The sequence below is a fragment of the Coregonus clupeaformis genome, chromosome 18 (genome assembly GCF_020615455.1).
Source record: "Coregonus clupeaformis isolate EN_2021a chromosome 18, ASM2061545v1, whole genome shotgun sequence".
Taxonomy (NCBI): domain Eukaryota; kingdom Metazoa; phylum Chordata; class Actinopteri; order Salmoniformes; family Salmonidae; genus Coregonus; species Coregonus clupeaformis.
The window spans coordinates 39,482,336-39,554,424 of record NC_059209.1 but is presented as its reverse complement, the minus strand read 5'-3'; the positions used below and the strand labels follow the sequence as shown (position 1 = coordinate 39,554,424).

The following is a 72,089-nucleotide window of genomic DNA, read 5'->3' as shown; positions in this document are numbered from 1 at the left end:
AGGTGACAAAGGAAATCGAGGGGATACGGTGCGTGTCCTTATTTTGATGAATCATATCCCTTATACCAGACCTGGGTTCAAATACTATTTGAAATATTTATAATACTTTGAGTATTTGCTCTAGCCTGCCTGCCTGGAATTTCAGATGGGCAGGGATTAGAGTTGTGGGACTATTCTATTGGTCCATTAAGACAGGCAAGCTCAATTAATCACACAAAGTATTTGAAATGATTTCAAATAGTATTTGAACCCAGCTCTGCCTTACACTGAGGCTTAGAGTGATCACAGGACAGGATAGGGTGCTTAGTATGGAAAGCACACTACTTATCACAGGACAGGATAGGGTGCTTAGTATGGAGAGCACACTGCTAAGAAGGGATTCAGCCTCAACCCCTAAAGCACTTTTCATTTCCCTCAGTGCTTCTCTGTTTGTTGTTCCACTCACCATGACAACTAGGAATAAGTTGAGACAGAAAGGCTACTTACTGCTTGATGCTGCTTTACCGTCTGTTGCCAGAGGAGTTTAGATGAAGAGGATCTTGATATTGATAGGTCAAGCTGCAGTATTATGGTCTAGGGGGATGGATTAATCCAATAGTGTTCTTGTTTTGTTTTGTTTTACAAACAGGGGGTGCAAGGACCAAGGGGCCCTCCTGGTCCTCCTGGTCCACCCGGACCCCCAGTAAGCCCTTTCTGTTATTTATGTACAGACTTCGAAAGAGTGGCATCACTCCTTTTTAAGTAAACATTTGTATATACTGTACTATGACTGGACCATGCATTAACCCCCCCCCCCCCTTCTATTTCCTTTGTTTAATAGGGTCTTCCTGGTTCTATGCCATTCGTAAGTCTCCTCTATTTACAACTTGACTTTCTCATCTCATCAAGCGATGGAGAGAAGGAGTGAATGCGGGAGAATGTTTCAGAGTTCATACATGTCTTTTTGTCTTCTCTTGTAGAGAAGGGAGGCTATTGGTGCTGCTTTTCAGCTCATTATTGATTCCCATGCTGCACTGAGGTCAGAGGTGAGTCACTGTGAGATGCATCATTGGTCCCTTGGAAAATAAGCAATGTACCCAGTACAATACAGAGAATAATTGTATGGTTGTACTGTTTGTATGACCAACTCTTACAAAAAGTATCCATTAGCATTCATGTAGGGTTACCCTCATGCTCCTCAAGCCAGGATTTTGCCATTTATCACTCTCCAACAGTGGCTGGCTGTTTGTGGTGATTTGGTGCTGTGTGTGACCCTTTGTCTCTATCATTTCTAGAGTCACCATGACATGGACCTGCCCATGTTGGACCACCAGGGTACAGAGATATTCAAGACCCTCCACTACCTCAGCACCTTGATCCAGAGCCTGAAGAACCCATTAGGAACCCATGACAACCCCGCGCGCATCTGCAGAGACCTCAAGGACTGTGAACAGAGGATGAACGACGGTGAGGGAGGAACAAACGTCGTCTGAGATACAGGACACACTGTAGCCTGAGACTCATGTTTTGGGTTCATTCCTTCAGTTACAGTATACTTGGTCCAAGAGTTTTTCTAGACCATGTGGACCTGACTAGGAAAAACTCTGTGCCTTAGTTATAAGTTAAGGCTATAACTAAGCTAAATTATAATCTATAATGATAAATAGCAAGTCTATACACCTGACCAGTGATATCCCTTCCAAAAGCATTACATACTTGCCATATAGCCCAATATGTGTCCACTCTGCTAAAAGTACACTACTCCTGTATCCTTTTTCACTCAAGTTTGTTCTCCTTTCCTAAGGCACTTACTGGATCGACCCAAACCTCGGCTGCTCTGCCGACTCCATCGAGGTGACGTGTAACTTCACCAGCGGCGGCCAGACCTGTCTGAAACCCATCACAGTATCCAAGGTCAGCATCAACTTCCATTACTACTCAGCCGTTTACAGTCAAAACAAGCCACTATCCAGTCAAAACATCTGATAATAGGAAGCCAATGTTTTAGTCAGGTTTTCAGAGAAACATGTTCAGGAACTGTAAAAGGTGTTGTGTATTTGAGGTTTTAAAAGGCTTCTAAAGTTTGTAATTTCCACTTTGCAATTTCAAACTTGATTTTCCCTTACGAAATATGCCTATTAATTATAATCCACATAATTCACATTTCCTGTTTTTGCAGGATTATTTTCCTACTGTAGCAAACTGGCTCAAATGAAGATCCTACATATGTTTCCACACAAAACCGTCGTACTGTACTAAAGAACAGCATTCTTACTCTTTAGCTCATTTGAATTTCCTGTCTTCCGTTTCTTTTGACACATCCTATATTTTTACTTCAGACAGGTTTTGTATCTGGCACCCAGAACCAAATCTTGAATGTCCACTGGTCTTGTCTGTCACAATAGATTAGGGATTAAATTGTAACGGTAGTTGATGTGTGTCTGTCTGCAGCTGGAGATAGGGGTGGGTCGTATCCAGATGAACTTCCTCCACCTCCTGAGCTCTGAGGCGGTGCAGCACGTTACCATCCACTGCCTGAACGTCCCTGTGTGGGCCAACAGCTCCTCCCTGGAGCCCTCCCCCACCGCCGTGCACTTCAAGGCCTGGAGCGGAGGAGACATGATCCAGGCTGGAGGACTAAAGCCCTACATAGTGAAGGACGACTGCTGGGTATGTCAACCTCCAGCCTCATGTGACATGCTGTTCTCCTACTGAACATACAGCTGGTGAAGGAGATTAGTGAATGAAATATTGGATGACACTTTACATGATGTTACATAGGCTACCATGTATTTAAGGCTATCATGTAATTATAGTAAACTGTACACCAACTGAAGATAATGTATTGCACAGTCTGACCAAATGTTGTTATCACAGGTTCTAAAAGTCAAATCCCCTTGTCTTTCAGATTCAAGATGGCCGCTGGCACCAGACCCATTTCGTCTTCCAGACCCAGGACCCCAACTTACTCCCCATCCTGGATGTGTATAACCTACCGGCCACAGAGCCTGGCTCACACTACCACCTAGAGGTGGGCCCTGTGTGCTTCTTATAGAGGCCTGTTGTTATAGAGGCCTGTTCTTATAGAGGCCCAGGATACAGTACATACACAGCCTCCTCATAGGAGTGACTTGCGGGGGGATGGGGAAGGTTAGGGGGTCTCCCTGTCTCCATATATTGGGGCCCTTCAGGAGAGGCAGGCCCTTAACCCTCCAGCATATGCTCGGACTGCAGAAACAGGCAGGGGGTGCCATTGAGGGACGGACCAGGAGAAACTGCAGAGATACTGGGACGTCTCGCACTATAGTTCCTACCGTCTGCCTGAGGAGAAGATATTAAGCTTTGGCTTCTTTCAGGGACTTGTTTTACTGTCGCACAGCACGAGCCCTAGATGCCCGAGTGAGATAAACATAATATGACAGTCTCTGACATCACTCTTGGAAAACATTTTTAACTTATTACTTTCTATGGTCACAAACTCTCAACATGTTATGAAATGTGTAAAGTAATAGGGAACAATTATAAATGCATTTGCATATTATGAATGCATTACTTATCTTTTTAAATGTTATACATACACATGTATTATTTATACATGTTATATGTATATCTTAACATAAAAGTGCAATAAACATATCTCGTCCTGCAGTTTTTCAAAGCAATTAAGGTTTACAGTGAGACCAAACCATTGGATATAATTTTATAACATTCAGGTGTAGGCCTAGTTTCCAGCATACATCCACAGGTGTCCAGCTATTTTCTCCTGCCTAGTCTGTAGATGACAGATTAATCTACTTGTAGTGGTGATTAGGTGCTGAAGAAATGCCCACCGGTCTACGAATAACTATTGCGCTCACACACAAACATTCCTGATGTGTGTTTCCATAGTCAAATTAATTGAAGCTTGCGGTAAGAGAGTGAATCCAGAAGAGTGTCAGAAGAGTCGGTCTACCTCCCATCTCTCAACTAGCTGTGGTTCAACTAAAAGAGAACCAGAGATGACACCTGATACCTGGTGCTATAATAATTCCTGTGGTCGGTTATGAGGCTGTCTTGTTTAATCCTGGCAGAACATAATCAACCTTTTGTACAGCAAAGGGAATATTTTTTTATACAGTATGAATGCAAAGAAGAAGGAAAAATGATCTAATTCTCTTTTCAAGCTAGCAAAACAGCATTTCTTTCCCTGCATCGTTATGTTATTGTACTCCCCTTTGTATGAGTCTGAAGCTATTATTGAAAGATTTAGGTATTATTTTTGACTTGTTGAAATGTATAAATATGTATAATTATGCAAAGCTTTGTTGTATACAGTGGATCCCAACATGCTAATTTATGTTATTTAATGTCCATGGTTTTTGCAACTTTCTGTAAACTTTAAGCCAGACACCCATCATCAGTAGAGCATTTTCCATTTTGTATAAATTTGGGGCTTCATCAATTTTGTTTTATAGGTTGTTTTTTTAAATAATCATAACTGTACTGTAACCATTTTTCAATGCTTTTACGCCTTACTGTTTTACTTTATTGTTGACCATGTTCGTGAAATCTCTGTACAGGCAGTCAGCTCAACCAACCAATCCATAAGCTCAGAATACCTCTCATATCACACAGCTTAAACAGCCCTCCATCATGTTCTTACATTATTATAACCATAACACATCCAAAAGAGTCATCTGACATCTTTGTTTAGGACCAGGAACAGATATTAGTTGTCGTCATGTACTTCATTCATTCATTCATTCATTCATCTCTGCAGGTCCTTCCTCAGCATCATAATAAAACAGCTTCTAGTTTTCAACACTTTCATTTTCTTCAACATTCAGGTGTTCAATAAATATTTGAAACCCAAGTAGATCTGTGTGTTTCAATTGGTTCTTATTCTCTTATTAAAAAGGTCATTATCGATTTCATTGTCAGCTAAAGACACTGAGTGGAGTTTAGTTCTCAATAAAAGTTAAATATTTAATGCATTATTAATAGTTATCAGTGTGTAAACCCAGAGGTTTTTAATTGTAAAACAGCTCATGTGTTATTGCAACTTAAATACTGCAATATGAATAGTTTTCCCTTTTGAAAAATGTATCTTGAAAGACTAGTGATCGGCCCTTCTCCATACACTTCACCTCCTCGCCACATGAGGGCACTCTTGTCTAATTTTAAACAAAACTTAGTCTAGTTTAACATTTAGCTAAGGGTCTTATTCATCACATCATCTGTTGTTTTTGTTTTTTTTACTAGAATAGAGCTCTACACTTAATCAAGCTATCTGTCCATAAATACAAAAATGACACAAACCAGATATTTCAGGGTTTTGTATTGACAGGCCACTGATGACGAGGTCACACGATATTATCTTGGACACATGGCATGGCGCCCCTTGTCCACGGGTAGGTTGACCCCGTGATGAATGTGGCAGCATCCAACCCCAGGAAGGCTATAGCATGAGCCACTTCACCTGGTCTGCTTACACTTCTCCAGGAACTGGGAGGAGAAAGAGCGTGAACGTGAGAGAGAGAGAGTGAGAGAAATAGGAAGTACACTGTGCAAGGTAGACTAAGTAGAGTGGGGGTCTGTGATGTGAGCCGTGTTTTCTCCAAATATATGATCTCTACAGTATTCCCAACCTTTGGAACCCCAGCCAGTGGACCTGACCTTGTAAACCATGATGTGTGACATCTGTATAACATAAGAGAGTTACCTGAGAATACTGCTCCTCATCCAGTCCTGCTCTCCTGTGGACCTATGTTATGATCACGCCGGGACTGGAGGAGGAAAGACAGAGAGAGATCAACACTGTAGTAACAACTACATAATAAGCAGGGTTAGGCGGTAACGGATTACATGTAATCAGTTACGTTACCAGCAAACATATTGTAATCAGATTACAGATACTTTTGAAAAACTAGAAAAAAGACATTATGACACATGTTTTCTCAATGAAATTCAATTCAGCACTGAAAAAAAGTGCATGTTTAAGTTGGTCCCTTGTAGTTCAGTTGGTAGAGAATGGCGCTTATAACGCTAGGGTAGTGGGTTCGATTCCCGCGAACACCCATACGTAAAATGTATGCACGCTTGACTGTAAATCGATGCATATATTATACGTTTGTTCCACCTGAGCGAGTCTGACCACAAGTTAGAGACCACTGTGACATACCAATAACGTTTGATGGATCATTTTTGTCTTCTTCTAATGACTCTGCAGGGGAAAATAATCCAAAAGTAACCAGATTATGTTACTGAGTTTGGGTAATCAAAAAGTTACTTTACTGATTACAATTTGGGACAGGTAACTAGTAACAGATTACATTTAGAAAGTAACCTAAATTAGTACCTAAACAGACTTGACTTGCCGGACAGAGTTGATTCGTACTTGCTTTGATGCCAGCTCTGAGCGGGAGGTATATGAGTCATGAGTGCCTGTGCTTTCAATACAGTCCGAAATAATTAGCAAGAAGAAGTCAAAAGAAAAAACTTGTCCTGACCAAGTGCTATGCAACGTGTGAATTGGTCAATGGCAGATTTAGCTATACAATAGGCAAGGACACCTGGGAACTAAAAAAAAGAAGATAATTGAGCTCAACAGAAACCATAATTTAACGTGGTCCTCTGTAGCTCAGCTGGTAGAGCACGGCGCTTGTAACGCCAGGGTAGTGGGTTCGAACCCTGGGACCACCCATACACAAAAATGTATGCACGCATGACTGTAAGTCGCTTTGGATAAAAGCGTCTGCTGAATGGCTTATTATTATTATAATTATAATTGAGCATAATAAAGAAACACACGTTTTACTATCCTTGTTTCTACCTAAAACTGATTTCCATTAAAAATCCTATTTTCCCTAACCCGTAAGCCTAAAATAGCCTTTCTCCTCATGGGAACCTGAGAAATGTCCCCACGAGGGAGAATTTTCCTCGTTTTACTATCCTTGTGGGGACTTCCGGTAACTAATAGTATTACACACACCCCTCACTGTCTATTGCTCTTATCTCAATTAACAGATATTCTTCTGTAAATGAGTTGTGTGGTGTACACTCCACACACGCTGGTGTGGTGATACCTACTGATCGTTGGCCGTTGACGCTGGAGACAGCGACGATAGAACCCTTGGACTTGATGAGGTGAGGTACACAGAGCTGAGTCAGGTGGGATACTGATCTGTGAAATAAAGAAACAAACCTTCACTAAGAAAGAAAAAGAATTCGCCTACTAGTCATCTCTCGTGGACAGATCTACGTAAACATAACTGGTACCAGCTAACCAATTACGTGATACTTTAGTTCTGGTTAACCGAGGTTAGCCTAGTGTCCAAATAATACTGACAATATAATAGACAGCCCACTGTATAAAGCATGTACTGCAATGAAGAAGTACTGCAGATTTAAGGCTTCATCCAAGCAGCGAAATATAAACACCAGCTCCTTTGCGGTACAGTATATAGTGCATTCAGAAAGTATTCAGACCCCTTGACTTTTTCCACATTTTGTTACATTATAGCCTTATTCTAAAATGGATTAAATCATCCCCCCCATCAATCTATATACAGTGGGGGGGGGGGGAGTATTTAGTCAGCCACCAATTGTGCAAGTTCTCCCACTTAAAAAGATGAGAGAGGCCTGTAATTTTCATCATAGGTACACGTCAACTATGACAGACAAAATGAGAAACAGCCCCAAAGCATGATGTTTCCACCCCCATGCTTCACAGTAGGTATGGTGTTCTTTGGATGCAACTCAGCATTCTTTGTCCTCCAAACACGACGAGTTGAGTTTTTACCAAAAAGTTATATTTTGGTTTCATCTGACCATATGACATTCTCCCAATCCTCTTCTGGATCATCCAAATGCACTCTAGCAAACTTCAGACGGGCCTGGACATGTACTGGCTTAAGCAGGGGGACACGTCTGGCACTGCAGGATTTGAGTCCCTGGCGGCGTAGTGTGTTACTTATGGTAGGCTTTGTTACTTTGGTCCCAGCTCTCTGCAGGTCATTCACTAGGTGTGTGGTTCTGGGATTTTTGCTCACCGTTCTTGTGATCATTTTGACCCCACGGGGTGAAATCTTGCGTGGAACCCCAGATCGAGGGAGATTATCAGTGGTCTTGTATGTCTTCCATTTCCTAATAATTGCTCCCACAGTTGATTTCTTCAAACCAAGCTGCTTACCTATTGCAGATTCAGTCTTCCCAGCCTGGTGCAGGTCTACAATTTTGTTTCTGGTGTCCTTTGACAGCTCTTTGGTCTTGGCCATAGTGGAGTTTGGAGTGTGACTGTTTGAGGTTGTGGACAGGTGTCTTTTATACTGATAACAAGTTCAAAAAGGTGCCATTAATACAGGTAACGAGTGGAGGACAGAGGAGCCTCTTAAAGAAGAAGTTACAGGTCTGTGAGAGCCAGAAATCTTGCTTGTTTGTAGGTGACCAAATACTTATTTTCCACCATAATTTGCAAATAAATTCATTAAAAATCCTACAATGTGATTTTCTGTTTAAAAAAAATCTCAATTTGTCTGTCATAGTTGACGTGTACCTATGATGAAAATTACAGGCCTCTCTCAACTTGCACAATTGGTGGCTGACTAAATACTTGTTTTCCCCACTGTACAATAGTCCATAATGACAAAGTGAAAACAGGTTTTTAGAATTGTATGCACATTTATGAAGAAAAAAAAAAAAACGGAAATACCTTATTTACATAAGTATTCAGACCCTTTGCTATGAGACTCGAAATTGAGCTCAGGAGCATCCTGTTTCCATTGATCATCCTTGAGATGTTTCTACAACTTGATTGGTGTCCACCTGCGGTAAATTCAATTGATTGGACATGATTTGGAAAGGCACACACCTATATAAGGTCCCACAATTGACAGTGCATGTCAGAGCAAAAACCAAGCCATTAGGTTGAAGGAATTGTCCGTAGAGCTCAGAGACAGGATTGTGTTGAGGCACAGATCTGGGGAAGGGTACCTCAATTTCTGCAGCACTGAAGGTCCCCAAGAACACAGCGGCCTCCATCGTTCTTAAATGGAAGAAGTTTGGAACCACCAAGACTCTTACTAGAGCTGGCCGCCCAGCTGAACTGAGCAATCGGGGGAAAATGTCCTTGGTCAGGGAGGTGACCAAGAATCTGATGATCACTCTAACGGAGATCCAGAAGTTTTCTGTGGAGATAGGAGAACCTTCCAGAAGGACAACCATCTCTGCAACACTCTACCAATAAGCCCTTTATGGTACAGTGGCCAGACAGAAGCACATGACAGTCTGCTTGGAGTTTGCCAAAAGGCACCTAAAGGACTCTCAGACCATGAGAAACTAGATTCTCTGGTCTGATGAAACCAAGAATGAACTTGGCCTGAATGCCAAGCATCACGTCTGGAGGAAACCTGGCACCATCCCTAAGGTGAAGCATTGTGATAGCAGCATCATGCTGTGGGGATGTTTTTCAGCGGCAGGGACTGGGAGACTAGTCAGGATCGAGGGAAAGATGAACGGAGCAAAGTACAGAGAGATCCTTGATGAAAACCTGCTTCAGAGCACTCAGGACCTCAGACTGGAGCGAAGGTTAACCTTCCAACTGTAAAAGGGTTGGTTATGTTTCCACTTGCCTCTAAAGAAATGTATATTTAATGTTCAAGGATTCTTATTGGTTGGTTCAACTCTGATGACAATAAGGCATGTTGTGATTGGCCCCGCTTGCAGCTAGGGGGAGATTGTGAACGTCAGGTCTTCCCAGTATGATAATGTGATGCAAGGGGTAGGTCATGTTCTGAATACTGTTTTATATTTTACAATGTGTACAAGGTTGCTGTACGTTACTGATTCATACATGTGTGGGTATATGGTACCTGTTAGGGATTGAGGGGCTTTCTGGGATGTGCTTTGACATATGATTGCTGTAGATAATTGTGTTAGCTAGCATACACCGACGTAATGGTCACATGAGCCCACTGCTAACACAGTTGCCTTCATGTTACAGATTTTGCCATCGACAGCCATCAATATCGTTAAGCTCTGCACAACTAACGTGCTGTTTCCCATTTAACAACAGGTATTTACACAGGTTATATTTTGTATTGTATTTTTGTATTTTGTTTGCCCAGTATGAAAATGTGATGCAAGGGATTTTGCCATCGACAGCCATCAATATCGTTAAACTCTGCACAACTAACGTGCTGTTTCCCATTTAACAACAGAAATAAGTGAAGCTCAACTGGGACCACTGGCTGATGTGATTTATTAAGAGAAAACAAAACGCAAGGAGAGTACGATATACATCTGTTACACTGGTGTCGTGACTCGTCTTGTCTTCGCCGGACGTCACGTGGAGGGATCCGAGACCCGGATTCAAGAAGTACTGTGGTTGCTGATGCACGCCAGAGGCCTAGGTTTTGCTTTCTGCACAAGTGGAATTCTCAGGGAGCTCCTGGTAGCATGAGTGAGTGGGGGAAATATTAATGTACTGTTTTTTTACTTGTATGTGGTGATGCTATGGTTATTTAGTGATGTAATTGTGCTGTTATGCTAGTAACCTTCCAAAGCCAATTAACGTGAGGGTGACGCCATTTTCTACCACACGGTGGCGACAACTATTTATTAAGGCGTTTCTTGTTACTTTTCTGTGTTGATTCTTGGTCTTGTTAGACAACTACTACTGAACTTTTATTTTGAGCGCATTATGTTGAAGCTGATTTTATAGAAGTGTTCATATTGATTGTGTTAAAAAGAAAAACATTTGACTTCATATTTTTTATTATTTTTTTATTTAAAAAATGGAACATTTTGGGAGAGGTAGGGGAGTTTTCATGTTTAACCCTTTACCGCTAGTGGGTAGGGGGGCAACTATTTATCCAGGTACTTCCACACCTCTGGTCAGGCCAACTGCACAGGCAAGTGTGCGCTTTCCACATGATTTAGAGCTACCTCAACTCGATGCATTCGAGCCAGTTTCACCTAGTCCTAGGATGGAGGATGTGTCTATGGATTTCCTGGCGGGCATTGTTAAGCAGATAGGTTACTCCATAGGTGAAAATATTGCCTCTTGTTTGGAATCAAAGGCTATGGGAGATGGGGTGGGACAGAAGGTTGATAATGTTGGTGGTACCAAGGCTGGGGCCAACTCTAGTCTAAATGTTGTGGTGAAAAATGATGTCAGGGAACAAGTCTGTTTCAGGGGGGATGGTTCAGAGGAATGCACAGTGCATGAGTGGGAGGAGACCATGTTAGTGTACATGCAGAAGAAGGGCTATGGTGGGCAGGAGAGGTCAGATGAAGTTTTGGGTAAGCTGTCAGGGCGGGCACGTGACGTGGTAAGAGTAAGCCTACGCAGTAACCCAGTTGACTTAAGCCAGGGCCCTAGACCAGTTTTTGACATTCTGAAGCACCACTTTAGCGACACAATCAACTCCGACATGCCCCTAGCTGATGTTTATTCTACGTTGCCAATGGAAGGGGAGACTCCATTTGATTACTGGATCAGACTGAACAGGGCCATAGAGGTGGCAGAGGACTGTTTGAAGAGGCAGAACAAGGAGCTAGACAATCCATCACGTGTTCTGACTGTCATGTTCATCAAGCACTGTCCGAACCCAGAGCTGTCATTGATATTCATGTGCAAACCATTGCATGAGTGGACGGCTGCGGAGGTCCATGGCAGGCTGGAGGAGTACCAGAGGAAGTGCAAGGCTCCACGTCCCTTGCGGCTGGCCCCACTGGTCACCACACTGACGCAGGAAGTAAGTAGGCTAGTGTAGGCTGTTGCAAACTGCCCGGAGCCCTTGCAGCAGCCCACAAATGGCTCATCCGAGGCATTGGATCGTGTGATTGGCATGCTTGAACGGGTCTTGGAGCAGAGGCCACAGCAACCTGTAGGCGGCTATGATAACCGTTTCCAGAGGAGGCCCAGGAGAAGGGAGAACCCGTCTTTGCAATGCAAAGTGTGTGGGGATGCGAATCACAGCACAATGGATCATTGTTATTCTAACCACCTATGCTTCCTCTGTTATGCAGCGGGGCACACACATCAAGAATGCCCTCGCACTTCATCTGTAACTCCCGTCCCTCCATCAGACAGCAACACGACAAAGCGGCAGGAAAACTAGCTGGCCTGCACGGGATGGGGGGAAGTGCTGGGCCTTGTGAGGTGCCCCAATCAGATAGTGGTGTAGATTTCGAGTCAATATATTCAATGGTTTGTGATGACGTCAAGTCGAACGAAAAAGTCATTATGCAAAATACACAGAGAGTGCTCCACAACGATGAACTCTTCTAAACTAGGGTGTTACTGGGGGATGCTATAGAGGTGAGCGCTATGATTGACAGCGGTTCTATGGCATGCACATTGAGCTCAACAGTGGTGCCACGCCTTGAGAAAGCAGGTGTGCTCAAGAGTGGCTCCCTCAGTCCGACTGAAGTGGTGTTGATTGGCTGCAGGTGTGTGTGAATTGAATCTGTGTGTGTATGGCAGCAGTGTCTCTGTCCCTGTTCTAGTAGCGGATGGCCAACGTCATGAGCTCATCCTAGGCAGCAACGTGATAAAACACCTCATCAGGGAGCTGAAGACGACAGGTGACTTCTGGGAGAAGATGTCATCATCTGAACACAATGGAGATGACAAACTGTTCCGTCTGCTGGCTAATGTAGAGAGATGGAAAGGGACCGAAGTGCCAGAAAGACTGGGCACAGTAAGGCTGAAGCGGGCGGTCACGTTGGAGCCTATGCAGGAACATTTAGTCTGGGGCCGGCTGTGTACGCCTCAAAATGTATCCGCAGGCAGTGCTGTCATTATTGAGCCTACGAGGGCACGCTCAAGACCAAAAAACATCCTAGTGGGGAGAACAGTAGCGACATTGTGGAGCGATGGCTGGGTCCCTGTCAAAGTTATCAATCCCTCATCAAAGCCAGTAACAGTGAGACGCAATGCCAAGATAGCGGACGTTTTTCCTTGCATGGCATTAGAGGACTTTGACCCTGACTATATGGATAGGCCCACTGTCTAACCGGTCCCCCTGGTGCAGCAGGTATACAAAATGGAGGACAATCCAGACTTTGACAATGGTAGTGGAGATAGCTTGACCGTTGACAGTACCGTCAAACCGAACAGAGTGACAAATGAGGTGTTGCACGAGTTAGGGCTAGGTGACATTGACATTGAGTCCACTCAGTTGTCGCAACAGTGTAAGGCCAGGCTAGTTCAGCTTATAGCCCGCTACGAGTCTCTCTTCTCCCAGCACAAACTAGATTGCGGGAAGGCTACTGGATATGTCCATCGCATCAGACTCAGTGACACCAAGCCTTCTAGGCTACCTTACCGTAGGCTCTCCCCTAACCATTATGACAAGCTCAGGCAGGCCTCGGATGAGATGGAAGAGCGAGAGATAATCAGGAAATCCAGCAGTGAGTATGCCTCCCCGCTCGTGCTGGTCTGGAAGAAGTCTGGTGATCTGAGACTGTGTACAGACTTCCGATGGCTCAATGCTCGCACTGTAAAGGATGCTCACCCTCTACCTCACCAAGCTGATGCTCTGGCGGCCTTGGGTGGCAATGCCTTCTTCTCTACAATGGATTTGACCTCAGGCTACTACAATGTGGAGGTGCATGAAGACGACAAGAAGTTTACAGCCTTCACTTCTCCTTTTGGGTTATATGAATATAACCGTCTTCCACAAGGACTTTGCAACAGCCCAGCTACATTCATGAGGATGATGTTGAGCATTTTTGGGGATCAACATTTTTCTAGCCTTCTATGCTACCTGGACGATGTGCTGGTTTTTGCCCTGACTGAAGAACTTGGATTGCAACGCTTGGAGTCAGTTTTTGAGCGTCTCAAAGCCCATAATCTGAAATTGTCTCCAAAGAAATGCCATTTCATGAAGAGGTCAGTGCGGTTCTTGGGGCATGTCATCAGTGAAGGAGGTGTGGCCACAGACCCAGAAAAAGTGAAGGCTATTGCAGGGATGACAGAGAAGGATCTCATGGAGGACAACACGGACGTGCCCTCTCAAGGGAAGATTCGGTCCTTTCTCGGAATAATAGTCTATTACCAGCAGTTCATTGAGGGGTGCTCCACCATCGCTAAGCCGCTGCATGGGCTGACAACGGGGACGAAGGCACCACGCCATGGGAAAGGCAAGAGGAAAAGAGGAATACATAGGAAACTCACAGCAGCAGACTGGACTGGTGAGTGCAAACAGGCCTTTAGTCAGTTGAAACAAGCTCTCCTCGATCAGGTCATGCTAGCCCACCCTGATTTTAGTAGACCTTTCTTGCTGTCTGTAGACGCATCTAGTAATGGATTAGGTGCTGTCCTCTCCCAGGTGCCAGAGGATGGGTCTGCATCCAGACCCGTAGCATTCGCTAGCAAATCACTTACTTATGTACAGTCAAAGTATCTTGCCCATAGGTTAGAGTTTTTTGCTTTACGCTGGGCCGTCTGTGAGAAGTTTAGTCATTGGCTAAGGGGCAAGCCTTTTACTGTATGGACAGACAACAACCCATTAACGTACACCCTGTCCAAGCCCAAATTGGACGCCTGTGAACAGAGATGGGTTGCTAAACTCGCTCCATTCGAGTTTGACATCAAGTACATCCCCGGTCCCAAAAATGTCATTGCTGATGCACTCAGTAGACAGCCATTTGTGCAGCCGAGCGCTCTCCACCGCATCACAAGGGTTCCAAACAAGGGCTTGCTGGAAGAAGCTGCGGGAGTACGTGCTGAGAAGGTGCAAGATGTGTTCCGCTGGTCGAACCACCCATTCGACCTCGAAAGCTGCTCACCGTCAATTGAGGCAGATGCCTGTGAAATTGTCATGGACTGCCAAACTACCTCCTATCCTTCTCCTGGTTCTCTGTCAAAGGAAGTGGTGTCAGCAGTCCTGAGGTCGCAAGGGGAGGCTGGTCTACAGAACTGTGCGCTGCTACTGCCTCAGCTCACTCAGTCACTGGTGCCATCTGAGATGTCAGATGTGAGAGTGCTATCCCGTGACGACCTGATATCAAAGCAGCGCCAGGATGACGCACTCGCCAGAGTTGTCTTCTACGTGGACAGGGGCTGTAGACCTTCTAGGAGGGAACGTGGCCATGAACCACTCGAGGCTCTGCGGATTCTGAAGACCTGGGAGAAGCTCACTCTGAAAATGGGTGTACTATATCGCGTTACCAAAAGTTCACTGTCAAAGAAGAAGACGTACCAGTATGTAGTACCCACCTCAATGAGGGTGACAGTCTTGAAGGGTGTCCACGATGAAGCTGGTCATCAGGGGCAACAGCGGACGTTGTACTTGACGAGACAGAGGTTCTTCTGGCATGGTCTGGAGTCGGATGTGAGAGAGTATGTCAAGACCTGCAAGAGGTGTGTGTTCAGTAAGGCCCCCGAGCTAGAGGCCAGAGCTCCACTGGAGAACATCACGACTGAGCCCCTTGAGTTGGTGTGTGTGGACTTCTGGTCTGCTGAAGACTCCAACAACAAGTCCTTGGATGTTCTGGTTGTCACTGATCATTTTTCTAAGATGGCCCATGCCTTCTTGTGTCCGAACCAATCAGCTAAAGCAGTGGCACTTCAGCTGTGGAACAACATCTTCTGTGTGTATGGTTTTCCTGGTCGTATCCACTCTGACCAAGGGGCCAACTTTGAAAGTAAATTGATTGCTGAGTTGTTGAGTGCTGCAGGAGTCCAGAAGTCGCACACAACTCCCTACCATCCGATGGGGAATGGGGGAGTCGAAAGGTTCAATAGAACACTGGGAAACATGATCAGGGCTTTACCTGCGAGAGCGAAGCACAGGTGGCCCCAGAAGCTGAAGTCGTTGACCTTCGCCTACAACTGTACAGTCCATGAAACCACGGGCTACGCCCCTTTCCAGTTGATGTTTGGGAGAACCCCACGTCTGCCTGTCGACATGATGTTTGGTACTGTGCTGCAAGACTCAGAGGTTGTAGACTATGATGAGTACATCAAGTCCCTGACGAGAGACCTGAGGGAGGCCATGGAGACGTTACAGGTGTCGGCAACCAAACAGCTGAAGAGGCATGCGGGCCTCTACGACAGGAAGATCAGAGGAGCTCCAGTGGAGGTCGGTGATCGGGTGCTGCTGGCGAATAAGGGTGAACGTGGAAAGAGAAAGCTGGCAGATCGTTGGGAGAACAACCTCTATATTGTTACGGAGAAGAATAGTGACATCCACATCTTCAAGATACAGAACATGTCAACTGGCCAGGAGAAAACGGTCCACCGTAATCTGATAATGCCTGTAAACTTCTTGCCTCTCCCCGACACTGCCTTGGAGACATCTAATACAGGAGACCGTGAGGATCCGAGTGAGGAGATGAAGGACTCATCCATGAACGATATACCAGAAATGGACATTGGTGAGAGGACTAGGGTGTATCAGAACAGACCTCGGGGGAAGCACAGCCGGAGCACTCTGAAAAAGAAACCCCAGATGTGCTGGAAGATGGGCCACTGGGGAGGGATCCTCAGAACACCACATTCTGAGGGTGCCACTGGCGGCACAAGCATGTCAGAGCTAACCTTTGGAGAAGAAATGTCAGAACCCTCTGAAGAAGAAAGGCATTCTGAAGATGCCGCTGGTAGCACTAGCTCCACAACAGTCACAGAACCCTTGACCTTGACTATCCACCGACTGTGGACAGTGACCCACCAGTGGTGGTTGTAGGTGAACAGGTTAAACGTAATAACTCTGTTAGGCCTGTCAGGTCTGGGGCTGGTCGGGTTAGGAAACGCCCAGTGAGGCTCATAGAGACTATGCAGACACAGAGGGTTTTTCATACAGAATTCATTAGAATAGCTGTGTGGGTATAGGATTAAAATACAAGTCTGTAGGCCTTTTTTTTTTTTTTTTTACTTTCAAGAGACCCCATAGAGGTCATGGGTCAGAGGTCAAGTTTTTTCTGTCTGAGGTTCTTATTGTCACTGAGTGTACTGAACATGTAACAGGCATGTTTTCCTACGGGGTCTTTGAATTCCCCTAATTCTCTTTTGAGAATAGTCTTTGCACTGGAATATTTGGTGACATATGTATTGCAAGGTATTGCATACCTCATTTTGTTTCTTTATAGTATGCAAGTGTAATTCAGCAGGGGAGAATGTAACAGGGTTGGTTATGTTTCCACTTGCCTCTAAAGAAATGTGTATATAATGTTCAAGCATTCTTATTGGTTGGTTCAACTCTGATGACAATAAGGCGTGTTGTGATTGGCCCCGCTTGCAGCTAGGGGGAGATCGTGAACGTCAGGTCTTCCCAGTATGAAAATGTGATGCAAGGGGTAGGTCATGTTCTGAATACCGTTTTATATTTTACAATGTGTACAAGGTTGCTGTACGTTACTGATTCATACATGTGTGGGTATATGGTACCTGTTAGGGATTGAGGGGCTTTCTGGGATGTGCTTTGGCATATGATTGCTGTAGATACGTGTGTTAGCTAGCATACACTGACGTAATGGTCACATGAGCCCACTGCTAACACAGTTGCCTTCATGTTACAGATTTTGCCATCGACAGCCATCAATATCGTTAAGCTCTGCACAACTAACGTGCTGTTTCCCATTTAACAACAGAAATAAATGATGCTCAACTGGGACCACTGGCTGATGTGATTTATTAAGAGAAAACACAACGCAAGGAGAGTACGATATACATCTGTTACACAACAGGACAACGATCCTAAGCACACAGCCAAGACAACATAGGAGTGGCTTCGGGATAAGTCTCTGAATGTCCTTGAGTGGCCCAGCCAGAGCCTGGACTTGAACCCGATCTAACATCTCTGGAGAGACCTGAAAATAGCTGTGCAGTGGCGCTCATCATCCAACCTGACAGAGCTTGAGTGAATCTGCAGAGAAGAATGGGAGAAACTACCCAAATACAGGTGTGCCACGCTTGTAGCGTCATACCCATGAAGACTCGAGGCTGTAATCGCTGCCAAAGGTGCTTCAACATAGTACTGAGTAAAGGGTCTGAATACTAATGTAAATGTGATATTTCCGTTTTCTTTGTTTTTTGCAAACATTCCTAAAAAATGTTTTTGCTTTGTCATTATGGGTCAAGGGGTCTGAGTACTGTAAGTCATTCAAAACGTTATTATTATCTTCTACTGGACGATGTTCATGACGTCGTCATACTGAGCCAGGTCACCTGTCTTGATGTTGCCCATGGCAGGATGCCAGCACTGTTGATGAGGGCATCCAGCCGGCCCAAGTGGGCGATGGTCTGTTCCACCGTCTTCTTTACTGTTGGTCAGGTCTCCTGGTACAAGCCAGGGCTGCATTGACAGCAATGGACAGGGATATCATGTCACTCACTCAAGATATATTTTGTTAGTGTTGCCAATGCTATTGATGCCATTAGGAGCCCAGCGGTGTGTATTCATGAATGCCAAAAAACTGACTAAGAAAAAAATAAATGTATCTTTCATCTCTCTGTTTCAGAATTGTCCTTCAAGTCTATATTATAATAATAATAATAATAATAGCCAATCAATGTTGAGCTAAAATGAGTGCACTCAACTGTGAATGGTCCTGGCACACCAACAAATAAATAAAGGAAGCCAGCTTGGATTTAGCGTCACACCAATCACATCAAAAGCCAAACATCATTTACAGAAAAAAAAGTAATTGTTGCATCTCCTTGTGTTGTTGTCCTCCGGTGGCTAGCTAACTAGCTAGCAAAAATGTGCCCTTTTCTAAATTAGACATACACAGAGATAGGGATTTGGAGTATTTTTTATCCGTACTGGCCAATGATTATAACAGCGATTCTGATCCAACCATAAATTCATACATTGTGCTCCTGGCCTGAGAGGATGGAAATTCAATATGTAGCTAGATGTAGAAGGCTAATGTTAACTAGCTGGCTCATTGTTGCCCATGAAAGGAAGTTAGGCTAGCAAGCAAGCATTTTAGCCAGGTAGTCTAGGACAACAAAAACTAAAAACGTGTACTGTATGACAGTCAAAGACCGTTTCGGCAACATGAAAGAGAGGATAGCATTGACGTTTCTCTACAAGTTGGGTGAGTCAAGATATTCTGTCTACTTGAAAGATCCTTGCCATCACCTTACTCTACATAGACAAAATATGATGTGTTTATGAGTTTGAGTACCCCTACCATCTCTGCCTAGCATGTGAACAATACTAAAATGTACAAAATGATATTTGATTCCTGGAGCATTTAATATCCAATGCTTATTTGTATGACTTATTCAAAACTGTCCATGAATGGCTGGAAAAATATTTAGCCTCATATAATTCATTTTCAAAGACACCAGTAGGCATATCAGATTTCAAATATGTTTTAACACTGGCAGAATTGGGAATAAGTGGAATAATACAATAAGTGTGGGGAATGACAGTAGTGTTCTTGCTAACAAGCACAGTAATTACCCTATATTTAGCACATTGTTAAGAATGAGAATTGTTCCACTGATCAGACTAAATCAAGTAAATAAATAATCAAATCTCCTGAAGACAAAATAACAAATCTGCCACTACACCCTAACCAAATTATGTTTATATTTATTGTCCCCCCTCTAGAATAAAACGTACACGTTTGGGTTCACAATCTGTTTGAGAAAATTATTTTCATAGTTACAAATCAGGTCACCCTACCAAACTTCCTGCTAAAACATACTGTAGGTCTGTCTGCTGCCTTTTCATTGTCACAGCCTAAACGTCAATCACCAAACGAGGGGACTAATGCAAGTGTGGATTAAATCGACATTAGTACATGCTGTCAAAAGGCTGCATTCTGCAATAGAGAGTAACAGCAACCTAATTTTGTTGACAACATTGTACACTGCTCAAAAAATAAAGGGAACACTTAAACAACACATCCTAGATCTGAATGAATGAAATACTCTTATTAAATACTTTTTTCTTTACATAGTTGAATGTGCTGACAACAAAATCACACAAAAATTATCAATGGAAATCAAATGTATCAACCCATGGAGGTCTGGATTTGGAGTCACCCTCAAAATTAAAGTGGAAAACCACACTACAGGCTGATCCAACTTTGATGTAATGTCCTTAAAACAAGTCAAAATGAGGCTCAGTAGTGTGTGTGGCCTCCACGTGCCTGTATGACCTCCCCTACAACGCCTGGGCATGCTCCTGATGAGGTGGCGGATGGTCTCCTGAGGGATCTCCTCCCAGACCTGGACTAAAGCATCCGCCAACTCCTGGACAGTCTGTGGTGCAACGTGGCGTTGGTGGATGGAGCGAGACATGATGTCCCAGATGTACTCAATTGGATTCAGGTCTGGGGAACGGGCGGGCCAGTCCATAGCATCAATGCCTTCCTCTTGCAGGAACTGCTGACACACTCCAGCCACATGAGGTCTAGCATTGTCTTGCATTAGGAGGAACCCAGGGCCAACCGCACCAGCATATGGTCTCACAAGGGGTCTGAGGATCTCATCTCGGTACCTAATGGCAGTCAGGCTACCTCTGGCGAGCACAAGGAGGGCTGTGCGGCCCCCAAAGAAATGCCACCCCACACCATGACTGACCCACCGCCAAACCGGGTCATGCTGGAGGATGTTGCAGGCAGCAGAACGTTCTCCACGGCGTCTCCAGACTCTGTCACGTCTGTCACATGTGCTCAGTGTGAACCTGCTTTCATCTGTGAAGAGCACAGGGCGCCAGTGGCGAATTTGCCAATCTTGGTGTTCTCTGGCAAATGCCAAACGTCCTGCACGGTGTTGGGCTGTAAGCACAACCCCCACCTGTGACGTCGGACCCTCATACCACCCTCATGGAGTCTGTTTCTGACCGTTTGAGCAGACACATGCACATTTGTGGCCTGCTGGAGGTCATTTTGCAGGGCTCTGGCAGTGCTCCTCCTGCTCCTCCTTGCACAAAGACGGAGGTAGCGGTCCTGCTGCTGGGTTGTTGCCCTCCTACGGCCTCCTCCACGTCTCCTGATGTACTGGCCTGTCTCCTGGTAGTGCCTCCATGCTCTGGACACTACGCTGACAGACACAGCAAACCTTCTTGCCACAGCTCGCATTGATGTGCCATCCTGGATGAGCTGCACTACCTGAGCCACTTGTGTGGGTTGTAGACTCCGTCTCATGCTACCACTAGAGTGAAAGCACCGCCAGCATTCAAAAGTGACCAAAACATCAGCCAGGAAGCAAAGGAACTGAGAAGTGGTCTGTGGTCACCACCTGCAGAACCACTTCTTTATTGGGGGTGTCTTGCTAATTGCCTATAATTTCCACCTGTTGTCTATTCCATTTGCACAACAGCATGTGAAATTTATTGTCAATCAGTGTTGCTTCCTAAGTGGACAGTTTGATTTCACAGAAGTGTGATTGACTTGGAGTTACATGTGTTGTTTAAGTGTTCCCTTTATTTTTTTGAGCAGTGTACATGAAACAGCGCTACCGTGCTACTCTTTTTAGAGTTTTAAACTCAGCAGAGAACGTTCTCTCTCTCCATTCAACTCCACTCTAATCTTGAGGGGCGTTTCTTGAAAACATGCATCCAATCCCCTTGATCACTTACATAAATAGACCAATCATATGCTTCAACGTACCGCTTTTCACAGTGCTGTGGCAAGACAGGACAACGATAGAGGTGCAGCTCGTGATGTTAAATTGCAGGCGCAGATGCTCCAATTTCAAAACGATTTGTAGCTAAATTAACGGGCTGACCCAAAAAATAAAGCAGTACTTTTCAATGTGTGAGATAAGGTGTGCCGTGAGAGCGTGAGAAGAGGGTTAAATACATGTATCTCAGGCCAATGCGTGAGAGTTGGCAGCTCTGCAATACCTAGAGATAAAAATGTATGTAAACCAAATAACATTTTACCCATCCAGCACCATCTGGATTTCCCTGGAACCTGACGTTTGAATTCTACATAGGGCAAAAATGAGAGGTCATGAGGAAACTCAGAATGTTGTATATAATTATATTATAAGGTTCTTTACCAGTTGTCAGTGCAGTTGGTCCTTTTGAAAGTAGTTGTGTGAGAATATATCCACAGGAAAGTACATAAACTTTTCAAAGCGCTGGTAGTGCAAGCAGATTTCTATCACCTGAAGTATGTGTAGAACCATGTAAAACAGGTGTCCAAGCTCGGCAAGTATGCATGCATCTCGTGCATGTATTTTTTATCTTGTGTGCGTGCTTCAGGTGATAGAAATCTGATTGCACTTGTAGTATCTGAGGAATTTATGACTTTGCTAATGGTTTCAAGTGGTTTTAGAGGATGTTGACTCAGCTTAAAGGGAGCATCTGGGGAGTAGTTCTATAGGGGCACCCTAAAGCCGAGGAAGTCTGTTAGGTGGCCTCCTGGGATTGGTTGGTAGGAAAAACACCCATATCATGGTAAAGATTATAAATACTTGGTTGAGACAAAGGAGGACAGAATAATCATATTTGAGATGGGGCGATTATTCTCCAGATATCGGTAGATATCTGTAAATTGATGCTGGAATACTCTGATATAATAAACCTTTATAATCAAAGTACAGCGTCAGCGGATTTCCTTGTTCTCACAGCATAATTAGCAACGTTTTCTCGATACCACACACTACCAGTGCTTTGAAAAGTTGATGTACTTTCCTGTGGCTATATCGTCTCACATTCCTACTGCCAAAACAACCGACCAAACGCTTATTTCTGCCAGACGTAGAATTCCGTGCAATTCAATGTCGGGTTTCCAGGCATTATCTGGATCAGCTGATCCTTGTGAGTTAAAGGCTGGGTTTATAACTGGCTACGATATTTGTAAAAAGATGAAGCGCCTGACAAATGTTCTAATCGAACGCCTGGATCACACTGACAGTTTTCAGCGCAAAATGGCAAGCAGCGTCATCTGGATGCGCGCAACAAAAGCTCAACATTCACCTTCTGCTACAATTCCGGTCAAGCCGTCTACACATAGTTTGATGCATACGTTCGATAAATCCAACGTATTTACCACACGGAACGCACTGCAACACTGCAAGCCAAACACAGCGTTCCATTGGAAATGAATGTACTTCTGGTGTACCCAAATGCAAAAAACAATATCGATGTGATCGAGGCGTAACATGCAATGAAATCCGACTCACCTGAAATCGTTCCGAGGCCGTAACTGCTTTTAGAACGTCTATTACAAGTACATTTTAAGTCGGTAAAGTTCAGTTGTGGCTGTGCCAGAGACGGTTCAATTAATGTCAATGAACTAATAAGTACACCAGAACTGGTGTCTGTGAGAGGTACCCAGTTAATTAGACCGGAACTGACTATATTTTTCCAATGGTAAACAGCCTGAGTGAACTAATCTTAATTTATCCGCTATCGTTGGCTGTACTCAGCAACTCCATCCCACACAATTGACAAGTTTCTGACGTCATCAAAATTACATTTACATCATTTAGCAGACACTCTTATCCAGAGCGACTTACAAATTGAAACGAATGCAGTTTTCTTTATGGATTTCACAAACCCAGGGGATGTCAAGTTATCATGGTGTGAAAATTAAAACACAATGTATAAAAAAACATTTTATTTGGTACAAAATATTAAACACAAAGTTACTTATGAAACCAACATGTTGGGCTCACACAGCTGCAAGGGCAGAGCATTGAGGACGTATTACATGTCAATTTCAGTGAGAAGGGAAATGTGTTTTACAATCCATTAACAGTCTCTTTAGTTGCCTTACTGAATCAAATGCCTCTTTCTGTGGTTTATTTATGGTCTAAACGTTTTAGGAAGGCTTACATTAAGATTTCACCTAAATTGGCACACGTCAGGTCTGGGGGTGTGCGTTCATGCGTGTGTGCTTAAGACATTCTATCCTGCAAATGGGTTGGCATGAAGTGTCACGTCCTTTATACGAGTCTCAGTCAGCGGCCGAAATGACTTTTCATTGACAGGGAGCTTCTCCAGTTCATCCAGTGTTTCCAAGCCATCTATTATTCTACATATCGAAAGAGAAAATAAGAGAAAATAGTATTGTTGTATTAGTTCACAATAAATGTTGCAGAGTTAATACACAAACCACATAATATGCACCATCAGGAGAATGTGTTCTCAGGTCAAAATAACAGAGATTGAAGTCATGATCTGCTAGCGATCACTTATAACCACATTAAGTACTGACACTATGAGGATCCAAATAAACAAACAATGACATACAACTCCAGATTGTAGCTAAAGCCATTCTTGACAATCCTCTTAGTTGGCTAACTTCAGACAACTTACTCAACCACTTATAACCACATTAAGTGCTGAAACGATGACCTACTTTCCAAACACTGTGTACTTCATGTCCAGATGGGGCTGCTTGGCATAGGTGAAGAAGAACTGGGAGGCATTGGTGTTGGGGCCGTTGTTCGCCATAGAAACCACGCCTCGCACATTATGCTGCAGGGAAATAAATGAGACGATAACAAATGAAAAAAATGTCATCAGATAATATTTACCCAGAATTGTTGCTGCCTGTCCCATTGAGGTACTCACTTTTAGGTGTTCACTCAACTCATCTTCAAATTTCCGCCCCCAAATACTCGTCCCTCCTTTTCCAGTGCCTTCCAAGATTAAAAAAGTAAGTCATGCATGTTGTCAAGAGAGAGGCAGATAGTTTGGTCTCTGATCATGGGGAGGAAAGTAACTTTTCCATGGGTTTGGAGTGGCATGCTGACAATTGGTATCTGATAAAGTAATTGACTTGTACAGTATATTGGGCTATTGGTGCCAGTATAAGAACAAGAAGCCTTCCAACATGATGCAGTTCTGATTAAGCTACCTGTGGGGTCGCCAGTCTGAACCATGAACCCTTTGATGTTCCGGTGGAATATGCAGCCATTGTAAAACCCACCGGCACACAGGGCTAGGAAATTCTGTCAACACAAACAGTAAGTTAAATTAGAGTAATGTATTGGCTACAGCCGACTGTAATTACATGCTAATGTGGAGCAGTGATCTTCAATCCTGGTCCTAGAGTCCCAAAGGAGGTAAAGCAGGGACGTTGATTGGGTATGACAGTCGCCATACACTAGTTCAACACCAATACATTTAAAATAGGCTTCTAAAATAATTCCAATCCCGATGAAATGGCAAGTGCAGTTTAGCAGTATAAAGGGGCTGGCTTAAGGACCATGCCAATGGCTCAGAGCGGGCGGGAAGGCTACTTGCCCGGCTGGCTTTAGGACAAGCACATCAATGCAACTGCAGTGAATAGCGCGACTTTTCCCCTCAAACCAGTGCAGAGGTGGAAGATTGCTGTGGTAGATGGCTGTGGCTAGGTAACTACTGTTTGACTTCACATGAAACTAAACAAGAGTGTTTCATCCCGGTGCTGAGCTAGTGCGTAGCAGCTAATTGCTGTATGACATGTGTTTGTAGAATGTTAAGTCCCCTATCGACTGAGGTGACTAATCCAAACTAATCCAGGGATAGTGTTGAGGTAGAACAAAGACCGGTGGGACTCCAGGATCAGAACACACACACACACACACACACACAGTGTATGACTCGACTCACCTCACATGATTTCGGGGCACGTTCACAGAACAGCTCGATTTTTAAATCCCCAAGGTCTGTGTGCAGTGTCACAGCCTGTAAAAGGGATTTGAAAATAATGAAATATTGCCAAAAAGGCACAAAGTTGTTTATTGTTTCCTTCATGAACTAGACTGAACAAAAATATCAACGCATATAAACGCAACATGTGCAGTTGTCACACAACTCCCGAGTGGCGCAGCGGTCTAAGGCACTGCATCTCAGTGCTTGAGTCGTCACTACAGACACCCTGGTTCGATTCCAGGCTGTATCACAACCGGCCGTGATTGGGAGTCCCATAGGGCGGCGCACAATTGGCCCAGCGTCGTCCGGGTTTAGCCGGTGTAGGCCGTCATTGTAAATAAGAATTTGTTCTTAACTGACTTGCCTAATTAAATAAAGGTAAAAATATATATAATAATAATAATAATAATAATGTCTGAAATTGAGGGAGCGTGCAACTGGCATGCTGACTGCAGGAATGTCCACCATAGCAGTCTACCATAAGCCACCTCCAATGTTGTTTTAGAGAAATTGGCAGTACATCCAACCGGCCTCACTACCGCAGACCACATGTAACCACGCCAGCCCAGGACCTTCACATCCGGCTTCTTCACCTGCCGGATCATCTGAGACCAGCCACCCAGACAGCTGATGAAACTGTGGGTTTGCAAAACCGAAGAATTTCTGCACAAACTGTCAAACAGTCTCAGGCAAGCTCATCTGCGTGCTCGTCGTCCTCACCAGGGTCATGAGCTGACTGTAGTTCGGCGTCGTAACCAACTTCAGTGGGCCAATGCTCACCTTCGATGGCCACTGGCATGCTGGAGAAGTGTGCTCTTCACGGATTAATCCCGGTTGTGAGCAGAGTGCCCCATGGTGGCGTTGGGGTTATGGAATGGGCAGGCATAAGCTACGGACAACGAACACAATTGCATTTCATTGATGGCAATTTTAATGCAAAGAGCCGAGATCCTGAGGCCCATTATCGTGCCATTCACCCGCCACCATCAACTAATGTTTCAGTATAATAATGCACGGCCCCATGTCGCAAGGATCTGTACACAATTCCTGGAAGCTGAAAATGTCCCAGTTCTTCCATGGCCTGCATACTCACCAGACATGTCACCCATTGAGCATGTTTGGGATGCTCTGGATCGACGTGTACAACAGCGTGTTTCAGTTCCCGCCAATATCCAGCAACTTCACACAGCCATTGAAGAGGAGTGGGACAATATTCCACAGGCCACAATCAACAGCCTGATCAACTCTATGCAAATGAGATGTGTTGCGCTGCATAAGGCAAATGGTGGTCACACCAGATATTGACTGGTTTTCTGATTTGTATTCGCAGTTATGTGATATCCATAGATTAGGGCCTAATGAATGTATTTCAATTGACTGATTTCCTTATAAGAACTAAAAAAGCGTTGATATTTGTTTAATTAATCCTTAATATCTACGTATTAAGAATTACCAGCAATTACTGTTTACACAAAGTTGGCTAAATAGCCAGGTAAATTGCATTGTCAGTGAGTGGACATTGGCATTGAAGCAGACGCGTAAACGATATGTTGCTCCCTAAACTACAGCTGGCATTTTTTTTTTTACCTCAAGCAAAGATTACTGTGTTCAGTCAAAAGAAAGGCGTTGTATTACATGTTTATCTGCATCTCTTCAACAGTTTATACATGAAAAACGTGGTAAAAGAGAGAAAAGTCTCACCATTTTCTTAACGCCGGAAAATGAGATGGTGCGTCAGAGAAATAGATTCGACTAGCGTCGTACGCTGAATGAACATAGGTTCCGCTCTACCTATAGTTCGATTTGACTACTTATCGGACGTTTAAATGACGAATTGCCGTGGTGTTTTGTATTAGCTGTAAAATAGAAAAACATGAATTTCAATCGCCCGTGCTTGATTACCGGAGAACCTGAATACCCCACGAAGCTATATATAATACCCACAGTGGCAAGAAGTGAAATCACAGATTTGTTTGTTGCCGCCATAAAGATAGATAGACGACTCTAGTGCCCAAAAGCCGATTTTAGCATCAATGGCGCTGCCCATGCTCTCACAGATGCCATAATCGGACAGATATGAGGTTGTGTAATTATCGCTATGGTTGCCGCCATCCCCCATCAGCTGATGCCAATTATGTACACTAGATCGAAGTTGAAACAGATAGATTGGATTGGTTCAAATGTAAAACGTCATTACAGCATGAATATTTAAAGGGGAAAAACAAAATATGGCAACATTTTCGGTTGAAGACAAAACTACTGTAGTGTATTGACAATACGATGGTGTTAAATGTTTTTTTAAATGGAACTGAAAGAATGTTGATTTTTGGTATCAAGAGGGAAGGTTTTAGTGTGACTCCACATATGACACCGGAAGTGTGGTGTAGACACGGGGATTGGACAGTAGAGGAGCCACCCACATCTTGGAAGGCTATATATGAGGGGGGAGCAACGACGGAGAGTTAGAATACAGCAAGATTTATTTGGGTCTGGTTCTCCGGACATTGTGTCTGTACTTACGCTGGAACCTCGTGGTTTGAATAAAGGCCTTTGAACACGATACAGCCTAAGCAGACTCCTTGATTGACGGTAACACCTACGAATAACCTACACTACACTACTACTCCTACTCCTACTCCTACTCCTACTCCTACTACTCCTACTCCTACTCCTACTCCTACTACTACTACTACTACTACTACTACTACTACTACTACTACTACTACTACTACTACTACTACTACTACTACTACTACTACTACTACTACTACTACTACTATTTTATAGTAGTCAACTGGGTGGGACTTCCAACTTCATTGGCTGATCCCTCCTAGTGACCCTGTTGGACCAACCGGGTCATCAGGAGGGATCAGCCAATCGTGAAGAAGAAAATTGACTACTTCAAAATGGAGATTGCCTCAATGGCGCTGCCCATGCTGTCACAGACGCTATAATGGAACATATACAAAGATGAGTCCTCTATCTATCTCCATATGTCCACACCTTACCCCCTCATGCCCTGTTCAAAACAACTGGGAACTGGGAAATCTCAGACTTCCAACTTCAGTGCGTTCATGACAACTAGGAATTCAGAAAAATATGTTTTTTGAACGTCATCCAACTTGGAATTCCAACGCATTTTTCTAGAGCTCCGACTTTCCTACCTGAAAATCACTGATGTCATGATTTAACCTGGTTTTCTTTCAGAGTTCCCTTGAAAGCGTCAACACTACTGGTGTCCTTAAGGCTCGGTCCCCTTTGGTTCTCTCTGTACACAAAGGACGTGTTCCTTTGCTCAGACGTTGCTTACGCATGGCAGATCTTACAACGCTTGGATAGGTATTTTACTACATCATATGTTAAAGCAATCTGGTGCCCGACGGTTGTACAACTTTGAACTCGGAAACTCCGATTTTTACCGACTTGGAATCACGTTGTAGAAAGATGAGCTCAATTTCCCACTTGGAAAGGATCAGAATCAACCAATAGGAAGCTCTACGCAAAACACGTACGCAAATGTTAACTCTGAGGTTCCGAGTTGTTTTGAAAGCACCAGGAGCACTGAGCAGGGGAACACGACCATTGTCACCTGGTTCTGTCACATCCTCACATGGTCTCTGTTACTACTGTTATGATGGAACTCAACTTTTTTTCTCTCATCTAGAGAAGGTCAACATAATTACTTGCAGACTTATATGCAAATGTCTATTAGAAAATATTGGAATCTCCTATTCCAATATTATTCCAATAAAGTAATACTTCATACCCATATCAAGCCTCTTGATTGTTGTGGTTAGGCAGAGTGAAGTGGCCACTTAATTTATCAAAATCAACACAAATTGATCCAGGAAACAAATGCTAAAATGAGACAAGTATGTGTGCGTAATTAAGTTTATTATACTGTAATTTCATAAGAGGAGTGAGGAGTAAAGGAGGGGAACGATGACAATACTTTAGGGCATAATTAGGATCAAATAGACAGTTCACAACATCATGTCATGTAAACAAAATAGCAACATTATTTTCCTAAAGTGCTGGGAGATTTATTTTGGCAACTAAGTTAATACTGCTGATGCACTATTTACTGCTAGTCACTGTGTCTGAATGAAAAGTAAAATGGCGGTTGTCAGTCTCTTGAATTAGGAATTCGAATTATTTTTTTAAAAAATATGGTGTAAAAAAAAAAAAACATGTTGGAGGATGACAATCCAGATAAAAAATAGAACTACAGGGGATTGTGGTAGGAGTATGGCCTACTGTACGTCTTTGATGGCCCTAAAACATATACACACACATTCCTTCCATTCTCTTAATTCAAGTGAGCAACAAAGGAAACAATACAAAGTAATACCCAAATAAATAGAAATCGATTGACAGATATGTGATGTATGATTTTTTTTAAAATATATATTTTTTATTTTTTAAAATATAATTTCGAACCTGCAATTAATATTAAATATGATATTAAATCCTAATAAAAACTAGAAAATTTTTCAAAACGTATAGAATTATAAAAATGTGTAGTATAACAACTGTTTATATTAACATAAAAATACTGAGTGAAAAAAAAAACTATTAAAGCAACAACAAAAAATATGCAAAACTGAAATGTAAATTTCCTGAGGTTATAGTGTACAATAATAACTGTCAACACTGAAGAAAAACGGGAGGGAAAATGTGTAAGTGCGACTATTTTTCGAATGAATAGCTATCATAGTTAGGTATTGCTCACATTAACTTCTTGATTATGCTACCCTAGACAGAACACAAAATACAAAATAAAATAGAAAATAAAATGTAAACATGCTTTGAAAATCCACAACAATACTAATGGCTTCAAGAAGATTGATTTAGTGAGTTAGAGTATATTTAAAAAATAAGTGAGTGAGAGTAGTCCAGCCACTACAATGAGCTATAGGAGGACGGGCTCATTGTAATGGCTGGACTGGAATCAATGGAACGGAGTCAAACATGTGGATCCATTCCAACCATTCCAATGAGCCCATCCTCCTATAGCTCCTCTCACCAGCCTCTACTATCCTCTTACTATGTGATTTCATCCATCTAGTGTGATTTATTTCTCATAAATCCCTTTAAATCTTCTTGACTTCTTGTTCATGTCTCTCCACCCATAAACTGAATGTGAAAATGCCCATGCATTGCCAATTAAAAATAATCTCTTAATGTATTAAGCTTTGGCTACAAGGAGCGAAGGTATTATTGCACACTTTAGCAGTTAGTGAGTGACAGACAAGCAATGCCTGAACAGCTTTACATAGCCAGCCATCATTCCTGTGTTGTTTGTGTTGTCCTTCAGTCATAAAATCACTGCATATTTTGTTTATCTTCATGTCATCCACAGCAATGTTCTTTGCAGCTGTGTTATAGTCCCTGGTTCCTGATGACAAGCCGGCTCCTCTATGCACGTGGTGTGTTGCTGTGTCAGAGCCAGTGGCGGCTCCTGAAAAAATTCTCAGGGGGGGCAATTTTTCTGATGATTTAGGTGACCTACACACATTTTAAAAAAGATATGTCCAGCAACAACATGAAGACAGGGGCAGCATATAAGTCAATGCCAGAAGCATTTATTGACTGATCTCAAAAGTGTTGGCTTACAAAAGCAAAATAAGTTATCACAGTAAAAATAATCAAGGGTGTTCTTTCACATTCCTCAACACTGCATAAACAATATGCATTTCCATAAACAAATGAAATATCAGCTGAAAATACAGCATCTTGGTATTTGTTCAGATTGCAGGATCAACAAGAGCTTTTACCACATTTTTTGCCTCATGGTTGAATTGGAAATATGTGCACCTGAGCATAATTCACAACAAGCAAGCAGGAGCTTTTGATAGAGGCTACTGAAAACATTGATGCAAGTTATTGGTAATAAGAAATTTTTATAGACTTCCATATTCTGCCCTCTTGTATAGATTTGTGAAAATGAACAGTGATAGACATTTTGCCTGAAAACAGAATTTGAAAATAATTTCTAGAAAAGGTAAACACAGCTATCTGTATGGCTTTGTAAAAATGAACAACCATATTCTGGCCAATTGTATAGATTTGTAAATATGAACAACCATATTCTGGCCAATTGTATAGATTTGTAAAAATGAACATGAACAGATTATATATATTTTTTTACTTTTTTTAAAATGAAAAATAACTATTTTAAACAACATCAACTGTGAACTGATTTGGGCGTGTGTGTGTTAAAGAGACAGACAGGGAGGGACAAAGAGAGAGAGAGGCTACATTACTTGTACTGAAACTGTTCTCTTCTCTCTTTCAATGCAGCAAAGCGGTCAATGACTTTCTCATTGAAATCAGGCATGCTGAGGACTAGTTCCCTCTCCATGGAAAGCATGGCCAGTGCATTCAGACGTTCCTGGCCCATTGAATTTCGCAGGAATGTCTTAACTCGTGTCAAAGTTGAGAAACATCTCTCAGCTTCAGCTGTTGTCATGGGAGTAGTTATGAGGATGTTCAACAGAGTCACAGTCTCAGAGAACGTCTCCTGGAGGTTGTAGCTCATGAGAACCTGGTACAGTGCCAGTGCACCACAGTTTGACTTTCTCGTTGCCGGCAAAAAGACCGTTCAGTCTCTCCAAAAGCACACTGGCGATTGAGACTGAGGTTGATTCCGAGATGGGAAGGAACTCAAAAAAGCGCTCCTGCACTTTGTGGTTGCTATCTATGTACCTCAGCACAAGCACCAGCTGTGTTTGTGTAGAAACGTCCGTGGTCTCGTCAGCTTGGATAGCTACGAAGTTCGCCGACTTCACCTCCTCCACAATATGTTCCCTCATGACCGCTAGCATACACTCCAGTAGCTCGTTTTGAATGGTCTTTGAAGTGAACTTCTTTCAAAGAGACAATCGAGTTGCACTGAACGCTAGCCATCTTGATAGTAGTACGTGAATTGATTGACGCTGCTACCCGCTCTTTTATTAGTTACGTTCATGGTTATGTTACGTATGACGAAAGCGCGTAAGTGCAAGCCCTCAGAAACCCATAGAGATTGTATTGAAAGCTCTGATATTTGAAAAAAAAATATTTTACATGAGAGGCTATGAAAGTCTTCTGGGCGATTTTCAACCTGACTGAAATCGCCCCAAAAGGGGCGGGGCCATTTGAAGCACGACTTTAGCCTGATTGGACATTTAGTGGCAGATCAGACGTCTAGATTAGAACACTGATAACTACTGTTGCCGTGATATAATTGATTAGAAAAAAAATCCCTTCCTTTTCCCGTTTGGCAGTGCGTCGCCCATATCGCCCTAATGAACACACCGCCCCTGGTCAGAGCCATACGTTGACCTTGCATACAGAAGTCCACAATCATCGCATCATCATCATGCTCACTGAGTCAAACCCAGAAATGCCAGCAAGCCATTTTTCTTTTTTTGTTGTTGAAAAAAGTATAGAAATGTACTCCACAAAAACAGAAGTTGAAGAACAAATAGATGGATATGGAATAACCTATGAGGATCAGATAATTGGTTGTCAGACTCATAAGAGCTAACTAGTTTGAAATGAAAACTCAACTGAAGAGTGCAACATGGAATGACCTATGAGGATCAGATAATTGGTTGTCAGACTCATAAGAGCTAACTAGTTTGAAATGGCATCCTATTCCCTACAGTACTTAGGGAGACATTTCAGATGCACACTAACAACTTCTTTTCTACAGCATAGAGCCCCTTCACGGTTGCGTATCAACACTAATGAACAGTAGTAACCGGTAGCTTAATATGGCACCAACACATAAAGGACCAAATGGAACATCAATCCCCATCTCACCCTGAAGGAGATGGGGTTTCAGTACAAGTGAATAAGGCCAAAGTACCTATGGAACACTAGTCACTTTAATAATGTTTACATACTTTTTTACTAATTTCATATGTATATACTGTATTCTACTGTCAATGCCACTCCGACATTGCTCGTCCTAATATTTATATATTTCTTAATTCCATTATTTTACTTTTAGATTTATGTGTATTGTTGTGAATTGTTAGATACTACTGCACTGTTGGAGCTAGGAACACAAGCATATCGCTACACCAGCAATAACATCTGCTAAATATGTGTATGTGACCAATAATATTTGATTTGAAATCCTAACTCAATTTAGGTCCTTAATTCTGAAAATGAAAATAATGTAGCCTCCAAGATCCCTGTTCATAGTGATGGCTATCCTCCACTGGGGTAGCTTGACAAAGGGACAGCTTGAATCAAACCTGTCTATTGTGATTAATCTTGTTTATTCAGGTGCCTCAATTATAATATACTGCCCATGCAGTATTATATATAGGCCCTAGAACTGTGGAAATACTATAATGTGGGTTTGATTGAATTCAACCTTATATGACCATTCTATTCAAATACTGGCATTAATCCACGGAATGCTGATGCCATTCAGGTAGCTATTGTTAATACACTGAACAGAAATATAAACGCAACATGTAAAGTGTTGGTCCCATGTTTCATGAGTTGAAATAAAAAAAATAAGCACAGAAAGCTTATTTCTCTCATGTTTTTATGCACAAATTTGATTACATCCCTGTTAGTGATCATTTCTCCTTTGCCAAGATAATCCATCCACCTGACAGGTGTGGCATATCAATAAGCTGATTAAACAGCATGATCATTACACCAGTGCACCTTGTGCTGAGGACAATAAAAGGCCACTCTAAAATGTGCAGTTTTGTCACACAACAAAATGCAATAGGTATCTCAAGTTGAGGGAGTGTGCAGTTGGCATGCTGACTGCAGGAATGTCCACCAGAGCTGTTGCCAGATAATGTTAATTTCTCTACCATAAGCCACCTCTAATGTCATTTTAGAGAATTTGGCAGTAGGTCCAACCGGCCTGAGAACCGCAGACCACATGTATGGCGTTCTGTGGGCGAGTGGTTTGCGGATATCAACGTTGTGAAGAGTGCCCCATGGTGGCGGTGGGGTTTGGGATAGTCTGAATCAACAACATGTTCCAGTTCCCGCCAATATCCAGCAACTTTGCACAGCCATTGAAGAGGAGTGGGACAACATTCCACAGGCAACAGCCTGATCAACAATGCAAAGGAGATGTGTCGTGCTACACGAGGCAAATGGTGGTCACACTAGATACTGACTGGTTTTCTGATCCACGCCCCTACCTTTTAAAAAAGTTATCGTGACCAACAGATGCATATCTGTATTCCCAGTCATGTGAAATCCTTAGATTAGGGCCTAATTAATTTATTGCAATTAACTGATTTCCTTATATGAACTGTAACTCAGTCAAATCTTAGAAAATGTTGCATGTTGCGTATATATTTTTGTTCAGTACAATATACTTTGTATGCAAAAACAAATGATCCCTGACAACATAACTATGAAATATGCTTACAGGCGCCATCTGCAATTGCTATATTCATTTGTGGACTTCTAAATTAATGATATATACCCATTGATTGATTCTTGGATAATATAACAAAAATTCCCGGACACAGATTAAGCTTAATCCTGGAATAAAAATCTATTTCAAAGGAGAATTTCCATTGAGACTGAGAATGCTTTTTAGTCCTGGACTAATCGGTGTCCAGGAAACGGATCCCTTCTGTTAGTCTCGTCTCACTATCTAGTCTAGCATTAATATTTGCATAATTCCATTTAGAGATAAGTATGTCTGAGATAACACCATGAAATAAGAGTTGATTGTTGATGTCATCAGCAGTGGATTTCTGAGGAAAGGGGCTATCTTCAATTGTTATATCCATAAATTATTGATATATACACCCATTGATTCTTCAACAATATAACTCAAATTCCCAGACACAGATTAACCTTAGTCCTTTAATAAAAACCTATTTCAAAAAGGAGAAATTCCATTGAGACTGAGAAAGCTTAATCCTTGGTTGAATAGCTCCGCCTATGAATTTGAGAGTGGTTACAATGATTCAGCCCCATCCCTCAGCTGTTTATGGAAAAAGTGGCAGGGTGCAAATATGGTCCTATTTGACAATATGTTGGACTTTCCCAATATCTCCATTTTACCTAATTTAAGCAGAACATTTCAGTGCTGATGCATAGGAGGAGTAATATACATGGATTATGTATAGCCTTTGTCAGCTACATTTACTTTGATAATAACTTACTGATAAAATAACGATTTGCCAATTGGCCACTGGAAAAAAACACTGGTGTATTATTCATCAAATACCAGTTGAGTCTCATAAGCACGCAACTATGGTTTTGTGTTTCTCTATAAAACATGTTAACTAAAATGTCAGCAAGGAATATAGACCCAGCCGTTACAATATAATTTGATTTGACAAACTCAGCTAGGTCCGTCCAATTTTGAGTGGAAAATTCCCTATTTAACTCATTTTCTGTTATGAATTCCTTATGTAATGTACCACACACACACACACACACACACACACACACACACACAGAGAGTAATGAGCACAGGACCAGAGATCTTGGAGAATCCCCCTTTAATGGAGCTTCTTGCTGACAGTAGCTATATACCATCTCTCATGGCACATACTGAGAGTGGGCAACTAACTATTGCCACTTAGCACCCTATGGACTAGAATCGATCAAGGGGGGCCTATTGTACTGTATTGTATGAGTGGGTTATGATACGATTTAACAGGATAATATACCCTGCCTGAATGACAATTACACTCCCCACCTGCAGAGTCCCTTCTCTTACAGGAATATTGCATTTGCATTTTGTAACCTCGCATGCAACGTCATCATCTCAGTCAAAGCACACTCATCTCATAAAACTTAACATTTTCCTCATCAATGTCTCTTCCAAAATTGCATTTCAAAACTGTATCCCACGGTAGACTTTTCATTTTTTACATCCGAAAAAAGTAGCATGGCGGTTGGACATTTGCTTTGATTCCCTTGAGAAGCATCCCTGCAGTAGAGTAGAGTACAGTCACGAGTGAGCAGGGGCTGCTCTGTTAGCGAGCTGTCTGAGTCTGTGTAGTCCTCTCTAGTCCTCTTCACTCCTCCAGGGGACCGGCCTGTGTCTGTTTCGACTGAGTTACCATCCTCCAACCCCTATCTGCTCAGGCAGTCTCCTTGTCCACCTTCCACAGCTGCTCCTTCACCTCGGTGGGTAGGGTGTTGAAGAGATCTTCTTCCACCACCAGACCAGTCTTTTTCAACTGCCTGCATTCCCCGAGCTCCACGGGCAGACAGTCCAACCTGTTCCCCCTCAGCTCCAGCTGGGTCAGGCCCGTCAGCTCCCCGAAGCGCGACGGCAGAGACGTCAGGCAGTTGTTTCCCAGGTTCAGAGTACGGAGCTTCTTACACTGGAACAGCTCGTTGGGCAGGGTCTCAATCTAAATGGGGCGAAGAGGTAGAACAAAAAGAGGAAAAAGTGAGATGGAGCGATAGTGTCAGGTGGATGTGACTAACAGTGTACAATGTGTTATAGTGTCAGGTGGATGTGACTAACACTGCACAATGTGTGATAGTGTCATGTGGATGTGACTAACACTGCACAATGTGTTATAGTGTCATGTGGATGTGACTAACACTGCACAATGTGATAGTGTCATGTGGATGTGACTAACACTGCACAATGTGTTATAGTGTCATGTGGACATGACTAACACTGCACAATGTGTTATAGTGTCAGGTGGATGTGACTAACACTGCACAATGTGTTATAGTGTCAGGTGGATGTGACTAACACTGCACAATGTGTGATAGTGTCATGTGGACGTGACTCACGCTGCACAATGTGTTAGTGTCAGGTGGACGTGACTAACACTGCACAATGTGTTAGTGTCAGGTGGACGTGACTAACACTGCACAATGTGTTATAGTGTCAGGTGGATGTGACTAACACTGCACAATGTGTTATAGTGTCATGTGGACATGACTCTCACTGCACAATGTGTTAGTGTCAGGTGGATGTGACTCACACTGCACAATGTGTTATAGTGTCAGGTGGACGTGACTAACACTGCACAATGTGTGATAGTGTCATGTGGATGTGACTAACACTGCACAATGTGTTATAGTGTCAGGTGGACGTGACTAACACTGCACAATGTGTTATAGTGTCATGTGGATGTGACTAACACTGCACAATGTGTGATAGTGTCATGTGGACGTGACTCACACTGCACAATGTGTTAGTGTCAGGTGGACGTGACTAACACTGCACAATGTGTTATAGTGTCAGGTGGATGTGACTAACACTGCACAATGTGTTATAGTGTCATGTGGACATGACTCTCACTGCACAATGTGTTAGTGTCAGGTGGATGTGACTCACACTGCACAATGTGTTAGTGTCAGGTGGATGTGACTAACACTGCACAATGTGTTATAGTGTCAGGTGGACGTGACTAACACTGCACAATGTGTGATAGTGTCATGTGGATGTGACTAACACTGCACAATGTGTTATAGTGTCAGGTGGATGTGACTAACACTGCACAATGTGTGATAGTGTCATGTGGACGTGACTAACACTGCACAATGTGTTATAGTGTCATGTGGATGTGACTAACACTGCACAATGTGTTAGTGTCAGGTGGATGTGACTAACACTGCACAATGTGTGATAGTGTCAGGTGGACGTGACTAACACTGCACAATGTGTTATAGTGTCAGGTGGACGTGACTCACACTGCACAATGTGTGATAGTGTCATGTGGATGTGACTAACACTGCACAATGTGTTATAGTGTCAGGTGGATGTGACTAACACTGCACAATGTGTTATAGTGTCAGGTGGATGTGACTAACACTGCACAATGTGTTATAGTGTCATGTGGATGTGACTAACACTGCACAATGTGTTATAGTGTCAGGTGGATGTGACTAACACTGCACAATGTGTGATAGTGTCATGTGGACATGACTAACACTGCACAATGTGTTAGTGTCAGGTGGATGTGACTAACACTGCACAATGTGTTATAGTGTCAGGTGGATGTGACTAACACTGCACAATGTGTGATAGTGTCATGTGGACATGACTCACGCTGCACAATGTGTTAGTGTCAGGTGGATGTGACTAACACTGCACAATGTGTGATAGTGTCATGTGGATGTGACTAACACTGCACAATGTGTTATAGTGTCAGGTGGATGTGACTAACACTGCACAATGTGTTATAGTGTCATGTGGACATGACTCTCACTGCACAATGTGTTAGTGTCAGGTGGATGTGACTAACACTGCACAATGTGTTATAGTGTCATGTGGACGTGGCTAATACTGTACAATGTGTGATAGTGTCAGGTGGATGTGACTAACACTGCACAATGTGTTATAGTGTCATGTGGACGTGGCTAATACTGTACAATGTGTTATAGTGTCATGTGGATGTGACTAACACTGCACAATGTGTTATAGTGTCAGGTGGACGTGACTAACACTGCACAATGTGTGATAGTGTCATGTGGATGTGACTAACACTGCACAATGTGTGATAGTGTCATGTGGACATGACTCACGCTGCACAATGTGTTAGTGTCAGGTGGATGTGACTAACACTGCACAATGTGTTATAGTGTCAGGTGGACGTGACTCACACTGCACAATGTGTTATAGTGTCAGGTGGACATGACTCACGCTGCACAATGTGTTAGTGTCAGGTGGATGTGACTAACACTGCACAATGTGTTATAGTGTCAGGTGGATGTGACTAACACTGCACAATGTGTTATAGTGTCATGTGGATGTGACTAACACTGCACAATGTGTTATAGTGTCAGGTGGATGTGACTAACACTGCACAATGTGTGATAGTGTCATGTGGACATGACTAACACTGCACAATGTGTTAGTGTCAGGTGGATGTGACTAACACTGCACAATGTGTTATAGTGTCAGGTGGATGTGACTAACACTGCACAATGTGTGATAGTTTCATGTGGACATGACTCACGCTGCACAATGTGTTAGTGTCAGGTGGATGTGACTAACACTGCACAATGTGTGATAGTGTCATGTGGATGTGACTAACACTGCACAATGTGTTATAGTGTCAGGTGGACGTGACTAACACTGCACAATGTGTGATAGTGTCAGGTGGACATGACTAACACTGCACAATGTGTGATAGTGTCATGTGGACATGACTCACGCTGCACAATGTGTTAGTGTCAGGTGGATGTGACTAACACTGCACAATGTGTTATAGTGTCAGGTGGATGTGACTAACACTGCACAATGTGTGATAGTGTCAGGTGGACGTGACTAACACTGCACAATGTGTGATAGTGTCAGGTGGACGTGACTAACACTGCACAATGTGTGATAGTGTCATGTGGATGTGACTAACACTGCACAATGTGTTATAGTGTCAGGTGGATGTGACTAACACTGCACAATGTGTGATAGTGTCAGGTGGACGTGACTAACACTGCACAATGTGTGATAGTGTCATGTGGACGTGACTAACACTGCACAATGTGTTATAGTGTCATGTGGACATGACTCACGCTGCACAATGTGTTATAGTGTCATGTGGATGTGACTAACACTGCACAATGTGTGATAGTGTCATGTGGACATGACTCACGCTGCACAATGTGTTAGTGTCAGGTGGATGTGACTAACACTGCACAATGTGTTATAGTGTCAGGTGGATGTGACTAACACTGCACAATGTGTTATAGTGTCATGTGGATGTGACTAACACTGCACAATGTGTTATAGTGTCAGGTGGACGTGACTAACACTGCACAATGTGTGATAGTGTCATGTGGATGTGACTAACACTGCACAATGTGTTATAGTGTCAGGTGGACGTGACTAACACTGCACAATGTGTGATAGTGTCATGTGGATGTGACTAACACTGCACAATGTGTGATAGTGTCATGTGGACATGACTCACGCTGCACAATGTGTTAGTGTCAGGTGGATGTGACTAACACTGCACAATGTGTTATAGTGTCAGGTGGATGTGACTAACACTGTACAATGTGTTATAGTGTCATGTGGACATGACTCACGCTGCACAATGTGTGATAGTGTCATGTGGATGTGACTAACACTGCACAATGTGTGATAGTGTCATGTGGATGTGACTAACACTGCACAATGTGTTATAGTGTCAGGTGGACGTGACTAACACTGCACAATGTGTGATAGTGTCATGTGGATGTGACTAACACTGCACAATGTGTGATAGTGTCATGTGGACATGACTCACGCTGCACAATGTGTTAGTGTCATGTGGATGTGACTAACACTGCACAATGTGTTATAGTGTCAGGTGGATGTGACTAACACTGCACAATGTGTTATAGTGTCATGTGGATGTGACTAACACTGCACAATGTGTTATAGTGTCAGGTGGATGTGACTAACACTGCACAATGTGTGATAGTGTCATGTGGACATGACTAACACTGCACAATGTGTGATAGTGTCATGTGGATGTGACTAACACTGCACAATGTGTTAGTGTCAGGTGGATGTGACTAACACTGCACAATGTGTTATAGTGTCATGTGGACGTGACTAACACTGCACAATGTGTGATAGTGTCATGTGGACATGACTAACACTGCACAATGTGTTAGTGTCAGGTGGATGTGACTAACACTGCACAATGTGTTATAGTGTCAGGTGGATGTGACTAACACTGCACAATGTGTGATAGTTTCATGTGGACATGACTCACGCTGCACAATGTGTTAGTGTCAGGTGGATGTGACTAACACTGCACAATGTGTGATAGTGTCATGTGGATGTGACTAACACTGCACAATGTGTTATAGTGTCATGTGGATGTGACTAACACTGCACAATGTGTTATAGTGTCAGGTGGACGTGACTAACACTGCACAATGTGTGATAGTGTCATGTGGACATGACTCACGCTGCACAATGTGTTAGTGTCAGGTGGATGTGACTAACACTGTACAATGTGTTATAGTGTCATGTGGACAAAACTCACGCTGCACAATGTGTTATAGTGTCAGGTGGATGTGACTCACACTGCACAATGTGTTAGTGTCAGGTGGATGTGACTCACACTGCGTTATAGTGTCAGGTGGATGTGACTAACACTGCACAATGTGTTAGTGTCAAGTGGACGTGACTAACACTGCACAATGTGTGATAGTGTCATGTGGACGTGACTAACACTGCACAATGTGTGATAGTGTCATGTGGACATGACTAACACTGCACAATGTGTTATAGTGTCATGTGGACGTGACTCTCACTGCACAATGTGTTAGTGTCAGGTGGATGTGACTCACACTGCGTTATAGTGTCAGGTGGATGTGACTAACACTGCACAATGTGTTAGTGTCAGGTGGATGTGACTCACACTGCGTTATAGTGTCAGGTGGATGTGACTAACACTGCACAATGTGTTAGTGTCAAGTGGACGTGACTAACACTGCACAATGTGTGATAGTGTCATGTGGATGTGACTAACACTGCACAATGTGTTATAGTGTCATGTGGATGTGACTAACACTGCACAATGTGTTATAGTGTCATGTGGACGTGACTCTCACTGCACAATGTGTTAGTGTCAGGTGGATGTGACTCACACTGCGTTATAGTGTCAGGTGGATGTGACTAACACTGCACAATGTGTTAGTGTCAAGTGGATGTGACTAACACTGCACAATGTGTGATAGTGTCATGTGGACATGACTAACACTGCACAATGTGTTATAGTGTCATGTGGATGTGACTAACACTGCACAATGTGTGATAGTGTCATGTGGACGTGACTAACACTGCACAATGTGTGATAGTGTCATGTGGACATGACTAACACTGCACAATGTGTTATAGTGTCATGTGGATGTGACTAACACTGCACAATGTGTGATAGTGTCATGTGGACGTGACTAACACTGCACAATGTGTTATAGTGTCATGTGGATGTGACTAACACTGCACAATGTGTTAGTGTCAGGTGGATGTGACTAACACTGCACAATGTGTTATAGTGTCATGTGGATGTGACTAACACTGCACAATGTGTGATAGTGTCATGTGGATGTGACTAACACTGCACAATGTGTTATAGTGTCATGTGGATGTGACTAACACTGCACAATGTGTGATAGTGTCATGTGGACATGACTAACACTGCACAATGTGTTATAGTGTCATGTGGATGTGACTAACACTGCACAATGTGTTATAGTGTCATGTGGATGTGACTAACACTGCACAATGTGTTATAGTGTCATGTGGATGTGACTAACACTGCACAATGTGTTATAGTGTCATGTGGATGTGACTAACACTGCACAATGTGTGATAGTGTCATGTGGACATGACTCACACTGCACAATGTGTTAGTGTCAGGTGGATGTGACTCACACTGCGTTATAGTGTCAGGTGGATGTGACTAACACTGCACAATGTGTTATAGTGTCAGGTGGATGTGACTAACACTGCACAATGTGTTATAGTGTCAGGTGGATGTAACTAACACTGCACAATGTGTTAGTGTCAAGTGGACGTGACTAACACTGTACAATGTGTTAATGGGATTTGATTCACAGTTCTCAGATGAGTCAACACGGCTACGGACAACACGTTCCTCATAACTCATCCAGAATACACCCTCAGAAATGTTTGTACAGAAAACCAAAAATGAAAATGAAAGCACTCACTCGGTTGGCGGTGACTGCCAGGTACTGAAGGTTCTGCAGGTACCCTACGTCTGCTGGGATGTAGGTGAGGTTGTTGTGGCTCAGGTCCAGGAAGCGCAGCTTACGACAGTAGAACAGCTGGCTGGGGATATTATCGATCTTGTTCCTGTTCAGATAGAGACGCTCCAGGTTGTTGAGGGTGCCGATCTGGATGGGAATATAGGCGATCTGGTTGTACCAGAGTTTAAGGCAGACCAGCCGGTGCAGGTGCTGGAAGCTGATGATCTCCTCAATGGTCTTCAGGTTGTTGTCCTTCAATGATGACAATAATAATACATTTTATTCATACATAAAAAAATACAAAATAAACAGGGCCAGTTTCTCAGACACAGATTCAGTTTAGTACTGGGGTAAACAACTATTCCAAAGGATATCCTCCATTGAGCATGATTTTTTGTCCAGGACTAGATTTAGGGCGTTTTCACACACGTTTTCACTGAGCTATAGTTCCAATCAGAGTTAGATTATTTGTTACATAGTATTTTTTTCATTTTTTTATTTTTTCATTTGGTCCAGTTGGTTTCACATTGCCAAAATGTCAAACCAACTAAAATGCCTAAACAAAACCACCTGTTCATGCAAGTCATTTGTTTATTGGAGAGAAATGATCACGGTAAATCCATCTTCAATAATCAAAAGCATAACTTGTATGTCCCAAACTTCATACTACTTTCGCTTTGGTCTTCCAACAACATGCGGGAGGTAACAACGCAAAAGCCACTTTAACCCTTGACGTGAACAGTCTATATTCAGTAGCCTATATCCCCTGTATAGCCCCAGTCCCCCCAATCTGCATCGGATGTGGTCATAAATGCGCAGCTACTCACAGAATGTTTAAGAGATATCAAGTTATGGTACTGCGTGCACTTCATCAAATGCTCTCAGTCAAACAACCAGTAATAATGCGGAACTCTGGTTATTTTCCTGTGTTTGGTCTGGACTGCATTCTCAATGGCAGCGAACCGCACCACGGTACAAATTGAATCAGACCGAGATTACCCTTTACGAGCGAACCACGTGCGTTGTTTAGTGCACTCACGAGTGCGGATAGAGTGCTCACACCAGTCCAAACTAACGGAACTAAGGGAAGAAAAGTGGCAAAATTCGGAAAGAACACTCCAAACCAATTTGGTGTGAGAGCCACCTTAATGTGTGTCCGGGAAACCAAAGTCATTTTACGTAATAAAATCAGCAAGTTTAATAAAAACAATACAATCACTTAATAAAATGTCATCCTGCGACCAGGACTTCTGGAAAACCAGGGAAATTTGGGAAAGTGAACAGAATTTTGCAACCCTAACGCAGCGTAATAAACAGCAATGACAAACGAACCTTGAGGTCAATCTCCTGCAAGTTGTGCAGGCTGAAGATGGAGTGTGGGATGCGTTCCAGGTCACAGCGGATCAGCTCCAGTTCAGTCAGGTTCACCATCTTCTTCAGGCTGTTGAGGACCATCAGCTTGGTGCCCTCGTTGTTGACTGACAGCTTCTGGAGGTGCACCCCCACGTCAGTCACCACCTGAGGTGAAGAACATCATACATAAAAGGTGAAACATTACAGTGCAGGGAGAGGGGGAAAAAACCAACAGGGCTTGATAGGGGCTCCTCTCACAAACAAAATGATTAAAACAAAAAATTACATGAAACACAAACAAACACTAGACAAAAAGACAGAGTGAGGAAGAAAAAAAAGAGAAAAAAAAAGACCTGAGGTAGCTTGGTCAGGTTGCTCTTCAGCCGGAGCACCTTGAGCCTCTTCAGCTCCCGTAGCCCATCAATAACAATGTATCGGTTGTTCTCTGCGCTCAGGTTCCCTGTCAAGTGCAGCTCGCTCAGGTTCTTCAGGCTGTAGATCCACAGAGGGATCTCCTTGATGTCGGTGAACTTGATGTGGAGGGACTTGAGGTTCTCCCTGAGGAAGGCCAGGGCCGGAGCCTCGATCTTAGCCGGGGTGTGGTACAGCCAAAGCTCCTTCAGGTTGACCAGCTGGGCGATGATGGGAGGGATGGTGATGTCTGGGATGAGCTCCAGCTTCAGCACCTAGAATAATAACAAAAACAATACATACGGACAGAGAGGCCGATATCGAAGCTCAATAAACTGAAGCGACACGGGCAAAAGCAGTGTGCGAGTTTCTCGCTTCTTTTAAGACATCGTGTAATTATTCCAACACACCTCCGACTCAGATGTGCGAGTACTTTTCCTATAATGCACAACAATCACAAGGTTGGTACAGTGTGTGCATTCAAAAATAGATAAAAACAAGTCACAGGAACAACAAGGACAACAAGGAATAGAGCCAACTCTACACAAACTACCTCCAGCTCCATCAGGTCAAACACTGTGTCTGGGATGCCGCTCAGCATGAAGAGGTGCAGCTCCAGCTTCTCCTGGGAGTTCTTGGTGATCCTCTGCCTCAGTTTGTCCAGAGTCCACTCGTTGTTCAGGTTGAGCTGCCGCAGCTTGTTCTCGCTCACCTCGGACAGGAAGACGGCAAAGCGTTTGGAGTACAGCGGGTCGTACTGGTCGATCATGTGCAGCATGAAAGCAAAGTCGTTCTTTACGTCCGGTATGTCGCTGTAACTGCTCTCCTCTCGTATCGACTCAAAGGAGTATTTCTTCAGCGAGTGCCGCAGCATCCAACAAAGAGTGTACATGCAAATTAAGCCGTAAACCCCCACTAAACTGATGTAGACGCAGGCTAGGATCTTAAACAGCGTGGCCAGAGGATGGGCACAACGATACATGCTGTACCCCGTGAGGCTCTCTATATCCACACTACAGTCCACGCTGAACTGAATTTTGTGCACATAATACCCTGTATAGCAGATAATCAAAATGAACTTAATGACTTTGATAATAGTCTGTCGGATGTAGAGCCTGTACACAATGTCTCCCTCTTCCACATGTAGGCGGAACTTTTTCACCTTTTCGAACAGAGCTTTTGCTTGTTCGCCCTCTTTTTTATCCAGGACGCCTGTCTCAGTGCGGTCCACGATCCCCTGCTCCAGGCGAGACTTTGTCTTTTGGAGCATGGGGACGCTGGCCTCCACGTCCTCGCTGACACATGACGCCTTCTTATCCATGGAGCCGTTCATCTTGTGGGGCTTGGGGTCGCGCTCCTCCACCACTGTCTCAGACAGGGCCCTGGTGGTCCAGGGAGAGTCAAAACACTTGAGTAAGATGGACACAAAGTGCTCCAGTTTGGAACTAGTCCGGGGGAACTTGAACCAGAAGTTACTGCAGGCCAGGAAAATGAGGGTATGAAGTAGCACCAGGTAGGGGAAGTACTTGGCGAACCAGTGCAGGCGGTTCTCGTAGCACACGGCGTCTACGTAGTTGTACTGGTGGCGATCCAGGTTGTATTGGATCCCTTTGGGCTCCAACAACAGCGGGGCCGACTGGGTGGCGTTGAAATACCTCCTGCAGGTCTGGTTGACCACCCACTTGCAGGGTAGGCAGATCATCTTGTCCTGGGTGACCTAAAGAGTGAAACGAGAGCATTTTAGGCACATCGACAATAGTAAAGTAAGCATTTCATTGTAGTGTGTGTGTGTATATACTACGCTGTATCCCGTGCATATGACAAATTACACTTTTAAATTATTTGTAACAGAAGCTGAACAAAAACAAGCTAAAAAAAAAAGGGAATGTCCTCTCACGGACCTGCAGCGTTCCCCCGAACACGGCGATCATCAGCATGACTATGGAGATGTAGTCAGTGAAGACGTCCCACCATGGCTTCAGGATACGGTAGGCCGGCTGACAGTCTACAAAGTAGCGCAGCTCAGTGATGGGGATCATGGTTTATCTGGGAAGAGGAGAGTTAATAGTAATAATAATTAGGTGGGTGCTTAAATTTGTCCTGTTTCACACATGTAAAAGTATGTATTACACGCATGTGTGAATTGGAAATATGTTTTTGCATATCCCAACTCCCCCTGAGACACCCTACGAGAGTTGGGTCATGGCCAGGGTCTGCTATTATCAATGGCGACCCTGGAGCAATTAGGGTTAAGTGCCTTGCTCAAAAGGCACAGACGGATTTTTCACCTTGTCGAATTGGGGATTCGAACTGGCGACGTTTCGGTTATTGGCCCAACGCTTTAACTGCTAGGCTACCTGCCACCCTTACTATGACAGACAGTATGTTTCATAATTTCAAATTCAACGTTTTTTATGATCAAATTGCATAAGAGCAATAAGCTTTCTGAAATACTTGGCATTTCAAAAATGGGGGCCTTCAGCTCCAATAAAATAATGGTGCCACTAATAAATTGTCTATTACATTAAAATAGGGAACGCCCTTTTATGCCATAAAAAGATAATGGCATCCGGAACATATAGATTAGCTACTGCAATTAGTAACAGCCATTCCTGTCTTCATTTAACACTCAAATCAAATGAAGACTACCATAGCTCTTGCCTCTGGCACTCTATGAACAAAAAAAACAAGCATCCTATGTTGAATGAATGTGATGTGTAACACATATTCTGTACTGACAGCAACAGGAAAGGGAAAGGGGGATACCTGGTCAGCTGCACAACTGAACGCATTCAACCCAAATAGGTCTTCCGCATTTAACCCAACCCCTCTGAATCAATGGCAGCAATGCTAACAGGGTCATGCATCAGATAATAGGCTACCAGATGATTCATTTGAAAATATGTAGTAATGAAATAGACTGACTATCGCATGCATGTTCTGACACCTGAATCTCTGATGCATTATATTGGCTGGTTTGCTATTGATTTCACTATTGTTAAACCGGTCCAGTTAATCTAGCTCCCATTGGGCAGGTATTGGGACAGCATTTTCATTAGGGCTGGCAGTGTGTGTGTGTGCGTGTTAGGCTGGGAATTGCCAGGGACCTCCCGATACTATATTATCGTGATACTTTGGTGCCGATAAGATATATATTGCGATTCTCACGATTCAATATTGCGATGTTATTGCGATTTGATGTTCCAAACATATTGCTCACTATATGGCTGATGCAGAGAGACAAGAGAAAGCATGAGAAAATTAGTATTGATCAGTCAGGGAAATAAAAGTGCTGAAATCATGTTGGCTCACTATTTAAAAAGATGAGAACAAGCTATAGGATGAAAAATACCAGAGTTTTGGTGCAGGTACAGCCGACTAGCGCTACCTAACAACAACAAAAATACAAATCAATACTTGGAGTCAAAGTATTGATATAATATAATCCAAAATAATATTGCGATATTTCACTGTATCAATTCCCTCCCCCCCATCACTAATTTGTATTACCCTGGTAAACACACACCATGTCTCAGAAGATCAAAGTCAGTTTAGCAGTAATCTAATTAATCAGATTAGTAATTTGGTGTGTGTAAATCACTTGTAAATCACTTAAAATATGAAGAAAGAAACACAGAGAGCTGGCCATGATCCTAGCTGGCAAATACAAGAGGTAAAATGTTGAAGTGTTTACATGCAGTGAGAAGAACAGTGTAGTGAGATTAGCTCTGGGGAAGGTATTTGGCAGATCATTGTGAATCAGAAATTAAAACATTCCAGAATAGATAGGAGGCACAAGTGACAGAAAATCTAAACTAACAGAAAAAAAGATGTAGTCTAGCTTTCCTATATGCCCAATATTCCACATTTTAAAGTAAAATAAATACTACTTACAATATCTGGAATAAAATACAGTAGAACATTAAGTCTCCACTTGTGTCTCCATTTATGAACAGCTTACAAAATATGTCTTCTCTATTTAAGCCTTCAACTCCAATACTTAAAAACGACCATGAAGATAGACAGACTGATAAACCTCTGACATTTTACCATGTGCCCCCCTCTTTCACTCGCGTGCCACTCTCTCCAAGAACATTATCTTCACCACCATAACACTTCTTCAGTTTTGGCTCGTCTAGTCCAAACACAAACCACAGGAACGACAGCCACCTTACTCTCTTGTTCTCTATTCTTAGTCATTTCCCATAATAATACCCAGGGTATTGTCTCCCAGCGACCTTCAGGAGGAGATCCTGTTTACATTAGAGGAGGAGTCGGCGCTGGCTGTCTCCAGCCCCTGTCTCCCAGAAGGCCCAACACTGTACCCCGTGTCTCCTGCTCCTGGCTGTCTCCCTGGAAGGAACACTGGCTGTACCCCGGCCCTCACCTAATGGCCCTTCTCCTCTCTGGATGGTCATTATTTTCAGGAAGATGTTATTTAGTTCTTTAGAACCTGTTCCAAAAATGCTGCTGCAAAGTGGCCAATAAAGAATAAAGCACATACAAAGCTGTAGGATTGAAGAATCCACATGTGTTCGTTATTGCCAACTTTGTTACTTGCAATGTTTTTTTTGGAACATATTCTAAAGAACATATTCCTGAGAATATAGGCTACCATCCCTGCCCTCCTCACTCACTCCCACAAGACTGGGAGTTGGCTATCTGTCGCTGCCTGTGTTCAGTGAGGAAGACAGATAAAAACAGACAGACTTCCTGTGGAGCTGAGAAGTCTGACGCCTGCCTAGCCCCACTACAGCCTAGCCCAGCCCAGTCAGATCTCCAACCTACTCCCACACACAATGTCATTGTCACAACAATTCAGTCCAATTCACCCTATTCAGAGACCAGACAACCCATTAGAGTACTGATAAAAAGCGCTGATTGGTAAAACTCTTCTTTCTACAGAGCCAACAGAACCACAAAAATACATCACTCAGTGAGGGACAGTAGCCACATGTCTGACCAAACTTCATATTCGTATGTAATACGAAGTACACAAGAATTCTGAGTACTGTACAGAAAATTGAAGAGTTATAAACATGGTTAGATGACATCTCTGGGAGATTAGCCTAATTTATGTGAACTGTGCAGGTATCAAGACATCTGCTCTTACCACAGTGGAGGTACTGGTGTGATCTGTACTCCTGTCGTTGGTGGGTATCCCACTCAGTGTGAGCCCAGCAATCCTCATGAGCCCAGGTCTCTTCTATCTCCATAGGAATGGGTGGCTGATCTGAAAACGAAAGGAAATTAGAAGTGAAGAATAAGCCTAATTAGGCCTAGCAAGCAACTATTTAATGTCTGATCTTGTAGCACAGGGATTATGTAAATTAATACAGACAAACTCACTAGCTAGTAAACAGACTGGCAAGATGTAGGCTTGTATATAACACTAATAGCTTAAGCTTACATAAGTCTGACATCCCATTCCCAAAGCTGAAATCACATGCTGGGATGACATGTGGATTTAAGCACTTGAAAGGGTGACACACATATTACATGACATGGCTTATTCGGCAGTCTGATGATGTGAGCAGTTTGCAAAGTCCAAAACATATGACACATGAATGATCTCATGAAATTCAAGAGACAAATGCAATTTCCATGGTGAAATACTCTACCTACATTACTTAGCTTGCTAACTAGCTAGCCTTAGTCTTGTCATACATTTTGTGGCTAATGTCGACAGCTAACTAGCTAACTAATGATAGCTAACTAGCTAGCTGGCCAAGTCATATCAGATGAAACCGGTATATGATGCAGACGATTGAGAAGTTCAGCTGCTAGATAGCCTATAATCGATTGTCAATTAGACCGTTTGTAACTATTGATGTTATCATATCAGTGATGGCTAGAAAAACATACATTAGTTATAGTTAAACTGGTTAGCTAGCTATAACGTTAGCTAGCGTAGCTTGCTAGCTGACATTTCTTAGCATTAAAATGTTAGCTCGACCGGCATTTCTATAAACAACAGAGAAGTAAGGCCTATCTTGACTATCGTTTTAACTAACTACAGTCTAGTTACTCGACAACTTACTCAGTTTGGCTCCACTGCAGCAAGGCTGGCGAGCACCACAGGCTAACAGAAATACATGATGGTGTGGGGCTAGCTAACGTTAGCTAGCTAGTGTTGCCTTCTTTTCGTCTGTTGTCGTTGTAGTTGAGCACTGCAGCCTGCAACTATGCCCGTTTCCAATAGGTGGCAGTAGTGCGCTTTTTGTAGCTTATCACACCGTAGAAGAAGAAACTCCAGGAAGTGCTCCATTATTATAAACATTCAGACAACTAATCTACGCTTTCACCTTTCAGCTGTCAACAATGCTGTCACTGAATAATTTACGCCTTATTTGCATATCTCAGACTCTTCAGCATTCACCGAAGTTATTAGCGATCAGGCAATGCTTATCAAAGGCTTCCTCTTGTGCAACGCTATGCAACAACTCTATCACCTTCAGCAGTAAGGGCACAAGGAGGCACACAGGCTTCAGATTACTGAACGAAAGTACAGTAAAACATGTCAGTTCACTGCAAAGGACTTTCTGCACGGCCTCTGTGAAGCTACACTGTTGGAACTGTGGCCAGTCTCTCGAACAAACTCCGGCCTTCTTCTGTTTATCTTGTAATTTTGTCCAGCCTCCAGATGAGGTGGTATCCTACTTCCAGATTATGGACTGGTGAGTGATATGACGTTTTCAATTTAAATGTTTACACACATTAGGCTACCGATTATTGTTATTATTAATTTAGTTTGTATTCACTAGTTTGTATGCACTCATCACAAACAGTGCCTTCAGAAAGTATTCACACCCATTACATTTACATTTACGTCATTTATCAGACGCTCTTATCCAGAGCGATTTACAAATTGGTGCATTCACCTTATAGCCAGTGGGATAACCACTTTACAATTACTATTATTTTATTTTAATTTTTTTGTGTTACTGCAAGAATTTAAAATGAATTAAATTGAGATTGTGTGTCACTGGCCTACATACAATACCCCATAATGTCAAAGTGGTATTATGATTTTAGAAATCTTTACAAAATAATAAAAAATCAGTGGTGTGACAACTTTTACTTTTACTTCACTAAATTCCTAAAGAAAATTATGTACTTTTTACTCCATACATTTTCCCTGACACCCAAAAGTACTCGTTACATTTTGAATGCTTAGCAGGACAGGAAAATTGTCTAATTCACACACTTATCAAGAAAACATCCCTGGTCATCTCTACTGTCTCTGATCTGGCAGACTCACTCAACACAAATGCTTTATTTGCAAATGGTGTTGGAGTGTGCCCCTGACTATACATAAATGTAAAACAAAAATTGTGCCAATATAAGGAATTTGAAAATAATTATACTTTTACTTTTGATACTTAAGTATATTTTAGCAATTGCATTTACTTTTGATCCTTAAGTATATTTAAAACCAAATTACTTTTTAACTTTTACTCAAGTAGTATTTTACTGGGTGACTTTTACCTGAGTCATTTTCTATTAAGGTAACTTTACTTGGACAAGGTAACTTTACTTGTACTCAAGTATGACAATTGAGTACATTTTCCACCACTGTTAAAAATTAAAGATGAAATGTCTTGAGTCAATATGTATTCAACCCCTTTGTTATGGCAAGCCTAAATAAGTTCAGGAGTAAACATTTGCTTAACAAGTCATATAATAATTGCATGGACTCACTCTGTGTGCAATAATACAGTCATGGTCTAAAGTTTTGAGAATGACACAAATAAATCAAATCAAATTGTATTGGCCACATGCGCCGTATACAACAGTGCAAATAGTCTGGGTAGCCATGATTAGCTGTTCAGGAGTCTTATGGCTTGGGGGTAGAAGCTGTTGAGAAGTCTTTTGGACCTAGACTTGGCACTCCGGTAGTCTATGACTAGGGTGGCTGGAGTCTTTGACAATTTTGAGGGCCTTCCTCTCAAAACCGCCTGGTATAGAGGTCCTGGATGGCAGGAAGCTTGGCCCCAGTGATGTACTGGGCCGTACGCACTACCCTCTGTAGTGCCTTGCGGTCGGAGGCCAAGCAGTTGCCATACCAGGCGGTGATGCAACCAGTCAGGATGCTAATTTTCACAAAGTCTGCTGCCTCAGTTTTGATGATGGTAATTTGCATATACTCCAGAAAGTCATGAAGAGTGATCAGATGAATTGCAATTAATTACAAATTCCCTCTTTGCCATGAAAATGAACTTAATCCCAATAAAACATTTCCACTGCATTTCAGCCCTGCCACAAAAGGTCCAGCTGCCATCATGTCAGTGATTCTCTCGTTAACACAGGTGAGAGTGTTGACGAGGACAAGGCTGGAGATCACTCTGTCATGCTGATTGAGTTAGAATAACAGACTGGAAGCTGTAAAAGGAGGGTGGTGCTTGAAGTCATTGTTCTTCCTCTGTTAACCATGGTTACCTGCAAGGAAACATGTGCTGTCATCATAGCTTTGCACAAAAAGGGCTTCACAGGCAAGGATATCGCTGCTAGTAAGATTGCACCTAAATCAACCATTTATCAGATCATCAAGAACTTAAAGGAGAGAGGTTCAATTGTTATGAAGAAGGCGTCAGGGTGCCCAAGAAAGTCAAACAATCGCCAGGACCGTCTCCTAAAGTTGATTCTGCTGCGGGATCGGGGCACCACCAGTGCAGAGCTTGCTCAGGAATGGCAGCAGGCAGTTGTGAGTGCATCTGCACGCACAGTGAAGCGAAGACTTTTGGAGGATGGCCTGGTGTCAAGAAGGGCAGTAAAGAAGCCACTTCTCTCCAGGAAAAACATCAGGAACAGACTGATATTCTGCAAAAGGTACCGTGATTAGACTGCTGAGGACTGGGGTAAAGTCATTTTCTCTGATGAATCCCCTTTCCGATTGTTTGGGGCATCTGGAAAACACCTTGTCCGGAGAAGACAAGGTGAGCGCCACCATCAGTCCTGTGTCATGCCAACAGTAAAGCATCCTGAGACCATTCATGTGTGGGGTTGCTTCTCAGCCAAGGGAGTGGGCTCACTCACATTTTTGCCTAAGAACACAGCCATGAATAAAGAATGGTACCAACACATCCTCCGAGAGCAAGTTCTCCCAACCATCCAAGAACAGTTTGGTGACGACCAATGCCTTTTCCAGCATGATGGAGCACCTTGCCATAAGGCAAAAGTGATAATAAGTGGCTCGGGGAACAAAACATCGACATTTTGGGTCCATGGCCAGGAAACTCCCCAGACCTTAATCCCATTGAGAACTTGTGGTCGATCCTCAAGAGGTGGGTGGACAAACAAAAACCCACAAACTCCAACATTGATTATGCAAGAATGGGCTGCCATCAGTCAGGATGTGGCCCAGAAGTTAATTGACAGCATGCCAGGGCGGATTGCAGAGGTCTTGAAAAAGAAGGGTCAACACTGCAAATATTGACTCTTTACATAAACGTAATGTAATTGTCAATAAACGCCTTTGACACTTATGGAATGCTTGTAATTATACTTCCGTATACCATAGTAACATCTGACAAAAATATCTCATAACACTGAAGCAGCGAACTATGTGAAGACCAATACTTGTCATTCTCAAAACCTTTGACCACGACTGTAGTGTTTAACATGATTTTTGAATGACTACCTCATCTCTGTACCCCAAACATATAATTATCTGTAAGGTCCCTCAATTGAACAGTGTATTTCAAACAGATTCAACCACAAAGACCAGGGAGGTTTTCCAATGCCTCGCAAAGGGGACCTACAGTATTGGTAGATGGATAAAAATAAAAAGAGCATACACTGAATATCCATTTGAGCATGGTGAAGTTATTAATTACACTTTGGATGGTGTGTCAATACACCCAGTCACTACAAAGATAGTGGCATCCTTCCTAACTCAGTTGCCAGAGAGGAAGGAAACCGCTCAGGGATTTCACAATGAGGCCAAAGAATTTAATGGCTGTGATAGGAGAAAACTGAGGATGGATCAACAAAACTGTAGTTACTCCACAATACTAACCTAATTGACAGAGTGAAAAGAAGGAAGCCTGTACAGAATAAAAACATCCAAAACATGCATCCTGTTTGCAATAAGGCACTAAAATAAAACTGCTAAACATTTGGCAAAGAAATGAACTTTATGTCCTGAATAGAAAGTGTTATGTTTGGGGCAAATCCAACACATCACTGAGTACCACTCTTCATATTTTAAATCATGGTGGATCATGTTATGGGCATGGTGTATGTCATCGGCAAGGATTAGGGATTAAATTATTATTTTTTTTTACAAAAAGAATAGTGCTAAACACAGGCAAAATCCAAGAGGAAAACCTGGTTCAGTCTGTTTACCAACAGACACTGGGAGACAAATTCACCTTTCAGCAGGACAATAGCCTAAAGCACAAGACCAAATATACGTACACTGGAGTTGTGCAAATATTGTACAATACAGGTGTGAAAAGCTCTTAGAGACTTACCCAGAAAGACTCATATCTGTAATCGTTGCCAAAGGTGATTCTAACATGTATTGACTCAGGGGTGTGAATACTTACAGTGGAAGTCTGAAGTTTACATACACCTTAGCCAAATACATTTAAACTCAGTTTTTCACAATTCCTGACATTTAATCATTGTAAAAATTCCCTGTCTTAGGTCAGTCAGGATCACCACTTTATTTTAAGAATGTGAAATGTCAGAATAATAATAGAGAGAATGATTTATTTCAGCTTTTATTTATTTCATCACATCAGAAGTTTACATACACTCAATTAGTATTTGGTAGCATTGCCTTTAAATTCTTTAACTTGGGTCAAACGTGTTGGGTAGCCTTCCACAAGCTTCCCACAGTAAGTTGAATTTTGGCCCATTCCTCCTGACAGAGCTGGGGTAACTGAGTCAGGTTTGTAGGCGTCCTTGCTCGCACACGCTTTTTCAGTTCTGCCCACAAATGTTCTATAGAATTGAGGTCAGGGCTTTGTGATGGCTACTCCAATACCTTGACTTTGTTGTCCTTAAGCCATTTTGCCACAACAAGAATGCTTGGGGTCATTATCCATTTGGAAGACCCATTTGCGACCAAGCTTTAACTTCCTGACTGATGTCTTGAGATGTTGCTTCAATATATCCACATAATTTTCCTTCGCATGATGCCATCTATTTTGTGAAGTGCACCAGTCCCTCCTGCAGCAAAGCACCCCCACAGCATGATGCTGCCACACCCGTGCTTCACGGTTGGGATGGTGTTCTTCGACTTGCAAGTTACTCCCTTTTTCCTGAAAACATAACGATGGTCATTATGGCCAAACAGTTCTATTTTTGTTTCATCAGACCAGAGGACGATCTTTGTCCCCATGTGCAGTTGTAAACCGTAGTCTGGCTTTTTTATGGCGGTTTTGGAGCAGTGGCTTCTTCTTTGCTGAGCGGCCTTTCAGGCTATGTCGATATAGGACTCGTTTTACTGTGGATAGAGATACCTTTGTACCTGTTTCCGCCAGCATCTTCACAAGGTCCTTTACTGTTGTTCTGGTATTGATTTTTACTTTTCGCACCAAAGTACGTTCATCTCTAGGAGACAGAACGCGTCTCCTTCCTGAGCGGTATGACGGCTGCGTGGTCCCATGGTGTTTATACTTGTGTACTATTGTTTGTACAGATAAACGTGGTACCTTCAGGCGTTTGGAAATTGCTCCCAAGGATGAACCAGACTTGTGGAGGTCTACAATTATTTTTCTGAGGTCTTGGCTGATTTCCTTTGATTTTCCCATGATGTCAAGCAAAGAGGCACTGAGTTTGAAGGTAGGCCTTGAAATACATCTACAGGTACACCTCCAGTTGACTGAAATGATGTCAATTAGCCTATCAGAAGCTTCTAAAACCATTACATCATTTTCTGGAATTTTCCAAGCTGTTTAAAGGCACTGTCAACTTAGTGTATGTAAACCTGTGACCCACTGGAATTGTGATATAGTGAATTATAAATGAAATAATCTGTCTGTAAACAATTGTTGGAAAAATTACTTGTGTTATGCACAAAGTAGATGTCCTAACCGACTTGCCAAAACTATAGTTTGTTAAGAAGAAATTTGTGGAGTGGTTGAAAAACAAGTTTTAATGACTCCAACCTAAGTGTATGTAAACTTCTGACTTCAACTGTATGTAAATGAGATATCTGTATTTCATTTTCAATACATTTCCAAACATTTCTAAAAACATGTTTGCACTTTGTCATTATGGAGTGAGAAAAATTTTGTATTTAATCCATTTTGAATTCAGGCTGTAACACAACAAAATGTGGAATAAGTCAATGGGTATGAATCACAATCAGTTAAAAAACAAAGTATAGATTTACCCTAAAGTAGCCTACAGTGCAATGGATGCTTAACCTCTGTCATTGCTTCTTTTAAGTGACCAGACCTTTGCACTGGATACCCAGAGGCTGCAGAAAACATACTTGAAGCTCCAGCGGTCTCTTCACCCTGACAACTTCAGCCAGAAAACTGCGGTATGGATGGAGGGCTCAGGGCTTGACAGTTGACAGCAATAAGGCTTGGACCACTTGGGTTGGGGTTTTGAGTAGGGATGGGCATTTTTAATGATTTCACTATTCGAATAATATCATACAATTTTAGGGGTGATATCCAGATAGTCAAAATACATGTGTTTTAAACTTTAAAAACTTCAATGGGGACTTGCTCGCACGACTCAGGTGAGGCGGTGCACTCTCTGCTTGTCAAATAATCGGGTTATCATTACTAGTTACCACAGCCACAAAGTTAGAATTGGCTATATCGTAAAAATTAATGAAAACTAAAATTAGCTCTTGGGTCTTAATTTAAGGTTAGGCATAAGGTTAACAGTGTGGTTAATATTAGTGCTAAGGTTAGGTTTAAAATCACGTTTTATGCAGATACATTTTTGAAATAGGCTGGGTGTATAACTTTGTGGATGTGGTAACTAGTGAAGACCATCAAATCGATGTAAAGAAGCTTGCTAGCTACACTGTCCAGCTAAGTTAGCCAGCTAGCTAGTTAGCAAGGCTAATTGAGGATATTTTGCTGTGCTCCCTGTTCTTATCTACAGCAACTCCATTCATATTAAACAACAGCCTACCTGTTGGTTGATCAATTTAGCCTATTCCTTCTCATATAGCCAACTTAATTCCGTAATTGTAATTCCATTTTGCATTGATTAGAAATCACCCACTTCAGGGCCTCCCGAGTGGCGCAGCGGTCTAAGGCACTGCATCGCAGTGTTGTGGCTACACTACAGCGGCTAATTGGCCCAGCGTCGTCCGGGTAAGGGGAGGGTTTACTTGGCTCATCACGCTCTAGCGACTGCTTGTGGCGGGCCGGGCGCTTGCAAGCAGACTTCGGTCGTCAGTTGAACTGTTTCCTCCGACACATTGGTGCAGCTGGCTTCCGGGTTAAGCGAGCGGGTGTTAAGAAGCGTGGGGTGGAGGGTCAAGTTTCGGAGGATGCATGACTCGACCTTCGCCTCTCCCGAGCCTGTTGGGGAGTTGCATCGATGAGACAAGATCGTAATATCACGAAATTGGGGAGATAAAGGGGGTAAAAAAATCAAAAATAATAATGAATCTCCCACTTCACTTGCTACACATGGAGTAGGCCAATAATGGAGCCTACCGTTACTAAAGGAGCCTAACGTTACTCCTTATAGTCCAAGGACCTTACATGTTCTGTTTAAAGGCAAACTGGCTCTGGAAGCCAAAACAGCCAAATACTCCATCTAAATGTGAATCGATTCTCAATTGCGGTATGTTTCTTGAAACATAAATCCTTTTACTTTCATATCACTTCAAAATATTTTCACAAATGTAAAATACACACTTACTGTACACTGTTTTAACACAGTTGCAGCCAACAGTATTTTTATGTGACAACACGTTTGTGGTGTCTGTCTTCCGTTTTCACACAGGTGTTTGGAGATGCAGATAGCTAATTAGCACAGGTAGTCCATTCTGTCTTCCGTCTGTTTTCCGGAAACAAACGCTGTAACATGAAAATATGGCAGTGTGGGAACACTAACCCTATAAAGGTGTGTATCAATTTAACCTTTTGTTTTTGGAAAATTATTTCTTGCTGATATGAAAGATAAGGTCCTTATGCTTCCAAAACCGTATCGCAAGCGATGCGTGTTAATGTTCAGACCGAGCATCGGGGCTCTTAACAAAACTCCCCTGTACAGAAGACGCCTTCGTCCAATGACTTTTATGTGTAGTGTAATGTAATGGAACTGAGAGTCATGATCAAGGGCTACACATGGAGCCCCTGACACTAGTGCAGCTTCGATTGACCGACAATAACAAGAACAAGCTACATGTGTCTTTTTATGGGACACGCTCATAAAAACTGTTGTTTTATAAAACTGTTGAATGTCATGGTCTATCCTTGTATATAGCAACGTCACATACATCATTTAATTACATTTTAGACTAAGACTTTTTATTTAAAATAGCCCTATAAATAAATATTTTCTCAAAATGAATACTCTCGGAAATAGGCTAATGGAATACTAATGTCCGTTCAGATATTAGAATAATCGTGCCCATCCTTAGTTTTGCAAAATGATAAGGCTGGGATAAGAGAAAAGGCTGGGGACTTTCATGAAGGCTAATGTTTGGATAGAGGTTTTGAAAATTGGTGATTAGGCCTTGACAATACTAGAAATGGACAATACTAGGAATGGACAATACTAGGAATGGACAATACTGGGAATGGACAATACTGGGAATGGACAATACTAGGAATGGACAATACTGGGAATGGGTGCTTGCATTTCACACTTCAAACCATTTTAGACCCTGTAATATCATGGGATAATGATATAATCTAGATAGGCTGGGATAATTATATAATGGAAATAATCCCACCATACTTCAATGGGACTAGACAGTTATCACCTAATTAGCTGACCTTATACTGTTGCACAATGGGACTAGACAGTTATCACCTAATTAGCTGACCTTATACTGTTGCACAATGGGACTAGACAGTTATCACCTAATTAGCTGACCTTATACTGTTGCGCAATGGGACTAGACAGTTATCACCTAATTAGCTGACCTTATACTGTTGCGCAATGGGACTGAAAGCAACAACATGCTGCCAAGGATTCCTCCACCACAACCAAATCATTACTTTCAAATTGTATTATTAATCAGCACCCCTGGCTACGTTCCCCTAATTTGACTCTCAGTCCTCCAGGGGGTAATGCTCATTACTTACAATTACAAGGTTTCCAGGATGCTCCTGTTGCATTTGAGGCATCCAGGTAAAGACAAAGGCCATACTGCTGACATTACAGCCCCTCTGGCCACCACTGAAGGCTATTGATCCTGCCTGGGTTTGAAGGACCTGACAGTTGCAAACGCTCTCTGCCTGCCAGCCATCTCCAAATCTGCGTCCGACATGGCACCCTATTCACTTTATAGTGCACTACTTTTTTTCCTCCAAAATATTGGTATAGGGAATAGGGTGCCATTTTGGATGCAGCCTAAGTTGGTATCCACCGTCTCACTTGTACCTGTCTCCTGATGGATCCAGACACATCCCAACCCGCTTCCAATTGTAAAGTGTCAAGATCTGTCGAGAAATCTAATTATCACCCAGGGTTTGGCTTTTTGTGAAATGAGTCATATTTAAAGATAAATGGATAAATGGATATAGAGGGAAAGGGAAGTCTGTTGTACAACTGAATGCATTCAACCGAAATGTGTCTTCTGCATTTAACCCAACCCCTCTGAATCGAAGAGGTGGCAATGTGTGAAATAACTTGTAATGTAATTCCCATGGTGACATGGTCTTTCCCAAATGTGTGACAGTTTGACAGTTTGAGGTAAGATGTGTTAAATGTGTTTGAGTTTATTTTTGTCTGTCTGATGTCCAATTTTCCCTTTATACAGTCACATCCCAAATGATTGGTACCCTTGATAAAGATGAGTAAAAAAGACTGGATCAAATAAATAATACAAATACTCAGCTATATTGTATGCTACATTTCTTTTGAACTATTATATTATTTTATACTAGTACAATTTGCTCAGAGAAAGGGATTTTGTTTAACGAGTAATATTTTACGAGGATAACGACACTGACCCTTTTTCTAAAATGTTTTCTACGATTGGAGAACACATTGGGAAGGATCTTAGATCAAAGAGTTGCAGTGTGTTTTGGAATGGGTGGCCAGTAATAAACTTGTCCTGAACATCACTAAAACTAAGAGCATTGTATTTGGTACAAAGCATTCCCTAAGTTCTACACCTCAGCTGAATCTGGTAATGAATGGTGTGGCTGTTGAACAAGTTGAGGAGACCAAATTACTTGGCGTTACCTTAGATTGTATTCTATCATGGTCAAAACGTATAGATTCAATGGTTGTAAAGATGGGGAGTGGTCTGTCCGTAGTAAAGAGATGCTCTGCTTTTTTGACACCACATTCCACAAAGCAAGTCCTGCAGGCTCTAGTGTTATCTCATCTTGATTATTGTCCAGCCATATGGTCAAGTGCTGCAAAGAAATACCTAGTTAAGCTGCAGTTAAGTCTTGCTCTTCTTTGTAATCATTGTGCCAGTCTCTCTTGGATAAAAGTTGAGGAAAGACTGCGTCACTTCTTTTTTCTATAAGAAACATTAATGTGTTGTAAATTACTAATTATTTGCAGTCAACTTACACACAGCACTGACACACACACACACATATCCCACCAGAGGTCTTTTCACAGTCCCCAGGTCCAGAACAAATTCAAAGCAAACCTGGTTTCAAAAAACAAATAAAGCAACACTTCACAGCACAACGCCTCTCCCCCATGTGACCTACAGTGGGGGGAAAAAAGTATTTAGTCAGCCACCAATTGTGCATGTTCTCCCACTTAAAAAGATGAGAGAGGCCTGTAATTTTCATCATAAGTACACGTCAACTATGGCAGACAAAATGAGATTTTTTTTCTCCAGAAAATCACATTGTAGGATTTTTAATGAATTTATTTGCAAATTATGGTGGAAAATTAAGTATTTGGTCAATAACAAAACTTTCTCAATACTTTGTTATATACCCTTTGTTGGCAATGACACAGGTCAAACGTTTTCTGTAAGTCTTCACAAGGTTTTCACACACTGTTGCTGGTATTTTGGCCCATTCCTCCATGCAGATCTCCTCTAGAGCAGTGATGTTTTGGGGCTGTCGCTGGGCAACACGGACTTTCAACTCCCTCCAAAGATTTTCTATGGGGTTGAGATCTGGAGACTGGCTAGGCCACTCCAGGACCTTGAAATGCTTCTTATGAAGCCACTCCTTCGTTGCCCGGGCGGTGTGTTTGGGATCATTGTCATGCTGAAAGTCCCAGCTACGTTTCATCTTCAATGCCTTTGCTGATGGAAGGAGGTTTTCACTCAAAATCTCACGATACATGGCCCCATTCATTCTTTCCTTTACACGGATCAGTCGTCCTGGTCCCTTTGCAGAAAAACAGCCCCAAAGCATGATGTTTCCACCCCCATGCTTCACAGTAGGTATGGTGTTCTTTGGATGCAACTCAGCATTCTTTGTCCTCCAAACACGACGAGTTGAGTTTTTACCAAAAAGTTATATTTTGGTTTCATCTGACCATATGACATTCTCCCAATCCTCTTCTGGATCATCCAAATGCACTCTAGCAAACTTCAGACGGGCCTGGACATGTACTGGCTTAAGCAGGGGGGACATGTCTGGCACTGCAGGATTTGAGTCCCTGGCGGCGTAGTGTGTTACTGATGGTAGGCTTTGTTACTTTGGTCCCAGCTCTCTGCAGGTCATTCACTAGGTCCCCCCGTGTGGTTCTGGGATTTTTGCTCACCGTTCTTGTGATCATTTTGACCCCACGGGGTGAGATCTTGCGTGGAGCCCCAGATCGAGGGAGATTATCAGTGGTCTTGTATGTCTTCCATTTCCTAATAATTGCTCCCACAGTTGATTTCTTCAAACCAAGCTGCTTACCTATTGCAGATTCAGTCTTCCCAGCCTGGTGCAGGTCTACAATTTTGTTTCTGGTGTTCTTTGACAGCTCTTTGGTCTTGGCCATAGTGGAGTTTGGAGTGTGACTGTTTGAGGTTGTGGACAGGTGTCTTTTATACTGATAACAAGTTCAAACAGGTGCCATTATTACAGGTAACGAGTGGAGGACAGAGGAGCCTCTTAAAGAAGAAGTTACAGGTCTGTGAGAGCCAGAAATCTTGCTTGTTTGTAGGTGACCAAATACTTATTTTCCACCATAATTTGCAAATAAATTCATTAAAAATCCTACAATGTGATTTTCTGGAGAAAAAAAATCTCAATTTGTCTGTCATAGTTGACGTGTACCTATGATGAAAATTACAGGCCTCTCTCATCTTTTTAAGTGGGAGAACTTGCACAATTGGTGGCTGACTAAATACTTTTTTTCCCCACTGTACTTGTTGTGTGTATGTACTGACATGCATGTGTAACACACTACATGTTAATGTTTTTGAAAGTATGTAAAATTGTAAAGTCTTTAGTCTATAATGTCATTTTCTTTATGTGGACCCCAGTAAGACTAGCTGTTGCCATTGGCTCCTAATAAATCTAAATAAAATCTTAGGCCATTCCTCCATACAGAATCTTTCCAGATCCTTGATATCCTTCGTCTGCGCTTATGGACTGCTCTCTTCAAGTAAAACCAAATGTTTTCAATGTGGTTCAAGTCCAGAAACTCAGATGGCCATTGCAAAATGTAGATTTTATGGTCAATTAACCATTTCTTTGTGGATTTTGATGTGTGCTTGGGGTTATTGTCTTGCTGGAAGATCCACTTGCGGGCAAGTTTCAGCCTCCTGGCAGAGACAACCAGGCTTTTGGCTAAAATGTCCTGGTACTGGGTAAAGTTCCTGATTCCATTGACCTTAACAATATAACTCAGTATTTTTATTATTTATTTCATACAGTCTTTTTTGTTCATCTTTGTCAAGGGTGCCAATTAATTTTGGAGGTGACTGTAAGTTACCATTATGTGATGTCAGTCTGGGCATGTAGACTAACTACAGTACAGTGATCAATGTACTAGTTTACCGAATCTTTACTTGTAAGTTAAAGTGGTCTAATTTCTTTTGTCAGAAAGAACAAGAGTACTCTGAATACCAGTCAGCCCTAGTGAACAAAGCTTACAGGACCCTGCTCAAGCCTTTGAGTCGTGGCCTTTACATGGTGAGTTTGATGTCCTTTGAAAAGGTATTTTATTATTTAACTGTGGTGGTTTTATATAGACACACTTTGAATTAATGTACCACAGTTTTTCTTAACAGTCCCTTTTTTCAAACCAATTCAATCAATCAAATAGTATTAACGTAGCATAACTCTTTTAACAACAGACATTTGTCACAGTGTTTGAGAGTAACCTAGCCCAGAGCCCCTAGGAGCCATCGGCAGCACAAAGCCGACTGTACTTGTTTGTTTTTCTAGCATCCCAGACAGTCAGTGAAACAGTATGTTGTTTCCTTCAATGTCAGAAAATGGATAGTTTGAGTCAGTCTTTTTATATGACCTCCTGCTATATGTGACAACCTGGTGGAATGTTGTGTTCCCTTCAATGTAAAAAAAACTTTTTTTTAAGTGACTTCCTGCTTCTGTTTCAGCTGGAGCTGAATGGCATGGGGATAGAGGAGGGGACTGATGCGGGGGCTGATCCCCTGTTCCTTATGGAGTTGATGGAGATCAACCAAGCACTGGAAGAGGCACAGAGCAAAGAAGAGTCTGATAAGATAGGCGCCTCTATGAAAGGTGTGGGTTGAAAAAGCCATTTTACTCAGCCTACTTTTTTTGTTTTTGAGTGCGTTGATTTGAATCGGCAGGATGTGAGTTTAACGAAATGGATCAGTGTTATTTTTATTTTTTTGTAATGATTTTGATATGCTCACGGATGTGATTTTTTTTGGGGAAATTGTACCATATGGCACCTAAATGCAAAATGTGTTCAAGCTTTTTTCCTCCTTTTACTTGCAGAGAAATTGAAAGACTTGACTGAACAAATAGATGCATCCTTGCACAAAGGTATGTTGCACCATCTCAGATACCAAAGTGTTATGTTACTCTCCCTCCTCCGTCTTCAGTCTTCTGAGATGCTTTCTGTTGCACTAGTGAGTCACATGGTTCAACTTTTGCTCTATGTCTATTTCTTTTCAACAGGAGAGCTTCAAGCTGCCAAAGCACTTCTCGCCCAAATGAAATACTTTGCGAACATTGAAGAGAAGGTGAAGGAAAAACTTTCAGAGCTAATGTAAACTGTGTTGACTTCCTTTTGACGCTTCCAGGGTCATTTTAAGGTTGTTGAGACTTTCAAAAATACAATACCACATTTTAATAGAACATTTTAAAGATGTATTCGCATGCAAGTTTCAGGTATACAAATAAATGTGAAATATTTACTGATTACACATTGCCATCCTTTTTGTGTGTGTAGTTGGTCAGTTAAAAAGAGTTACATTATCCACTTTGATCCAAATCAAAACACGACAGCCTTTACTGATAAGCCTATTTGTATGTGTAGTTGGTCAGTTAAAAAGACAGTTACATTATCCAGTTTGATCCAAAATCAGCCTTTACTGATAAGCCTTCAACTCCCACGATCTCCCCTGAAATATTTGTAAATAATACAGTATTAACGACATTGGAGGGTCAGGATGGTGTATTTGAACTGAATAAATTTAATATGACAAAAACAGACATGTAATTGCACTGATTGAAATGCCGAAAACAACATTTACATGATCATCCTGCCTGTCAGTGCAGCATGTGATTAATATGTCCTCTGGTTGAGTCACTGGGAAATATTAGTTGAGAATATGCCCCTCGTAACCTGTAGAGGGAGACATACTACCTTGAAAATACAGGATGAAGAATAGCAGCTCTTATCTCTCTATCTGAACCAAGAGGATGCCCTTCACAGAATTAGAAAGGAGATTGTGCATTATTCATGTATGCCACATATATGTAACATTAATGTTATGATAATCAGACGGGCGCTATTGAATAATGATTAAGCTGCCTGTTCAGTAGGGCCTCGGCTCTTTCATCATTGTAATTGTTAGTTCAAGAAGAACGGCAAGTTGTGCCAGTCACGGTGTCAATTAGAGATCACTCCCATACAATTTGTTAAAAAATTTTTTTATCTGCAGTGGATTGAAAAAGTGAAAATCAAGCTTCCATTTTCCCCCTTTTGTTTATTCATCATGCATTTATGGAACTCAGTTTAATACCCAGCTAGCATAGATCATTCTGAGAACCATATGCTTCTCAGAGCTTGGTGAGAGCGTGGTTGTCCTATGGTTATTTTGCATACAACCTTCCCACAACATTCTGGGAATGGTGCAGGATGGTTGCTTGGCTTTGGAACATTCTCAGCACATTGAAGGAACTTGACAAAATAAATGTATTTTCTTGGTATTTCATTACTTTAACAGAACGTTTCCTAAAAGTTCAACCATGGTTACATTTCATTTAAATGTTAGTAATGTTCTAGGAACGTTCTCCAACTGGTTTGACATTGGGAATGTTCTCAAATAGTTCAGAGAATGTTAAGAAACAACGTTCTTCTGTGGAAATGTCAGTACTTCATCATAATGTTTCCTACAGGTTTCCTCATGATTCTATTTAAAGTCATGTTCTCATATTTGTTCTGAGAACGTTAAGAAAGCTTTACATAAAATCCACACAAAAATGTTAGTAACGTCAGAGAATGTTCTAAGAATGTTATTTAAAAACGTACATTCCGTTCTCAGCATCAACAAAACTCTATCCTCGATCTTGTGTGTTGGCCTTGCCCACTAATTGGCCACACCTGATCTTAATGAGTGCTTGTTTCCTTTGAAATGCGGTCTGTTTGAATAGACTAAAATTATGTATGAGTTTAAAAAACATGGCATGCTAGCTCCATCCTGGTGGCGCGGTGGACTAATTCCATGGATAGAGAACAGAAGCCGTGCCACAATAATAAATAAATGAATTTCCATGTGTCCTATCTGTGCTTGGAGTACAAAACAGTTAAACTAAGCTAGCAGTGTTATTAAAAGTATTATTAAAACGTTGTCAGAACTTTATTTAATTAACTTCAAATAACCTATAATTTCCATTCTCAGAAAGTTAATACAACTTTCCAGGAAAACTTTCAGGGAACCATAGTAAAATGTTCTCAGAACCTCCCTGCAACCAAAACATTTTCACTTCCGTTCTCAGCATGTTAAAAAAACGTTCAGTTTTACCGCTCAGGAAACGTATGGCTTCATTCCCAGAACCAGTGGGATACCTGAGAGATAGTGGTCTTTGTGCACCATGCCTGACCTTTACTGTCAATCAAAGCCCAGGGATCGTCTTCAGATGTATACGTGTGTGGAGCTGTTCGACTGAGGGTCCCTCATAACCAACGCTTAGTCTATGACCTAAACTCTAGGTAACCTGAGGTCACCCTCACAGGTTCTGTCACTCTCCTCATCTCATGCTGGGCATGCCCCAGACCGTAATCACAGCCAACCACCCACAATAAATATTGGCCAAATAATAATCCTACCCGACTTCCAAAGGAATATAAAGGAATATGTAGGACGTGACATGTATTATTTTTGCCACATTCAACATAAAAAACTCCAACCACAGGTGAATTCGATTTTGGAAAGATCTAAGGGCAGGTCTGTTTGTGACAGCCCTTTCACAGTCTCTCCTTCACAACCAGACAACCAACCATTCCACTGCTGGAGTATCCCCAGCATCATTCAGGCTGAGATAACATTCCAGTTAGTAAATGGGTCTCGTTGGCATGAAAGCTGCATCTGCTGAGTGGCTGCACCAAACTATTGTAGAAATGGAAACTGATCACCACACAGACCTGAATACCCTGCCAGTCATACAGGAAGGACACTGCCCTTGTCACTGCAGCTTACCCAGAATGACCAGTTAGCTGTGCAACCTGGTCAGGCCCCAGAACTACAACCACTACTGGTTACTTTGTGTCATCACCCTGTTAGGACACACTCATGTCCTGGTCACGTCAAATACATTAAATCAACCTTGCACACTTAGTTTAAGTGGAGAAATGAGAGGAAATGTTAGAGCTACACATACAATGAACAAAAATATAAACGCAACATGTAAAGTGTTGGTCCCATGTTTCATGAACTGATGTAAAAGATCCCAGACATTTTCCTTTACGCACATAAGGCTTATTTATCTCAAATGTTGTTCACAAATGTATTTACATCCCTGTTAGTGAGCATTTCTCCTTTGCCAAGATAATCCATCCACCTGACAGGTGTGGCATATCAAGAAGCCGATTAAACAGCATGATCATTACACAGGTGCACCTTGTGCTGGGGACAATAAAAGTCCACTTTAAAATGTGCAGTTTTGTCACACAACACAATGCCACAGATGTCTCAAGTTTTGCATGCTGACTGCAGGAATGTCACCAGAGCTGTTTCCAGAGAATTGAATGTTAATTTCTCTATCATAAGCCGCATCCAACGTCATTTTAGAGAATTTGGCTGTACGTCCAACCGGCCTCACAACCTCAGACCACATGTAACCATGCCAGCCCAGGACCTCCACATCCGGCTTCTTCACCTGTGGGATAGTATGAGACCAGCCACCCGGACAGGTGATGAAACTGTACATTTGCAAAACCGAAGCATTTCTGCACTGTCAGAAACCATCTCAGGGAAGCTCATCTGCATGCTCGTCGTGATCACCAGGGTCTTGACCTGACTGCAGTTTGGCGTCGTAACTGACTTCAGTGGGCAAATGCTCACCTTCGATGGGCACTGGCACGCTGGAGAAGTGTGCTCTTCACGAATGAATCCTGGTTTCAACTGTACTGGGCAGATGTCAGACCGTGTGTATGGCGTCATGTGGGCGAGCCGTTTGCTGATGTTAATAATGTGAACAAGAGTTCCCCATGGTAGCGGTGGGGTTATGATATGGGCAGGCATAAGCTACGGACAACGAACACAATTGCATTTGATCAATGGCAATTTGAATGCACAGAGACACTGTGGCACAGCCATTGAAGAGGAGTGAGACAACATTCAAGAGGCCACAATCAACAGCCTGATCAACTATATGCAAAATAGATGTGTCGCGCTGCATCAGACAAATGGTGGTCACACCAGATACTGACTGGTTTTCTGATCCACGCCCCTACCTTAAAAAATTAATAAATATGTATCTGTGACCAACAGATGCATATCTGTATTCCCAGTCATGTGAAATCCATAGATTAGGGCCTAATGCGTTTATTTCAATTGACTGATTTCCTTATATGAACTGTAACTCAGTCAAATCTTTTATTTTTATTTTATTTTTTATTTCACCTTTATTTAACCAGGTAAGCCAGTTGAGAACAGGTTCTCATTTACAACTGCGACCTGGCCAAGATAAAGCAAAGTAGTGCAATAAAAACAACACAGAGTTACATATGGGGTAAAAAAAAAACATAAAGTCAGAAATACAACAGAAAAAATATATATACAGTGTGTGCAAATGTAGCAAGTTATGGAGGTAAGGCAATAAATAGGCTATAGTGCAGAATAATTACAATAGTATTAACACTGGAATGCTAGATGTGCAAGAGATTATGTGCAAATAGAGATACTGGGGTGCAAAAGAGCAAAATAAATAACAATATAGGGATGAGGTAGTTGGGTGGGCTAATTTCAGATGGGCTGTGTACAGGTGCAGTGATCGGTAAGGTGCTCTGACAACTGATGCTTAAAGTTATTGAGGGAGATAAGAGTCTCCAGCTTCAGAGATTTTTGCAAATCGTTCCAGTCATTGGCAGCAGAGAACTGGAAGGAATGGCGGCCAAAGGAGGTGTTGGCTTTGGGAATGACCAGTGAGATATACCTGCTGGAGCGCAGACTACGGGTGGGTGCTGCTATGGTGACCAATGAGCTAAGATAAGGCGGGGATTTGCCTAGCAGTGATTTATAGATGGCCTGGAGCCAGTGGGTTTGACTGACGAACATGTAGTGAGGACCAGCCAACAAGAGCGTACAGGTCACAGTGGTGGGTAGTGTATGGGGCTTTGGAGACAAAACGGATGGCACTGTGATAGACTACATCCAATTTGCTGAGTAGAGTGTTGGAGGCTATTTTGTAAATGACATCGCCGAAGTCAAGGATCGGTAGGATAGTCAGTTTTACGAGGGCATGTTTGGCAGCATGAGTGAAGGAGGCTTTGTTGCGAAATAGGAAGCCGATTCTAGATTTAACTTTGGATTGGAGATTCTTTATGTGAGTCTGGAAGTTGAGTTTACAGTCTAACCAGACACCTAGATATTTGTAGTTGTCCACATACTCTAGGTCAGACCCGTCGAGAGTGGTGATTCTAGTCGGGTGGGCGGGTGCTAGCAGCGTTCGAATGAAAAGCATGCATTTAGTTTTACTAGTGTTTAAGAGCAGTTGAAGGCTACTGAAGGATTGTTGTATGGCATTGAAGCTCGTTTGGAGGTTTGTTAACACAGTGTCCAATGAAGGGCCAGATGTATACAAAATGGTGTCGTCTGCGTAGAGGTGGATCTGAGAGTCACCAGCAGCAAGAGCGACATCATTGATATACACGGAGAAAAGTGTCGGCCCAAGAATTGAACCCTGTGGCACCCCCATAGAGACTGCCATAGGTCCAGACAACAGGCCCTCCGATTTGACACACTGAACTCTATCTGAGAAGTAGTTGGTGAACCAGGCGAGGCAGTCATTTGAGAAACCAAGGATATTTAGTCTGCCAATAAGAATGCGGTGGTTGACAGAGTCGAAAGCCTTGGCCAGGTCGATGAAGACGGCTGCACAGTACTGTCTATTATCAATCGCGGTTATAATATCGTTTAGGACCTTGAGCGTGGCTGAAGTGCACCCGTGACCAGCTCGGAAACCGGATTGCATAGCGGAGCAGGTACGGTGGTATTCGAAATGGTCGATGATTTGTTTGTTAACTTGGCTTTCGAATACTTTCGAAAGGCAGGGCAGGATGGATATAGGTCTGTAGCAGTTTGGATCTAGAGTGTCACCCCCTTTGAAGAGGGGGATGACCGCGGCAGCTTTCCAATCTCTGGGGATATCAGACGTTATGAAAGAGAGGTTGAACATACTAGTAATAGGGGTTGCGACAATTTCGGCGGCTAGTTTTAGAAAGAAAGGGTCCAGATTGTCTAGCCCAGCTGATTTGTAGGGGTCCAGATTTTGCAGCGCTTTCAAAACATCAGCTGTCTGAATTTGTGTGAAGGAGAAGCGGGGGGGGCATGGGCAAGTTGCAGCAGAGGGTGCAGAGTTGGTGGCCGGGTTAGTGGTAGCCAGATGGAAAGCATGGCCAGCTGTAGCAAAATGCTTGTTGAAATTCTCGATTATTGTAGATTTATCGGTGGTGATAGTGTTTCCTAGCCTCAGTGCAGTGGGCAGCTGGGAGGAAGTGCTCTTATTCTCCATGGACTTTACAGTGTCCCAAAACTTTTTTGGAGTTAGTGCTACAGGATGCAAATTTCTGTTTGAAAAAGTTAGCCTTTGCTTTCCTGACTGCTTGTGTATATTGGTTCCTAACTTCCCTGAAAAGTTGCATATCGCGGGGGCTATTTGATGCTAATGCTGTACGCCACAGGATGTTTTTGTGCTGGTCAAGGGCAGTCAAGTCTGAGGAGAACCAGGGGCTATATCGGTTCTTAGTTCTGTATTTTTGAATGGGGCATGTTTATTTAAGATTGAGAGGAAATTACTTTTAAGGAACAACCAGGCATCCTCTACTGACGGAATGAGATCTATATCCATCCAGGATACCTGGGCCAGGTCAATTAGGAAGGCCTCCTCGCTAAAGTGTTTTAGGGAGCGTTTGACAGTGATGAGGGGTGGTCGTTTGACCGCGGACCCGTTACGGACGCAGGCAATAAGGCAGTGATCGCTGAGATCCTGGTTGAAGACAGCTGAGGTGTATTTAGAGGGTATGTTAGTCAGGATGATATCTATGAGGGTACCCATGTTTACGGATTTAGGGTTGTACCTGGTAGGTTCGTTGATAATTTACGTGAGGTTGAGGGCATCTAGCTTGGATTGTAGGATGGCTGGGGTATTAAGCATATCCCAATTTAGGTCACCA

General features: G+C 42.5%; 4 protein-coding genes and 1 pseudogene across 5 annotated transcripts in view; 2 read left to right on the top strand and 3 right to left on the bottom strand.

Moving 5' to 3' along the window:
- The window catches only part of LOC121558076 (collagen alpha-1(XXVII) chain B), a 93,844-nt gene extending 89,010 nt beyond the window's left edge, over positions 1-4,834 (top strand). For both annotated transcript variants that reach the window (XM_041871560.2, XM_041871561.2), the window contains exons 53-60: positions 1-28; positions 629-682; positions 821-844; positions 960-1,025; positions 1,275-1,446; positions 1,784-1,893; positions 2,431-2,649; positions 2,888-4,834. The exon at positions 1-28 is cut by the window's left edge and continues 8 nt beyond it. In XM_041871560.2, the coding sequence (XP_041727494.1) occupies positions 1-28; positions 629-682; positions 821-844; positions 960-1,025; positions 1,275-1,446; positions 1,784-1,893; positions 2,431-2,649; positions 2,888-3,034 (820 nt within the window). In that variant the 3' untranslated portion in view covers positions 3,035-4,834. The remainder of the gene's footprint in view (positions 29-628; positions 683-820; positions 845-959; positions 1,026-1,274; positions 1,447-1,783; positions 1,894-2,430; positions 2,650-2,887) is intronic.
- Positions 4,835-5,279: 445 nt separating this feature from the next.
- LOC121558070 lies at positions 5,280-18,266 on the bottom strand (annotated as a pseudogene).
- Positions 18,267-23,481: 5,215 nt separating this feature from the next.
- On the bottom strand, positions 23,482-27,542 carry ppil3 (peptidylprolyl isomerase (cyclophilin)-like 3). The gene is made up of 6 exons (XM_041871550.2): positions 27,222-27,542; positions 25,479-25,553; positions 24,742-24,835; positions 24,456-24,523; positions 24,241-24,359; positions 23,482-23,913 (listed from the first exon to the last, which is right to left on the bottom strand). The coding sequence occupies exons 1-6, from the start codon at positions 27,222-27,224 to the stop codon at positions 23,787-23,789; spliced, it is 486 nt and encodes a 161-aa protein (XP_041727484.1). The 5' UTR covers positions 27,225-27,542; the 3' UTR covers positions 23,482-23,786.
- An 8,451-nt stretch (positions 27,543-35,993) lies between these two features.
- On the bottom strand, positions 35,994-51,122 carry LOC121558079 (volume-regulated anion channel subunit LRRC8A). The gene is made up of 8 exons (XM_041871568.1): positions 50,998-51,122; positions 50,071-50,190; positions 46,859-47,003; positions 45,511-46,674; positions 44,900-45,232; positions 44,526-44,711; positions 43,155-43,445; positions 35,994-36,874 (listed from the first exon to the last, which is right to left on the bottom strand). Exons 3-8 carry the CDS (start codon positions 46,994-46,996, stop codon positions 36,599-36,601), a joined length of 2,388 nt encoding a protein of 795 aa, XP_041727502.1. The 5' UTR covers positions 46,997-47,003; positions 50,071-50,190; positions 50,998-51,122; the 3' UTR covers positions 35,994-36,598.
- A 74-nt stretch (positions 51,123-51,196) lies between these two features.
- On the top strand, positions 51,197-65,392 carry hscb (HscB mitochondrial iron-sulfur cluster cochaperone). The gene is made up of 6 exons (XM_041871569.2): positions 51,197-51,634; positions 57,360-57,456; positions 64,079-64,168; positions 64,597-64,741; positions 64,964-65,011; positions 65,147-65,392. Exons 1-6 carry the CDS (start codon positions 51,279-51,281, stop codon positions 65,239-65,241), a joined length of 831 nt encoding a protein of 276 aa, XP_041727503.1. The 5' UTR covers positions 51,197-51,278; the 3' UTR covers positions 65,242-65,392.
- Positions 65,393-72,089: the final 6,697 nt, after the last annotated feature.

Coding starts and splice junctions, on each gene's coding strand:
- ppil3 (XM_041871550.2), bottom strand. Junction 24,360..24,455: donor AGTTGAGTGAACACCTAAAA/GTGAGTACCTCA, acceptor ATTTCCCTGCAG/CATAATGTGCGAGGCGTGGT. Junction 23,914..24,240: donor AAGTACACAGTGTTTGGAAA/GTAGGTCATCGT, acceptor TTCGATATGTAG/AATAATAGATGGCTTGGAAA.
- LOC121558079 (XM_041871568.1), bottom strand. CDS start 46,996: ATGATCCCCATCACTGAGCTGCGCTACTTTGTAGACTGTCAGCCGGCC. Junction 46,675..46,858: donor TGTTCGGGGGAACGCTGCAG/GTCCGTGAGAGG, acceptor TTCACTCTTTAG/GTCACCCAGGACAAGATGAT. Junction 45,233..45,510: donor TTGACCTGATGGAGCTGGAG/GTAGTTTGTGTA, acceptor TTATTATTCTAG/GTGCTGAAGCTGGAGCTCAT.
- hscb (XM_041871569.2), top strand. CDS start 51,279: ATGCTGTCACTGAATAATTTACGCCTTATTTGCATATCTCAGACTCTT. Junction 51,635..57,359: donor TACTTCCAGATTATGGACTG/GTGAGTGATATG, acceptor GCTTCTTTTAAG/TGACCAGACCTTTGCACTGG. Junction 65,012..65,146: donor AGATGCATCCTTGCACAAAG/GTATGTTGCACC, acceptor TCTTTTCAACAG/GAGAGCTTCAAGCTGCCAAA.